The 72,089-nt window shown below is 32.3% G+C and overlaps 4 protein-coding genes across 7 annotated transcripts; 2 read left to right on the top strand and 2 right to left on the bottom strand.

Annotated features, from left to right (window-relative positions):
• Positions 1–6,360: 6,360 nt before the first annotated feature.
• LOC115960944 (transcription factor bHLH62-like) lies at positions 6,361–9,304 on the bottom strand. The gene is made up of 8 exons (XM_031079982.1): positions 8,205–9,304; positions 7,909–8,118; positions 7,703–7,768; positions 7,548–7,616; positions 7,384–7,455; positions 7,069–7,290; positions 6,803–6,902; positions 6,361–6,713 (listed from the first exon to the last, which is right to left on the bottom strand). Exons 1-8 carry the CDS (start codon positions 8,988–8,990, stop codon positions 6,676–6,678), a joined length of 1,563 nt encoding a protein of 520 aa, XP_030935842.1. The 5' UTR covers positions 8,991–9,304; the 3' UTR covers positions 6,361–6,675.
• Positions 9,305–35,448: 26,144 nt separating this feature from the next.
• Positions 35,449–35,964, top strand: LOC115961922. The gene has a single exon (XM_031080819.1). The coding sequence runs from the start codon at positions 35,449–35,451 to the stop codon at positions 35,962–35,964; it is 516 nt and encodes a 171-aa protein (XP_030936679.1).
• Positions 35,965–51,860: 15,896 nt separating this feature from the next.
• Positions 51,861–52,634, bottom strand: LOC115961921 (receptor-like protein 9DC3). Its single transcript, XM_031080818.1, has one exon. The coding sequence runs from the start codon at positions 52,632–52,634 to the stop codon at positions 51,861–51,863; it is 774 nt and encodes a 257-aa protein (XP_030936678.1).
• Positions 52,635–57,020: 4,386 nt separating this feature from the next.
• On the top strand, positions 57,021–64,042 carry LOC115962219 (protein root UVB sensitive 2, chloroplastic-like). Of its 4 annotated transcripts, none has more exons than XM_031081116.1 (11): positions 57,021–57,088; positions 57,203–57,297; positions 58,843–58,977; positions 59,090–59,178; positions 59,275–59,359; positions 60,398–60,457; positions 60,547–60,640; positions 60,821–60,918; positions 61,360–61,539; positions 62,654–62,776; positions 63,098–64,042. In XM_031081116.1, exons 1-11 carry the CDS (start codon positions 57,076–57,078, stop codon positions 63,521–63,523), a joined length of 1,398 nt encoding a protein of 465 aa, XP_030936976.1. In that variant the 5' UTR covers positions 57,021–57,075; the 3' UTR covers positions 63,524–64,042. The 4 variants fall into 4 exon arrangements, with proteins under 4 accessions (XP_030936976.1, XP_030936975.1, XP_030936978.1 ...); XM_031081115.1 differs by having other exon boundaries at positions 58,840–58,977; XM_031081117.1 differs by lacking the exons at positions 57,021–57,088; positions 57,203–57,297 and having other exon boundaries at positions 58,831–58,977.
• The last annotated feature ends 8,047 nt before the right edge of the window (positions 64,043–72,089 follow it).

The raw sequence follows: 72,089 nt of genomic DNA, 5'->3' as shown, positions 1-72,089 counted from the left end.
TATATGGCGGAAGCATAAGCTACCTATAGGCTACAACATGAGTTTTAATATATGTATGGAGTCTTAGTCCAATGAGCCCGATACAATGAATTTGTAGAGAATGGGCCTAAGAACTAAGACCTAGAGAATTGGACAACGGCTAGTATTGGACTAAATAGCAGTCAAGCACAGATAAGAGATGTTGATATCAATGGACTTTCAGTCCGAGGAGGCCACAATCATCGTATATTGATCACAGTAGGATATTAAGACAGTTTTGATTGCTACAGTGTTCTCTTTTTCTATTTTTTGATCCCCTCTCCATGAAGAGTCTTCTACCTTATATATCTTCTTTGGTGTCATCTTTACCCTCCATTTGTTGATTATCTGAACTCCCACTTGAGTGCTTGTTCCATCAGACATCTTCCCTGGCGCTCTGTGAGTTGCGGTAGCCAATGTGGCATTGTTCAGAGGTCTTCTCCACATAAATGCAGCCAGTAAAGTAGCTGTTGTGCATTTAATGCGGTGGTGTCAGCCTTCTCTTAGATATTTTAGGTTCTCTTCCTTCTCTTATGCCCATGAAACACGTCTCTATCATTGAAACTTCTCGACAGGGCACTTTAATTGTTGGGTTATATATTTTGAAACATATTCACTAAGTCCGAGGAGTATGTACTCCTCGGATAACCACTCATTTGCTCTCCACTTATAGGTCTCGGTCTAAGAATGCCTCATCATTAGTAATTTCTCTTCGGACCTGTTTATCCCCTTAGATAAAGCTCAAGGCCCAATATGCGATCTTGGGCCCTTACCCCTACAGTTAGGTTTAAGTTACACTTGGTATAATTTTTGTCTATATTACACCACTTAATATTTTTTATTGGATAAAATTTTTGACAAATCCATTGTTAAATTATATTGTCTTGTTATATTCTCCATACTTATAAAATATCAAAATGATTAGATATTAATAATTATTGCACATCTTTACAATGTTTAAATATCAATTTTTTACTTTTCTTTTGTTCATAGTTGGTACCAAGCCTAAAAAAAGGAGAGGGTTACAGTAGTTTGATAGCAAGTTAAAATTAGATCACTTTATTATGAATGGATCAATAATTTTTTATTTGTGAATATTTTAAAAGTATCAATTTTGCCTTTCCGTCCATCTGTCATTAACTCTATTTTAGGCCAATTCAATTTTCTAACATACTACACCAGTGTTTTTTCTAGCATGTATACAATTCTTTTAACTGTAGATAAATGAAAGGACGAACCTTTAAATTTTCTGGGATGAAATGTAACTTTTTAAATATGGGGATACAAAATAAATTGAACTTGAACCAAGTTGTAGGCATGAGAAGTATGTTTAAAGGAAAATAAAAGTTTTTATCAATTTTATAATATAGTATCATAATATGCTTATTCATCTACGCATATCAAACTATTTCTTTTTGGGTCTTTTTCAAATTTGATAAATGTTGATTGATCCTATATTTCATTATAGGTCTATGATGATTTGAGACCTATTTGACTTCTTTGAATTCCTTATTCTAATTAGTTGCAATCAGAAAAATATGTTTTTTCTTTTTTGGCTAGAAAAATTGTTGTTTCTTTGTAAATTTGGAATACATTGCTGTCATTTGGACTAATGCTTATGAATAGCATTGTATTTAGTGATATGTGTAGATGGAATGTCGAAGAGCTTTTATTGACCACTCTAAATATTTGGTTTTTCCTTTGCTTTATTATGGCTTGTTTTTATTGCAGTAAGTATCCACAATACTTTTGTACTACCATCCAAGGATGTTACTGTTAGTGAAAACGATTGAATGAAGCGGCTAGTCCATCTTGGAATACTTCCCTTTTGCATGCGGAGTTTTGTTTTGAAATGAATATTGATGACTAGTCGTTGTATCGATGTGGTCAACTCCATGAAATCATCCAATGGATCACATGCAATGGTGTACTACACTTTGTACATTCTACAACTCATCAAAGTTTATTACCATCTTTTATGTTTAGTTGTATGTTCGCATGTGATACACAACACGAAGTTGATAGGCTTTCAAAATAATTAGTAGCATTTAAAAAAAAATATAGGAAGGTAAAAGAATAACTTTGCTACTTTATAACGGTATAAGATCGATGTAAAGAATATCAGTCAAATGATTAAATTTAATAATTTAAGTTTTTGGGACAATCAGTAATCGACTTTAGTATTAGAGTAGGTGATATAAGTTTAAATCCTATCAATAATTTATCATAGTTGTTAATTAATTACAATCAAACATCAACTTAAAATGCCTATTATGCACCTATTAAAGTCAACTATACTCTCTCTCTCTCTTGGCTTATGAATGATATGGGACCAAGCATCTAACATATCATTTAAAAGATCTTGTTTTTATTCCATATAATACTGGTTCATTATTATCAATGTTTAATCATTTTGTTCTATTGCTAATTTGATGATTCATATTAGTAGCTAAATTCCAATCATTTGGGCTACATTGCTTTGGTGAATTAGCCATTGAAATCTGTTTCTACTTGAAAGCCTATATCAGCCTCTATTGATGCCCTGTGTCATATCCGACTTCTATGTAAAAAGTGCATTGTAAATGTGTGCTGATGATGAAGATCAATGTCACAGATGGTTGGTTGAATGCAAGTATTGGGGTCCTTATATCTAAACCTTCATACAAGGCAGTTCTTCCCAATCCTTTTACTTCGAAATTTTCATTTATCTGATTTTTCCTCATTCCAAATACTTTGTGATGAAATATTCTGACGGTGTCTATGGCTACTAACACAATGGTTACTTGTTCATTTTCTTCAAGAGGGAAATGATAGTCTCCATGGTTTATATCGTAGATATTCACTTGAAACTATCAACAACACAAGCTTTTTATACTCGGAATAAAAAGGTTGCAACATGAAAACTGCTTAAGAATTTAAATTCTGATGTGAGTACTGGTATGATTATAGCCACAAGTTTTTCTATAGTGAAATAATTTAATGTTAGCCAAAATTTATGATCAATGTAGTTAGTGACAACTTATGTTACCTTATTTTCCACGTAAAAATGTAATGAAATTATTCAGTGTACTCGGTGTACTACACACTCCTCTTACATAAAGGTAGACCCTATATGTAAGTTTCGTATATGAGATCTACTTTTATATGAGAGGAGAGTGTAATCCATTAGGTGTATTGAATATTTCTAAAATGTGTAAACGGTGAACATGCCTATAGAAAGGATCATTGATTTTATTCACTTCTGACACATGAAACATGATTAAAGTGCCAAACTCTAGAAATTTTGACAATACAAGCCATCTGATATATTTAACCAGGCAGGCGTTGGAATTTCCTGGTGTCAACTGTGAAACAGCTAGTAGAAGAGTCCTATATTTAAAATAAGGAAAGGTTTTATTATTATTTATAATTGGGTCAAGAATTTGCTCTTTGTTGTGAAGTTCATTGTATCACATGTTTGACCACGGGGCTTACTTCAACATGATGGAAAACTTACTCAAATCAAAGGACTCAGAAGGTCCTCTATGCAGGTGGGACCCAGAGGAACGCGTCTTAATTACATGTTGAGCTCATATCTGGAAAGCAATATGTCCCTTGGATTTTGTATGACTCGTACATGACTTGAAAATGTTGAAAGAAAGAAAAAAACTTTCCACAAATCCAATTTACTAAAGAGGATAACAGGTAAGATGGTGATGCAACTAGAAACTTTCCTAGCAAAATTTCCTAGGTGGGAAAAAAAATTAAAGTTTTGGTATTTCATTGTGAGAAACTTTGAAATGCAGAAAAACAATAACACGTTTACAGTTGGAGTGCTGCTTGAAATAATTCATGGTTGGTGAAACAAATGATGGTCCTCAACACAGCCTGTGTTTTCTCCCTTACAAAGGAAAACAACAACCAAAGTTGAAATCCTAGAAACTTTCATAGCTTCTTCCTAAGGTAAAAAAGAAAAAGACCCAAATGAAAATGTGTGATAAAATAGTGGCATATTACTCAATAAGAGACATCTATCTTAGTGATCATTATAGTAGTGCCCCCAAAACAACCACTGTGTCCTTTAAATCTGTCCCAACATTCTTTAATGGTAGGGTCTTATATTCTTATCGTTTGGTGGGAAATTCGCGGAGAATCGAAGCTTTTTATGTTCAATCAAGAACATGGATTTCAGGATTTGATTGTGACAATTGACCTGCAAATTCCCTACTCTAAGTAGCTTAATAAGAAGATTCATGTCTTACTCATTGCTATGGAAGATGTTAACTGATCTACATTTTCACTTGGTATATAGTTTTGAAAAAGAAAGTGTGAAACTTTGCAGTAGTGACTTTACTATTGTTTAGTTTCCCTTCCATCATTTGAGAAAGAAAAATAATAGTAGAAGCATAGTGAAAAGGAGTTTGTAAAAGCCAAAAATCTGTGATGCTACATTGGATTTTAAAGTTTGCATTTCATCTGTGGACTACTGAACTTTTGCTAGTTGCCACCATAATTGTTGGATTCGGGTAATTTTGCTACCAAACGGCATTCCTTAACTGGAACTTTCAATAAAAAACAAAAAACTCAGAATTTGGTATCAAAATGACCCAGGTCCAACAATTATTGTGGCAACTGGCAAAAATTCAGAAGTCCACGGATGAAATGCAAACTAGAAAATCTAATGCAACATCATAGAGTTTTGGCTTGTGTGAATTCCTTCTCACTACTTCGACTATTTTTTTTTTCCTCAAACAATGAGTGGCTAGATCAAATGAAGGATTCAATTAATGGGTATTTAAAAATATTTGTTAAGGTTAGATTTTATAATGCAATCTATTGGTTTTTTGTTTTTATTTATTTATTTATTTTTTATAGAAGTACTTTCAATTTAAAGAGTATTTATTTATTAGTTTTTACTAGGTCCTAATGGAGGTGCGACCTTTTTAAAACCTCCTTAGCAAGTGCATAAGGGCTCCCATTAAAAAAGCATTTTTTTTTAATTGTTCATTTAGCATTTAAACAAGATTTACAAGGGTAAAATGAATTGAGTTATGCCTCAATGAATACGATATATATGTTTTACCTGCTGAAACAATGATTTATACCTTTGTACAAAAAGGAAAAATCTTCAAGAAGGCAATTCTAAAAGTTATGTTAAACAAAACAAGCTGAAGAAAGGGTGAGCATATTAGAATAGTGTTGAATTTGCATGTTTTAAAAATTATGTAAAACAATTGGTAACAGCAAAGCCTGGTCTGGCTTGTACTTGCAAGGTTATGTTTTTCCGACCAACCACCAATTTTTTCAGAAAAAATCTTAAGGAAGTATCAATTCAGAAAAGGCCACCCAAGCATGAATTAAACAGCAAAAAAATAATATACAACAAAATAACAATCCCTAGACACGTAGCAATATGATTGGACCTTTCTAAACTTTTCGGAGACAAAACTGTCACATGAGCATCCATTACCATCTTTAAAAAATTTTCTTATTGTTGCTAGTTGCTACTGTAATATAAATTATTTTATTTTTTTGTTTTTGGTAAACTGCAACAGATGTATATTGATTAAATAATTTTATTATTTTATTTAACTGTTCTGTACATTGCACCACATTCAAAGCATCTTCCTAGTAATTAAATTACATTAATCTGCAGAACAATAATAGAACCCTGAATATAATACTGGTTAAGGCTGCAGTGCAGAAATCTTTTGCTGAACCCCAGAAACTGGATTTTCAACTAACAGCCCCTCATAAAAAGATTGGTATATTTATTAATTTTTAAGGGTATCTTTACAAACCTGAACTCCACTACAATCCCTTTTCTCCATTCACAATATATATATATATATATATATGTTAAAAGTAGGTAAAGATTAAAAAGTTCTTTTGATTCATTGGGCCTAGTCAGAATCTCACCACTTGACAACCTGGGATTCTCTATTATGCTCTTTTGTATTATAAAAGAATTTAACTTTTTTTTTTGTTTAAAGGAGTGGTTATAACTTCTAACCTTTGCTTGATTGATATTTTATTCTGCACTGTAAATAAGGGAACAGAAGCTTCTGTATTTGGTTAATAATGAAAATTACAGGAGCCCAAAATATGGCAGAAATTATGGTTGACCCCAGCTCAAGATAACCAAATGTCCTAATCATTCAAATATAGACTTTTTTTTTGAGTGCAGAGCCCCACTTATACAGCTGGTTACAACAAAAATGAGAATCATATCTACTAGATTACATGATTTAACAATTAACAGTGTTGCAATTGACATGACACAAATATAAATGATAAAGATGGTTGCCAAATTTTCTTGTACAGTTGATATATAGGACAAAATGTCTAACAGGAAGGATAGTGAAAGCTTGTAGAATAGAAAACTCTTCTATTAATTAGCACTGTAATTGTTATATTACACGCGGTGCAGATAGACTTTTTGCACCAAAAGACAGTGGATAGTGGATACAAAAAATAACTCCCCCCCAAAAAAAATTAGACAACAAAATCACATTGAAAAGGAAAAAAAAATTAAAATGAAAAAGAAAAAATTGTCCACTTCATTAGACCTAAAGATGAATGGCTTAGTGGTTCATGTAATGGGCCAAATTAATCTCTTGTATATACAGCAGCCTCTCTTTGCTTCAGGGCCTTGAATTGATGAGGGGTGCAAATCAATCACTGCTCAACCTTCATGTGTGGTACTTGATTTGAGCCTGCATGATAAGAATTCTTATCATGGATCAAATTTTTGTGGGTGTGAATCACTTTCAAAGGAAAACTTTTGATTCCCTCATTTCCTTACCATGGAAGCTTTGTGGCTGCAATGCTGTTTCCCGGCTAGGATTTTGACCCAAACCCATTTGTACAATGGTTTGCAGGTCATCTTCACCAAAATTTGGATACTGGATATAATCAAACAAAAGGGGGTTAGACCTACGTGTGCATTATTTCGCTAGTTTATTTGTTATTTGTTAAAAAGTGAGACAAAAAGTGATTTTAATAAATAAATTTATTTATTTGAATTTTGAACACCATTATTGTTGAGGAAAATGTCAAAATTTTGCTTACTTGAGCAACACTCTCACTAAATCCATTGAGTGGAAGTAATTGCATGCTTAGACTTTGGCATAGTGCAGTATCAATTGGGTCCACAGAGCATTGGGTCACTGTCCCGTTGGATATGTTGCTATGTAGTGCTGGATTTTGATGGGGCTGCTGACCATAAAAAGCGGATGCCGAGGAATCTAATGGGAATATTGGGTGTGGCAAATTGTTGTTCGATTGAAATATCTAAAAAAAAAGGATGCCAAGAAATTCCAATTGAGGAAAATTGGAATGTAGAAAATAGAAAAAGCCTTTGCCTTAAAAAGAGAACAAACTTACATCTTTTGAAAATAGACTATCCATGCTGGCATCCATTCTGGTATTGACAGAAGCCAATTTCATGGAAAGGAACTGCAACAATATTTCCATGCCCAATTAGCAAGGTAAATTGAATTTTTTTAAAACAAAATCGCAAATTGTTAATTGACTAGACATTACTTTACCTCGACTTGACGTTGCAACGACTGCACATAATTTATAATTTCATCAAGCATAAGTGCTTTTCCGGTGACCTGAAATGCAAAATCATAGGCCATATTAGTTGACATATTCGTGTACTTAAAATCCTATCCATTCAAATTCTAAACTTTTTTCACACCTTATTGCAACCAGGTACAAGATCTTGGAGAAGCTTCATCCTTTCGCTAATCTTCTCTCTTCGGACCTATCGAATGTTAAAATAATGGCTAAATGATTAAATTTACAGTTTCCTAATAACATAAACTTTTTGGAAAATTGATAATTTCTCATCCAAAACATGAAAATGCAATGACAAATTGGAGAGAACTGAGACATAATTCTTACTCTTTCGGCGAGACTATGGCTGTCAGTAGCCTGACCCCTTCTTGCTCTAACATGAATGTAGTCCTTGGGAGGCTCGGGAGGTTTTGTGTTAGTCTTGTCTGCACTACTTTTTTGGGTTTCGTCCTCTGCTTTAACAGGGTCATTTCCATTTCCATTATCCTCATTAGGCTTGCTTCTTTTTGCTCTCGAGTTATCATTAGCTTCACCCACCTGGAAGCAAAGTAATACTGAATTCAATATATGCTCAACCAAATCAAAATGGGAAAATTGGATAGAATTGACTTACAAATCTATACCTTAGTAGCATTGGCAGATGGTGATGATGATGGAGGCTCCTTTTTCCCCCTGGAAGCTGTTTTTCTTTTCCTGGAATTGGAATCCCCATTTGGGTTTTGTTCAGAAATGGTGGATTCCTCTTGAGAATCCTGCAATGGAGAAGAATTCTTGTTTTCCTGGGCACCCGATTGAGATCCCTGTGCTTTGAGAGAAGGACTACTACAAACTCTGGGGAGATTCTGATTCCCATTTCCCATCAAAAGATTTGGTTTCTTCTGGAATTCAGTGTTGTTTAGTCCCAATTGGCCCGTTCTACCATTGAAACTCCTGCTTCCAAAGCGTGAAAACCTTGCAGCTCTCTCAGCAAATCCAGGGTCAGCAGAGAACTCTGCCACACTAGAATTCAAAGGCATAGACTTTCCCAAACTGGGTAAGTTCTCTTTTACCAAATGATCAGTCATAGGCAAGCTTAGCTGCTTAGGAGGAGAATTCAGAGGAGTGCTATAGCATGAATTGTTGGCACTGTTATTTCCAATGTTTCCCAGCTTTCCTATCAACTCCCTGATCACAAAACTGTCATTAGAAACATTGTTAGTTGACGCTGCAGGTGAAGACACCATTGAACTCAAGGCTGAATCAAAGTGGGCACTTTGATCTGCGTTGGAACTAAAAAAGCAATCTTGGGATTGCTCAGTCCCTTGAATTTGAATCTCCATGGCTGCTGAAAGAGAGTGCCAAGTGGGCATTATTGAAGCTGATGGTGTTTCAAAATGCAGTGCTGGGTTCAGAAAAAATTCATTCTCCATGTTGACACTTAATTGACAATTTCACTAACTAGTTAAAAGGACTAAGTTGATTAAAGTTTTTGGGTTCCTCTTTTTTTGTGTTTCCTTTTTCTTCTTTCTTTGTTGGTCTTAATAAAAAGCAAAGATGGTTTGGCAAAGAGAGGTTGGAAATTTGTAATGATTGAATGTGGTTCAATATGACCCTATGTGAGCTAAATGGGGGGGCTGAGTTGGGTGAGAATGAGAGAGAAACAAGAAGAAGGGACTAAGTTTGGTGAAGAAAAGCTAAGCAAAAGCTCTTTCTTTGTGAGTGAGAGAGAGAAGGGCAGGGGGGAAGGGACATGGTTGGGTAGTGATGAAGTTAAATAGGCAAAAAAGATGAAGATTTTTATTTTTTTATTTTTTATTTTTGGATTAAAAATATATGAGGATTTGTTGACCTATATATTTTATATATTTTTTATTTTTTTTATTACACTGGTAAATTCCAATTCTTCTGTGTCTCTCTCAATCCGTAAATGGTGGAAAGAGGAGTTGCCGGGCCTTGGACGTTAAAATACCCAATGTCCAATTTCCTCTCTAGAAAGTTATCTTAAATTCATGAAAGCCTGGAAACTGTTAAGAGGGGTTTTGGGATTTTTTATTTTTTATTTTATTTTATTATAAATTTTTTATTTCCTTATTGTTAATTATGTAAGAATGGTTGACTCAAATTGATGATTTTAACATATATGTTAAAGGAGTTGTGGAAAATTTGAAAACCACTCGAGTGCAAGACTCATTGCTTATTAGCTTTTAGCAGTTAAGCACTAGAAAAATCTAAAACTATTTAACTTTTAGGTTTTTTATAAAAAATTTATAAACTGACTTGACCATAAGTACGATTAGTGTGTGGCGACCATTAATATTGTTAGTGTACAAGCCTATTGGGTTCTGACTCATTTAGTTTATCTCTTAATCACTCATATTACTTGTACTTTACCTATACTTGTACCATACTCATTTTTCTTCAGTGGCGGCTTTATAAATTTGTTTTAGGATAATTATTATGAAATTTAAATTATACAAAATTTAATAAAAAGAAAAATTCATATATTGACAAAAAAATATACAAATATGTAAAATCTTACAATTTCAATCCATGAGTTTTCTTATTTTGAAAACGATGTATGATAGTTTCATTATTAATGTTGCAAGTTACATCTCTTTCAAAAATTTTGTTCAATAAAATTTTTCTTAAACATTTTCTTTTTGCTTTTAAGGGCTTAATATATTATTAAGGAGACCAAAGTCTAAGGACAAAATTTAACTGCAAATTTAGTTGTAGCCTAAGACTTTAATTCACACTAAACAAATTAACATGGTTATATATTTTGATAATATAATTGTTGAATTATATATTCTTTATGTTTTTAAAACACATGTGAAATTTCATGCCATTCGAATGTTAATTATCATTTGATCCATAAACTTATTTTTTATGTATAATTTTAGACCACAAAAACTCAAAATTTAAACATTTGGTAGATGACATAGTTATTGATCTTTGATCTTTTTGAAATTTTGCAAGCACAAAAGATATAAAAAGAAAATGTAAACCAATGATGGATTTGTGAAAATTTACATCCAATAAAAAAAATATTAAGTGAAGTTGTATCCTTAATTTACAACCAAGTTTGATGCCAAACTTTGCCCAAAAATCAATTATGTTGGGCTTAAAAAATTTTAGGATGGTCATAAATTTTTGAAAAGGTAGAGAACATCATAAATTTGTTAAAATTTATATATAATTTTTTTTTTCCAGACATCAATGTGGAGTCACACCTATATGATTTCAAATATAAGAGGAATCCCTTGTAAAATTTTCATTATCGAATACAATATAATTTTTTCATTATTTTAATAAATATAATAAATAAATATTTGAAAGACTTTCTAAATGATTGGTGGTAACACATGTTTATGTCCTAAAATTTGTAATATTTTTAAAACTACATAGTATTGACAGATCATGCATGGCATGACCTTATTATGCAGATATTTTTATTTTTGGGTTTGACTTACTTTTAGTATTTTTTTAAAGGAAATCTCTTTTTTATTTGAATAAGAGACTACCATATCACTCACTAACTAACTAAAATGTGAAGATTAAAACTCACTACTACTTGTCATTGTATATTTAAAACAAGGGTCATACTAATGAAAAAAAGCTGTCAAAACATTAATTGTTTTTTTTTTCCCATAAAAATTTTCTTTAACTAGATTTTTAATCAGTGACTCAGGGACATTTGTTAGCATTTCCCTTAAAATAAAACGACATGTTGGGTTAAAAATATACTAGAGGTATATACTGTTAATAGAAGAATCATCAAAATGTAAAAAGTCAAAAGTCAAACCGAGCATGAAAGAATTAGTAAAAGATTGTATAGGAAAATGTAGAGATTAGTTTATACACGGGGGGTTTCGATGTGTACGCATTGTGCATGACATCGAGGATGTGAATTAATTGGATGGATGCAGTGCATGACAAGAAACATGAAGTGAATGGAAGTCATGTCCACAATTAAATCCATGTATCTTAGTTAGGTCCATAATATGTGGCCATAGACTCACCTCATTCATGCCTTCACTTTTACTTATATTTCCTTTTATTTTTTATTTGCTACTCCTTAGTCCTTAGATGGTTTTCCTTTCAATTGGCCAACAAGATGTCGTGTGTCCCAAATTAAAATGAATGCTTTTTGCTAACAGAATCAATGCTTTTAATTGATGACTCCTCCACTCTTTTTTTTAGGGGATTACGTGAAAGTATAAAGAGTTTATGAGTATTTATTTATTTTTTTTATAAGAATGATTAACTTTTAGGTATTCTTAAAATACAGAAAATATTATTCACTTCTCTTATATTCATGGTGAGATCTATTCATGGTAGGGTCTACTTATTGAATTCTTAGTTATAAATTTGATTTCTAATTCTTAATTTTACAGATTTTAAGTGTTAAATTTATGAATTTGTTTTAATCTGAAACCTCTTGTTATCTCAATTATTCATTTTCATTATTTTAGACCCTAACAAAACAAAGATGAGTGAAAAATCAATGATTAAACTATACTGGCCTTGTTCTTCTTAAATCAATTTGGCAAGTATTGAACATAAAAGATACAATGAGAAAACTCCATTTATAGTTGGCTTAAAGTGATAAAGTGATGGTCAGAAAATCAAAATTAATTGATTAGGTGAAACACCAAGTTTTATCAATGATTCCCCTTCTCCCCCTCTTTTTTTGTGTTTCGTTATAGTTTGGAACAATGAAATAAATAATAAAGATGTATAAAGGCTTTAAATAAATTTAAAAAAAAATTAATGGTTTGAAATTTTAAAAGAAATTATCTTATTATTTTAGCCTTTGAAAGGTTTTAATATTGCTACCGACTCAAATTTAATTCACGAAATTATCACTATTTAATATTTATAAGATAGGACATTGAGATACAGTACCATATTCGGTGTTAAAAGTGGTTAGAGTGTACTGTGTATGACATTGTTGTTTTCTCTTATGGGACCCCACATTTGCGAACTTCAAGAACTTGTACCAATATTTTGAGATTATCTGAATGAATGATTTTTTTTTTTCTCCCCGAAATCCCACCTCTTCTATTTTCTTATTGATTGGGTAATTTTAAAGAAAACCAATTTTAAATTTGACAATGATTGGAGTCAACACAAGCCTCCTTGGGTTTCTTTGGTTAATAAAAGTCAAGATTTAAACTGGGTTCTTCTAATATTGGCCGGTTAATTTTAGACTAGTTTTTTCATTATTGTTTTTTTTTTTAAAGAGAGAAATATATATTTTATAAGAGTAATAATATATTTAAAAAAAAAAATAGTTTAACGTGTTTAGGCCGAGTCAATCATTGCATTAAATTCACAACTCGGCGGTTAACCCGGGGCCATGGTCGGGTTCACATAACAAACCGACTTACCTTAAATTTAGTATTTTGCTCTCTTTCTGAGAAATAACTACTACTTCCCCTATAATATTATTTATAGCTGTTTCCCATCATCAAGGCATGGAAGAACAGGTTTTCTCAAAGTTTTATTACCCATCAGGTTTGGCTATTCAATTTGGTAACTTCATGATGACTATGCAGTATCACTCACATTCTTGTTTGGTTTGTGCCCAAACCCAAACCCAAACCCGATGTGTCATTGATGACACCATTGTTGTCTTGGCCGGTGCATAGCTTTGTATGATCCATTAATGAGTAGGCAAGTATTTTCTACATGCTACATATCATTGTCTATTCAATAGACTCTATTGTCAAAGATCTATACATCTAACATAAAAGTGCAAAATTATCTGAAGGAATAGTTGGTTAGCATGTAGGTACACTGCATATCTATATCTAGACCCACATCTAGGTTTATAACTTAAAAAAATAAAAATTATAAAGAAAAAGAAAGAAGTTATAATAATAATTTGATCCTTCAATTATTGGGTTAAGCTTAATTGGTCCTTCGACAATTAATTGTGTCAATGTAAAGCATTTGTAGCTCGCTTAACGTACTAATTTTTTAACAAAATTATAGTTAAAATCATCTCAAACTCTCATGCACCAGCCTAAAAAAATTATCCTAATAACTAACAAATGAATAATGTCCTCAATACAACTATTGCGACACTATTCATTACCAAACCAATTTATACTCATTTTATTTTCGGTTCTCTCTCTGACTTGTAGCTCTCTCTTTCTCGTTTGGCTCACATCAAGATCGAAGCATATTGATTGATGTGTTCTCTCTCTCTCTTGACATTACACAGCTGACTTGGCGACTTGGGTCATTTTTTGTGAAGGTTGGTTCCTCGTTGTGAGAGATGGCGACTTGGGTCATTTTTTGTAAAAGGTTGGTACCTCGTTTTCCTCGTTGTGAGAGATGGCGACTTGGGTCATTTTTTGTGAAAGGTTGGTTCCTCGTTGAGAGAGAGAGAGAGAGAGAGAGAGAGAGAGAGAGAGAGAGAGAGAGAGAGAGAGAGAGAGAGAGAGAGAGAGAGAGAGAGAGAGAGAGAGAGAGAGAGAGAGAGAGAGAGAGAGAGAGAGAGAGAGAGAGATATATAAAGAAAAAGAAAGAAGTTATAATAATAATAATTTGATCCTTCAATTATTGGGTTAAGCTTAATTGGTCGTTTGACAATTAATTGTATCAATGTAGAGCATTTGCAGCTCGCTCAACATACTAATTTTTCAACAAAAAATGTAGTTAAAATCATCTTAAACTCTCATGCATCAACCTAAAAAAAATTATCCTAATAACTAACAAATGAATAATGTCCTCAATACAACTATTGAGATACTATTCATTACCAAACCAATTTACACCCATTTTGTTTTCTGTTTTCTCTCTCCTCTTGACAAACTCTCTCTCTCTCTCTCTCTCTCTCTCTCCATTACACAACTGACTTATCGACTTGGGTCATTTTTTGTGAAGGATTGGTTCTGCATTTTGAGAGAGAGAGAGAGAGAGAAGAGAAGGAAAAAAAAAAGGGAGAGTGAGAAAAAATAAATAATAAATAAAATAATATTTTAAAGATAAAATATTGGGTCTGATGTAGGGGTATATACAAATGAGTTGGTTAAAATAACTTTAAAACTAAATCTGACTGAATTAATTTGCACTAAGCCTGGTGCAAATGGTCATAATCCTTAAACTTTAAAAATCAAGTCAACTTCATCATTATATCTCATCATCATTTAAATTTTAACAAAATTAATGGATATGGCAAAGGAAGCATAGGTTAAAAGGTTGTTGTGAAAGGTGTAAAAATTTTAAAATCAAGTCAATTTAAAGTTTCAACTATAAATTTTGTTTAAAATACCTAATTATATATATATATATATATATATTTATTTATATTTATAATCACTCCTAATTCTTTTTAGTAAACTTATGACTGTATGAGGGTCTAACCTCATAAATTCTCCCTTAATAAAAAAAGATATAACTCCTATCAAAAAAAAAAAAAAAAAAAAAAAAAAAAGAAAAAAAAAAAGAAAGAAAGAGATATTCCTCTAAACAACAAAGAGAATAATTATCCTCTCAAATTATACATTTGTAATCATTCCTAATTCTATTTAGTAAACGTATGACTGTATGAGGGTCTAGCCTCATAAATTCTCCCTAAATAAAATACCTCCTATCAAAAGAGAAAAGAAGAAGAAAAAGAAAACAAAAGAGAGATATACCTCTAAACAACAAAGCTAATAATTATCCTCTCAAATTATATATTTATAATCATTCTTAATTCTATTTAGTAAACGTATGACTGTATGAGGGTCTAACCTCATAAATTCTCACTAAATAAAAAGAGATATACCTCCTATCAAAAGAAAAAAGAAAAGAGAGAGAGAGAGAGAGAGAGAGAGAGAGATATACCTCTAAACAACCAAGCGAATAATTATCCACTCAAATTATATATTTATAATCATTCCTAATTCTATTTAGTAAACGCATGATTGTATGAGGGTCTAACCTCATAAATTCTCCCTAAATAAAAAAGAGATATACCTCCTATCAAAAGAAAAAGAAAAAAAGAAAAGAAAAGAGAAATATATATACCTCTAAACAACAAAGAGAATAATTATCCTCTCAAATTATTAATTGTGCACATCAATGATCTAACAATAACCAAATTAATTAAATTTATGGGAATGGCTATTATTATTATATTGTGAAAGGGTATAGGCAATAATTAATAAAGTATGAGATATTGATTAGTTCTATCCAGTCAAGCCTAATATCTTATTACATGCCAAATTGTTGTCTAAGGATTATTGGGTATTCATGACAAGAAAGAATCTATAATAATATACTTATTAATGAATATCGGAAGCTACTAATTATTAAAATTCATTTTGAGAGCTAATGATTATAACCCTTTCTTTTTTAATCACAATTAATTTCCAGTTTACACTAAAATGACTATCATTTCCTAAATATATTTTATCCTCATGGATTCTTTGAACAAAGTTTCACATTTTTTATAATAAAATTTGGCTTTTTTTTTTTTTTTTTTCAACCGATGAATTTATAATCAATAGTTAAGCTTATTGCTTTATTTTTCTTCTCAAAAAAAAAAAAAAAAAGCTCATTGCTTTATTTTTTTTTGAACTAAAGGATACTGACATGTTTGTGCGAGATAGTTGTTATATAATCATGGAGGCCTAGCTAATTAAAGTAATCTCAAAGGCCATGATTACCAAAACCAAGGTAAATACATCAAAATTCAGTAGATTTTTAATTAGATCCTACATCGACCAAGGGATACATGCATGAATTTTTTACGTAATTGTATTACTATTGTCTTAGATCTAATGAGTAATGATAGATGGAAGATGGAATTATCATCTTCATGTAGAAGTTCTTCAATTATTCATCAATAACAAAATGGTATTTAGTTATGATCGGGACAATGAGATATGCTAAAAAATAATTATTAAATTATTTTCTTTAGAAAAAAAAAATGAGGCATGTTTTAATAAGGTCATGATGTACTTGACGTTGGTTGATTATTATCGGGTTTTCTTCAACTGGATAAATAGAGAAAACCGCACACATGATGAGAAAAAGTTGAACTAAACTAAAATTAAAAGGGAAACAAAAACAAATTCACAATTCCCTTACTTTTTTTTTTTTTTCATTTTTATTAGGTGAAAAAATATTAAAGTAAATTACATTTAAATTCTATATATTAAGGGATGGTTTCAAATTCAAGCCTAAAATTTAAGATGGTTACAAATTCAGTCTTATACTTTTTTTTATTTTTAAGTGAACTCTAGACTTTTAAAATCACATCAATTTAAACTATATACTTTTTGGGTTTAAAGTGATACAATTGAGGGTTTAAATTGATACAATTTAAAAACTACTCCAACTTGAGACTAACGAATATAGGGCTTAATTTGTAACAGTCTTAAATATTAGGATTAAATTCGATAAATTTGAAACTATGTGATTTAATTTGAAATCATTCGATGCATACTTCATCGAGTGTAGGGGTGTCAATTCGGGTTAACGTGTTGGGTTCGTGTCGTGTCAAGGTAGGGGTATTCGACTAAATGACTTAACCCTAACCCGACCCATTTAATAATCGTGTCATGATCCTTCGACCCTAATCCGACCTGTTAATAAGGCGGGTTGACTTGACCCAACCCATTTAACACGCTTAATAAACGAGTCGTGTTGGATTGATACAAATGTAACACAACCTATTTCAACCTGCATAATATTAAATATAACATCCATCTATAAATAATTTTTTTTACATCCCAAAAAGCAGTGCATACACTTCAAGTCTTCAACCCATATTCAAAATAATATAGTTCAATAAAAATATAACATTCATCTAGAAAGTAAGTTCTTTACACTCCAAAAGAAGTGCATACACTTCAACTCAAATTCAAAATAACTAAGTTTAACAAAAATAAAATAACATAGTTCAACAAAAATATAATATCCTTAGAACTCGTCAAATGCTAAGTATCAATATTGAAATAATTTGAGTAAACAGTAGACTAATCCTGACTATGACCACGATTATCATCTATAGATTCTTTGTTGATATCAAAATTCATAACATCTTCTACAAGCTCATCCAATTTCATTTGTGCAAGTTCTATGCCCAAAAAAAAAAAAAAAAAAAAGTATTGGTAGTTCTAGGGTCTGTAAGGTTTCAATTTCCAATTATATCCCTTGTAAATTTTTGTAATTACTCACTTTTCTTTTTAAGTTTAAAATATATGTTGGATAAAAAAGTTATTTGACAAATCTAAAATAAAATAAATATTTATTTGTTATACGAGTTAAATGGGTTGTGTTAAGTGGGTTATTTCGGGTTAACACAAATAAATTGGCGTGTCAAACGTGTCTATTGCGGGTTATGTGGGTTGACCTGCTTATGACACATTTCTTATCGTGTTGCTTTTAGGTCGACCTATTTATGACCCAAACTCATTAAGGTCCAACCCTAACCCGAAAAAACCCGTGTCAGGTTGGTGTCGTGTTCGCGGGTTGGGTTAAACATTGACATTCCTAATCGAGTGGTAGATTCAATAAACTTGAAGGACATGTCATGTTCTTATATTAAAAAAAAAAATAAATATATATATATATATATATATATATGCAATCATTCCTAAAGTATTATAGAATTTAAAATGTAATTTGCACAAAACAATAATAAAAAAATAGAATGAACAGAGAAAGAATTAATGAATTACCCTCTAACTACGCCTTCATAACTTTGCCAAAGTTTTAGTTGAGTTTGAATCTGCTAAATTGAAGACAATATTTTTCAGAGTTAATCAAGAATTAATATCTAGCATTAATTAACTCATTTAAATAATGTCAGAACTAAACAAGTTGTGCTTTTCGGGGTTGGTTCATTTATTTTTACTTATAGTTCAAGTTGAACTTTTTTAGTATTATTTATTTTAAAGAGGAAGTTCTAATATGAGTTCTAGTTGGACTCAAACTAAAGAGCAAAAACCGAACTTAGTTTTCTTTTCAAATTTTTTTTTTTTTTTTTTGGAGAGAGAAAAACACTGGAATTTTCATTAAAGGAGAGACTTAGCGATAATAGGCTAAAATAACGTTATAAAAGTGTGGAAGAACATTTTCTATCTGTCATTTAAATTACTAACATGTAGGGATGGAGTTAGAACTGGAGTTAGGGGAAGCAAAAGTATAAACAATTTTTTTTTTTGAAACTCCAAATAAGCATTCATTTAGAAGAGAAATGTTATGTTTATAATATTTTTACAACAAATCGTAAGTGGTAGGTTATTATTGGTTGTTATGAATGGGCAAAAAAGTAGTTTAAGTTGTGGATTAAAATTAAAATCAATAACAACTTACCGCATGTGATTTGTTGTGAAAATATTGTGAATGTAGTACTTCTCAATTTAAAAAATAGTGTTTTTTTTTTCTTATACATTTTTTTGGGTGTCTTGTGTGTTGTCATATGTGTGTAGGTGTTCACGTAGACTAGTTAGAATTGGCTTAGGAATTATTATTTTTTATTTTATTTTTTGTTTGTGTCTTGTGAGAGTTTGTTTTGGGGTGTTGTTTGAGCTTAAGTTTGTTATTGGTAAATTTTGTTATTAAGCCTGTTAAATTTATTTCAGATTTTAGATCAACAAAATTTTTTATAGCCTTTAAAATGATCAATAATATTGTTGAGGGGGGACAAAATGCAAATTTATTGAAACAAATTGCTAAAATTAATACATATATACACACACACACACACTAAAACAAATTTTGAAAAAATTTTGGGGTGGGGGGGGGGGGGGGTGCACTGCCCCCAAGTCCAATTATAGTTCTGTCACAGCATACATGTCTTGCATGTCTAATTAAGTTGTGAGCTACAGAATTCCCTTGTGTTCAAGTAGGTGAAAAAATAACATTGCTAAGGCCTGTAAGGGACTTTTCAGAGGCAAGTAGGTGACCATAAGTTACAAAGGATTCACCTTCACTTCTTAAAATTTTGACAACCACTTCAGAATCTCCCTCAATAATGATGGATGAAAGATCAATCTCATGGGCAAAAGTGATAGCTCTCATGTAGAGCAACCATAGCTTCTACATCGTCTACCGAAGAGGGGAGAGTTATTTTTTCTAACAAAGAAGCAAGAACCAAACCTTGATTGTTATAGACAGCCACCGCTATATCTACCTTATTACCCAAGTCTACACTTGTTTTGAACTAGGGACGGAGTTAGGACTTGGATTTAGAGGGGGCAGCTTTGCTACTGACTGCGTGCTACGGTTTTGGCCTCTGGATCTACTGTTTAACTGCAAGGGTTTTTTTTAGTGTCTTTGATGCGTACTACTAGGTAAGGATAAAGTTAGTTTGTTTCAAAAATTTTAAAGGGCCAAGTTGTTTGTTTTAAGTAAAATTGGTTGATTGAACTTAATTTTTTTTTTTTAATTTTTTTTTTACTAGTGGTAATTTTAATTGCTGGGCTAATTTTCTAGGCTTGTATATTTTGTTTTAGATTTTAAATCTATAAATTTTTATAGCCTTTAACATCATGGAAATGCAAGAGTTACAAATGTTTTTGTAAATGGCTGATGTGATTGGTGATTATTGTTATGTAAAAAAGTTATGTAAGTAGTAGTTCTTGATGCAAACCAATAAGAATTTGTTACCTTAACAGTTTATACAAATATTGTAGAAAATTTTGTTACTATAGCATTACTCTCAAAAGAATTGATAATATTGTTAAAAAAGGTAAAGTGTAATTTTATAAAACAAAATTACTAAAAGTAATACCTACATATATACTAATAATTTAAATAAATAAAAAATAGGGGGGCTATTGCCCCCATGCTCCAAGAGTGTCTTCGTCACTGTTATGAACTATGTTAAGTTAATATATTATAATTTTTACTTTAAAAAATTATATTTCTGACTTTTTATTGGTGTACATTAGTCACCAAACTTTATACCAAAAATTTATTTATTTATTAATTAATTAAACTTCGATAGTAACAATTTTCATATATGTAACCAAAAAAAAAAAAGATGCATTTTCAATAAATTTTTCCATAAAATTTGTACATAATTAATTTACAAAAAAGTATTAGTGTTCATAAACATAAGCCAATCAGCACTTTCGTCAAGCTTGATTTGTTAATTATCAAGTTTCAAATTTGAGTGTTTATTTGATTGAAGGACTAAAACAAGAACTTTAAGCTTAGTTCATTTTTAGTGAATAAAAGATTGACTTGTTTAAAATAAATAATAGATTCTTTAAAATCTTAAAGACTAATCCATTACAACAATTAAGGTATGTTTGGTAAATTGTAATATATTTTGTAAAATATATTAACCATTCATACGGTTTAGTTATTTCATAATTTGCATGGTTATGTTTTTATTATATATAGGAAATAGTCATTCCTTATTAATAACTAATATTTAAAATGAGGAATAACTATTAATTCCTAAAATAGTTATAATAGCTATTCCTTAATAAGTGTAATTTAAAATTAATATATTTTCAAATATACAAAATTTCTACATGCATTAACAATTATAAAAATAAAAAATTATATATTAAAAAATTATATATTAAAAAATAACCTATGTCTCTCAAATTTTTTTTAAAAAAATATTAGTTTTTTAGGATCCAAACCCCATTTTAAAATTCCTCTAAATTTGAGGAATTTGGAGAGAGGGCATTTAAATTTTCAAATTTACCCTTATAATGTCAATTTATATCTATTTTCTAAAATTAGCAATACGGGTCATAATTATCAATTTATATGATCACTTCCTTCCTTGTTCCTCCCCCTAGCTTTTATTTTTATTTTTGTGGATAAATTCGATAGAATTTCAACTTATGAATTTTGCTCCATGATGATTATTTTTTTATCATCATACTAAGACATTAATCGGTTTTTGGTGTAGGCAAGGTTTGAGTCATAAATCTCTTATTTAATAAAAAAAAGATTTTACTAGTTTAGCTAATTGAAACCTACATAAAATTTGAATATTAGGTCTAATTAAGTAGTAATTATATAAACATTCAAATTAACAAAGGGGAAAGATATTTATTTCCTTCCACCTACTTAGTTTTTAAGACATCCAAATAAGAAGAATGGGTAACAATATTCTCCTCTCTTTTTCTCTCCTTCCTCCCTTAACTCTACTCTCATTTTCCTCCAAACTTCCAAACATAGTGTAAGAGTAATGATCCCTTTCTTACACAATTATTAGTGAATAACATTCATGCAAGAAAATAGGGTATTCAATAAATGTCACAATAGGTTCTGCTAGACTAGTGGTTAGCATGCAAGCCCTTGGCTATTGGCCTTTAAGTAATGTTTTAAACTTTAATGTAGGATAAAAAAATGTAGAAACATATGTTTATTCATAGGTTAAGAAGATTCCTATTAATCGTGTCTTGTTGTGTTGAAATATTAGTAACTCGCTACTACTTACAAAGACAATAGAAGATGAAACTAAAGCAATAAAAGGAGAAACTGAACAAGGGGTATAAACATTGAGAGAGAGAGAGAGAGAGAGAGAGAGATTATGGGATAACAACATATGAAAAAAAAATAGAAATAAAAATTAAGCAATTTACCTTTAAAAACCCTAAATTAACTACACGTAAAAAAATAAAAAAAATAAAAAATTGACCTATGGTTATTAAAATGAAATTTGCACTTATTAATGCGCCTCTTATTTTGGATGCAGGCACTTCTAATTTTTAGTCGAGAAGCCATCAATGCTATCCCATTCTTACTCCAATTTTCACTTGATTGCTTATAATGATTAAAAATTCTGAAGCTAAAAATGAACTAAGGAAGTTTAGAAGTGCCAAAACAATCGACTCTAGGAAAACTAGAAATGCAACGATCATAAGGGTATTTTTTTTTCCTCTTGTAATATATTTTCAGATATAAATGCTCTTAGGATTCCTACTGTGATTTATATAGTCATTTTTAGTTTTATACATCCTCCTAGGATTCCTAAGAGGACATGAAGTACTAACTCCATCAACACAAGGTTTGTTACGATATGTCTCCAGCAGAATTATTTTATAGTTAAAAATATTATTGCTCTTGTGATCGCAACAAAACTAAGACAAATTAACTATAGTACTATTAATCAATATATTTCAAATCAAAACATTTAAAAACTGAAAATGGAAGAGGTCCAAGGGTTATGAGGTTAAATTGGGATTTGACTTTCAATTGTGATGATTTAATAATTTATCTAGTAATTAATTAAAATACAAATAAAGGCATTGACCCTGTAAAAGTTAGCAAATTTGGCTAAAAAAAGAACTAGTATAAAATTTTGTTTTAAGGAAAAAGTTTGTTACAAACATATTTGGAGTTACATTTTTCCATCTCATTATGTGGTGATTGAAGAGACAATTTATGTGTAATTTTAGTCACATGAGTTTGTTAATGAGTCATGTGAGTTATTTAAAACAAACATGGATAGTCTTATAAATCACCATATAATGAGTTGGAAAATATAGCTCTAAACATGTTTGGAGTTAAATTTTGTTCTTATTTTAATTTAGAAAAATAAATAAATGTATTTCAAAAAAAAAATTATAAACATATGTCTATTTTTATGTTCAAAAAAACCAAATTTAATCTTGTCATGTTATGATCATTACTTTTGAATTAGTCTTTTGTTTATTATTTTATTAACATAATGCAATACTATAACAAAAGATTATTCATTCCAAAAAAAAAAAAAAAAAAACTACAAAGATTAATTAATCATGATGTATGAAATTTGGAGCTAAAAATTGATGCTCACAAGTAACCTTTTTGTATCTAAAAAGATAAAACTTATTACCTTAAATTCTAATATATAAAATTTAACAAGCCTTTAATATCTTTCTTATTTCAATTCTTGAAATTAAATTTTTTTTATATAATTAATGATTACAACTATGAGATAATGGTTACATTTTTAATTTCTTTTTTGCTTGGTTCACAAAGTTTAGCTTTTATAGATATTTAAATAGATACAATGTATTTAAATTAGGTTTTTAAATAAACAAAGGCTATTTTGCTTCTTTAAAAAAGAAAAAGAAAAAGAAAAGAAAGAAGAATGCGTATTTTAGTTGAATTTATTGACTTCCACAAAATCCACATTTCTTGCTAAGCATGTAATGCAAATCCAACTGGAAGGTGAGAGTTTAAAGAATAAGCCAAGCAAGCAATGGCATATATGGTTGCAAAGTTCTTGGTTTCATAGTTAACATGTACAATATGTGGCGCTAATTGTGTATATTTTACAATCAAAAGCTATAGATATATAGCATAAACATGATGATAATGACATCGAAAGAAATGATAATTATGTGTTTTATTTCTCATCCATCAACTAAAAACATGGTGACAGTCAATATTACCATCACATGGCGAAGCAAAAAAAGATGAGGAATTGTTATAAAGTGTTAAAGTGGGATTGGGATGCATATATAATCCTGCTTACCTAATTCCATCGTGCTTACCTAATTCCTTTATAGTGCCAGTCCAAATATATAAAATATCATATGCAATTAATGCAATTAAATCATTAAATGTTAGGCGATTTCTTCTCCCAAAAAAAAAAAAAAAATGTTAGGCAATTTCACTGGCAGCCCTAGAAATTTTTTTTAGGATGGTCACTTCTTGTTGTTTGGTCTTGTCTTATTTTTGTTTGTTGTTATTTGGGCTAATATTTATTATTGTTATTTAAGATATTTTTTTAATTTATAAAAGGGATTAAGGATTATGTTTGGGGAGGAGAGAATTAATTTTGAATTAATGCTACGTCCACAACAATTTTATAATAAATCTTATGCAAAAAACTGTTATTGTTTGGTAAAAAAATAATATCGAGTCAAATTAGAATTAATAACAGCTTATTACATTGAATTTGTTGTGAAATCATTGTAAAAATATTGTGAATATAATATTATTCTTATTTTTGTTGAATCCAAATTTTTATAGTTCTCAAATTAAGGTGTTCAACATTTTTATTAAGGTAGTCACAATAAATTAATTTAACATATAATATTTATTTAGCAAGTGTATATATATAGATTTTTTTTCACGTAAGGTGCAAGGGTGATCACGTGACCATCCTACCTTACATGTGGAGCCGCCAGTGGGGATTTGAACTATTATAGTCGCAAGAATAACACTTCTACAGTTCTACATATACAGGTGTTCGACATGCACATATGAAAATTTATAAAAAGGGTTCGTGTTAGCAAATCATTGGTTAAAAAAATCGAGAAAAAAAAAAAAAAACCCAATAAATCAAACAAAGTATAATGACTTTGAGGCATGAATAAGTTTTTGCGTCTTCCTCATATATTACTAAAGAAATACCGTAAATTTGTCACCAGAATACAACTAAATCAAGAATTCTACAAATAAAAATTTTAGAGAAATTTTGTGAATTTCTGAAAATTTGTGTAAATCATATAAAAAATTAAATATGAAATCACCTATTTAGAGACGAGTTTAAAACCTTTCAATACGCATATTAGGAAAGCCACCTTGATGCATTTAATCATAAAGAACGGTTATAAAACCATTGGAGACAAGAAAATATTAACGTTAGCGTTCATAATTAAGCATATCAAGCTCTTCACTCTTTTCAACCTTTTATCGTTAACTCATTATCAAGCTTCAATTTTGAGCTTAAGTTTTAGTTAGTTTAGTTAGTGAAAGCATTCAGACAAGCACATTTAAGTTTGATTCTCAAAATACCCAAAAAAAAGTTTGCTTCATTTTCAGTCCCACCCGTGACGTGTGTGATGTGAAAAAGAGACTGGTGATAAGTTTGAAATGAATAATACATTTGAAATCCCTTTTCTACCAAAAAAAAAAAAAAATGAATAATAGATTCTTGAAAATCTTAAAGAATAATCCAGTACATGAATAAAGGGTGGGTGAATATAATATTACACCTCCAGATCTAAAAAACTTTTATTTCAACCGAAAATGTTCTTAAATATTATAAACTCAAGGAAATAGTCATATAGAGATTTTCTATTTTGTTGTATAATTAATTACCTAAAGATATGTAAAATTCTGAAGTACAATTCCAACCGCTCGGGTTCCAATGAAATATATATTTTAGTATATATTGGCTGCGATTTTCTTTCTTATTTTTTTATTTTTCTGATAGGATGCATTGAAAGATACTTATTATTCATTTTACGTTTTTAATATAAATATTAAAAAAATCTATATATATCATGCATGAAATTATAGTCATGTATGAAGTATATAACAACCAATGTTGAAAAAATATTTTCCATTGTCACTAAGAGGGGCAAAACGAAAAATATCAACTAGCTAGCTGCTTTATTCTAGTAGGGGAAAGAAAAACAGGTGCTCATGCATTAATGTAGCGCCCGTTGTTAGATTTATATATACAATAAGAAAAAAAAAAAAAAAAAATCAATGAATGAGAATGGACGATGACAACCATTCTTGTCATGTATCTCTCAATTTGAACAGATAGGACATTATCCATCACTGTATAACATTAATTATAACTAGAAAATTCCCTTTTGGGCTGAATAGTCTAGCATTTCTATTCACAGAGAAATCCATGGCTGACCCGGCATTGCATGGTCCCTCCATTGTAGTATTACTACTATTTTCTTAAGAATTATACGAAGATTCAATGAGTTTCCTCTACCAAACCTCGTGAGGCACATTTGTCATATATGAAGCTCATAATAAGAACATTCATCATTGACTGCGGTCACGACTCACGAAGCACTGATCAGATAGTAATTCAGAAAAAAAGGTGAAAAAGAGAGAGAAAAAATGGGACCATGATTGATGCAGCAGCCCTAAAAAACAGCATGTGTTAGTAATTAGTTTTGATTAATTAGCAGCTATTAAGTATTAATGATGGGATTTTCACGTTTACAACATTTAAAATCATGGGTCTTGTAAATAAATATACTACGAGTGCATTCATACTTTTTTTTTTTTTTTGCTTAATAGTGTATGAATGCGCTCGTAGTAAGTAGTATATATAATTTAACTTTATGCGCATTCATACACTATTAAAAAAAATAAATAAACATCTTTTTTCTTTTTTAACTCCTATATATATAAAGTTAAACTATATATAAATATCAAGAAAAACAAAATAACAAATACAATCATCTTAAGTTTGTGCACATGAACTAATGATTATTGATTTTGAAAAACATATATACACATACGTGGAAACTCATAATTTTAAATGATATATAATAAATGTATAACAACCTTGAGGTACGAATAGTTAGCAAATCATAAAATCATACAGATACGTACGTAGTTATTAAGCATATAATTGCATGACTCTAAAAATCTGGTCAAAGTCTAAAGAGTAACGACCAACTAGATTCCATTACTTGGCAATTGGCATGCTGAACGGGCAACTCCACCGTCCACTGTACCAACAAGAGTGCCAATTTATTTATCATCGAGACAGCTTGGTAGATCTTTTTTTTTTTTTTTTTTTTTTTTGAGAGAGAGAGAGAGAGAGAGAATTGGCACGCTCAGGGACGGAGTTGGGACTTGGAATATGGGAGAACGATTTTGTTACTAATTGCGTGTAGAGTTTTAGCTTTTGGCTTTACCGCTTAACTACTAATGGATTTTATTTATTCATTTAAATTTTTTTAAAGGATTGAACTGTTTGTTTTGGGTAAAATTGTTGATTAAGCTTAATTGTTTTTAACTTTACTATTGGTAATTTTGTTGTTTGGCTACTTTTTTTGGGCTTGTATATTATACTTAGATTTTAGATCAAGTTTTTTTTTTTTTTTTTTTTTTTTTTTTTATGGCCTTTAAAAGGAGGAAAATGCTAGAGGTATAAACTTTTTTTTACAAATTGCTAATATAGTGAGTGATTATTGGTAAGTTAAAAAGTGATGTAAGTGATGAGCCTAGATGCGAACCAATAAGAATTTACTATCTCAGTAGTTTGTAAAAATGTTGTAGAAAATTTTGTGGCTATTGATATTATTAAGGAGGGCAAAATATAATTTTATAGAACAAAATTGCTAAAATTAGTACCTATATAATACTAGTATTTAAAATATATATAATATTAGGGGGGGCTATTGCCCCCTTTGGTCCAACTATGCCTCCATCCTGGGGCACGCTCTGTTAATTTTGCAAATGATTCCATTCTATTCATGAATAAGGTTCAAGTGGGTCAGGGATAATAACTCATTTGCCATATGTAGATCTTTCATTCACCCAAAAAAAAGAAAAAGAAAAAAGGAAGATGTATTTTCTCTTGAGCTACAACTTGGGGCTGGTACTATGCTGTATGAAATGTGAAATTGGAAGGAAAAGGTTGAAGAAAAATTCTTCAAACTCTGTCGATATTTTTTTATTAGATGTGAATTTTGAAAATCTAACCATTAATTGCATATTCTTATTATATCCTCCATACTTGCAAAATTTCAAGAAAATCAAAGATTAATAACTATGTAATCAATCAAATATTTAAATTTCAAGTTTTTGTGATATAAAATTATGCATAAAAAATAAGTTTATTGATTAAATAATAAATAAAATTCGATTTGAACGAAATTTGATATGTGTGTTTAGAACATAAAGAACATGCAATCCAACAATTAGATTTTCAAAATTTACATCAAATAAAAATATATAGGAAAAATTTGAAGGGTTTCTCTCAAAATTTACATCCAACGACAAGGTTTCTCTCCAAAGTAGTTTGGAGAAAAACCTTCTCCAAATTGAAAATATTGATAGGATTTCACCATTTCAGATAAATATAGGTTTCGTACATGCATCTACATTCACATCACTCCCTTTTCAGTGTTGAGTGAACTTTTTTATTACAGAACTCTCTTGCTCCATGATTTGGAGCACGTGCATGATATGTCATATGTCCTCCACATTAATAATTTAATATAGATGTTTATTGAAAATGTTTTAGTGAACAAACAAGTTTTCGTTGAACAAGAGTATCCCAAATAATTAATAGGAGCAGAAAATAAAGAAGAGATTAGGAACAATCTTACAGTATTATAAAATCACGAAAGTGTGTTATCCTTAAAGGTCGATTCATACCACCTAGAGTAAAATTTGTTACGACTAGTCTCTTGACCAAACAAATCCCAAGTACCCTTTGTGTCAAGTGATAATAAGCTTGAGTATTGTACATATTATGCCTAGATAGTAAATTGATTAATTAAATTCATAATTTTGTATATATAAATTTACACATTTTTGCATTAGTATTAATTTATAATGGTGTGTGTGTGTGTGTGTGTGTGTGTGTGTATTTTCACTAATGATGTAGTATTAGGTTTGACCTTATCTCTATTCTACCTCTTTTTTAAATTTTAGAAAATTAAACTTTATTGGACTTCACTTATTAAGGAGAAGTTTGAATCCACACATGAGAGAAAGTAGTAAAATAATAATTAAGTGGGGGAGAGTTTGAGCACACACATGAAGAGTTTAAATTATTAAATAACGATATTTTTTTTTAATGAACTTTTCCGGCTCTACTTATTAAAGGGAATTTTGAATCAAGATGTGGATAGAAATACTAGATTAATAATTGTTAAGTGGGGGAATCTCAACCCATGCTACGAGTATAAAAATAATGGTTAAATACATTATATTCTTGACAGACAATTACAATATGCTACTAACTTTGCAATTCAAACCCTTTTGTTAGGAAATTTAGACCCCGGTTAATAGAATTAACAAGTTTTAAACCTAAGTAGTTAATTAGATTTATTATGAATTAAACTTGTTAAAACAAATAAACATCAATATCATGTCAAAATCATGCAACGGAAAATAAATAAAACAAGATATGATGACTCAGGAAAACCAATGAAATAAACTAGTTTCACAATAAGAAACCTGGGGGGAAACTTTCCCGAAAAGCAATCCACTATAGTAAAGAAAAGTTTCAGATCTAGTACAAAACCTTTGTCCCTAAACTCTATAATCCCCGTAGATGAACTTACAGCAAAAACCTTTTACTGCTTCAGAATCTCTGAACTCTTCAATATATGAATGCCACCATTTTTTATGCATGAATCCCAATACGTGACTAACCAATTGGGCGAATCCCAGTACGCGACTTAAGCACCAACTTAAAGAAGATGTTGGCTACAAAGTTCATCACTTCATCAACAATGAAGATCAAGAAACACTTAGTTACAAAACCCTAAGGCGCAAAAACGCAGTAACTTCTTTCAGAGAGAATAAGGCATCGGTCATCTTTTGCATTTGTTCTTCTTGTATTCTCTTATGTGACGGCCTCTAAAATAAGCCTTATATATGTCTAGGGTTGTGAGAAAAGAAACCCTATACAAATACAAAAGTATGGGCCGAAAATCATATATGAAAAACTAATTTCTCGTAACCTTGATAGATACCTTGATAGATAGTATCTGTCGAGCCTCATTAAACCTCGATAGATAACTATCTGTTGAGCTATCTATCCACAGGTGTCGAGCTATCTGTCCAACTTCAGTAAACAGCTTTTCTTCACTTGTTTCTTGGTCTAATCTTCATGGCATTAATACTAGACTTGAACAACATGTTTCTTGAAGTATTAAACACATCCTAGATCTACCCAAATACAAGTAAAGTGCGTTTTGTCAAAGGATTAGCCAATTATATAAAATATGTCCTTAACACCTTTCCTTCCTAAACTCCCAAGTAGCTTATGCATGGGGATGTGCTAATTCAGTTACAAATCTCTTGGCATTAAATAATTAAATTAGAGAGGGGGAAGAGAGTAATCATTTTTTCTTTGCATGTCTTATATTAAATATTTCTTGCAAGAGAGAGAAAAAAATATTTTTGTAGATAATAAAACCTAAAATCCAATTATGTGGATGTTCAAATAGCAAGTCCAAAATCACGCTTACTATGGCTTTCACACTTTTTGGGAAAGCATAATTTATTAGCAAAGTTTGAATGTACAAAGTCAAAATTTTCATTTTTGATGCCTTCCCTCGTTAGATGCGTGAAGCAGAACGCTTCTACCACAGTTATTTTATTTTCAGCTTTATGGAATCAAATTTCTGGCTTCAGTCTGTCTTAATCCATTTCCAACAATTATTATGAGATTGTTGAAACTGTTCCCTATTAAGAGTTTTATATTTATTTCATCGCATACAGTCGTTAGTCCAAATTAAATTTTTTTTTCTTACTTAATTCAATACTATAATATGATATATGACTTGCAATAGAAAATCAATCAGAAAGGGTTGTGTATCAACACAATGCAGGTTCATACCAAATATAAAATTATAAAATTGCTTTAGTCCAAAAAGAAAGAAAAAAATTAAAAATAATTGATTAAAAGGTAAAGAAACGAACAGGAACAATGCAAGCAAAATCCTCTTTTTCTTAGAGTAATAAACTAACCCCAATAAATATGTACCACACCCGTAACAAGTTTTATCTTAGATCATCTTTTGAAAAAAAAGCCCTCCCTCCCCCACCCCCCCCCCCCCCACAAAAAAAAAAAATCATTAGCATGCAGACAGCTTCATACCAACTTTTGCTTCAGTCTAAAGAAGCTATTTTTCGTTGGGCATTGTAAGGGTGTGGAGCAAATAAGAGTCTGGGTGAAGTCATTTCCTTGTAATGTTTTTTATAGGAGTTGGAAAAATGTCTACCCATGGGCAGTTTGGGTTTCCTTCATTCTGCAAAAGTTGGATTATTATTTCCTTCTCTTAATTTTGGCTCAAGAACATAGAGGAACCCCTCCCTATGTGTTCTCTCCCTACCCCACCACTCCCCCACCCTCACCCTCACCCTCACCACCAACACCAACACCCCCCAACTCTCTCTCTCTCTCTCTTCCCCTTTATTCCACCGGTTGTACCACATATTCCTTCCCTCCCTCCCTATCCTTTTCTCTTTCCACCTCAACTCCCACCTTTTGGTGTGCCTCTATACCCCTTTTGTCATCCTTCTATCCCTTCTAGTTCATGCACATCAACACACCCCTTACTGCCATCCAATTTGCCTATTAAACCTTTTGTGCATCCACCTCCATTGTTACTCGTTACCTCCCTTCCTAAAAATGATACCAAACCAACTTCAAACCTAAATACCTCTCCTACATTATCGGTTTAGGAGGGGAGGAAGATTCCTTTCCGTATAGATGCAAAGCTTTTCTATTTTTCTTTCAATGGTGGGCGACATGATTCGTATGCTATTCTTGAGAGCAGTCGGCATGTCAAGCACACTATTTGGGTAGGACGTAAAGGATTGGAGTGGATCCTTTCTTGTTTTGCAGATATTCGAGACTGGGTTCCGGGGAAAGTTTCCATCTGCAAACGTTTCCGGGAAAATAACAAGTTGTTGGAATTTAGTGGGAGGTCGAATAAGGCTGGTGTTTTTGTGGTCATTGCTGAATATTATGGTAGGGCTCGCTGAGGGTGTGTTATGATACCAGCAAACTCCAATCATGCAGGTTGGTCTTTGTTTCAGAGAGAGCTAAGGAATTTTTTCACTGGTGCTAAATCGGTTTCTATGGCTGAAGGATCCTCCAAAAATGGTGGTGGTGGAGGCAGTCTGTCTACTAGTGGGGACCAGAGTGGGAAACTTTCATCTACATATGGTCCCCAACAAAATTCAGGAATTTTGAAAATTTTGGAGCAAATATGGGGCAGAACGGGATTCCTGGAGTCCCTTCAGTAGATGGTTTAGTTTTAAATGACAATGTTGCAGTCATCAATGGCAGACCCACGCGGGCTTTGACTTTTAAACTGACTCCTATTGCTTTGACTTTGAAAGTATGTAAGCCTGAGGGAAGGAAACATTCTGTAACTTGTATGGGGAAAAAAGATTTCAGTTGGCCCAAAGTTTTAAGTGGCGGGCCAGAAATTGTAAAACAATCTGATGGGCTTGACAAAGCCCATTCCGTGGAGACCATATTACCACTTAAGGGTACTTTGGTCAAACCCGGATCCTTAAAAGAGACATACAATGGTCAGTCAACGTGGGTACAAGGGGAGTGCTCGAGTGGTAGATCGAGGTGGGTTACCAAGTCATCGGTGTCAGCAACGGCGCCGGCGAGTGCGACAGTGGTTTCCGAGTCGCCGGTGAGTGTGACGGTGGTTTCCGAGTCCCCGGAGTCTACAGCGACATCGCAAGAGCGACCAAGGGCTCCTTTTTTGGGTTTTCCGATGTGGAGGGGACCAATCGGAGGTGGAGGGAAGACATCCAGGCTCCGATAGCTGGTGTTTTGAGGGTCGGGTCGACGGCGAAGTTGACGGGACTCGGGAATGTTGTTTCTTCTGATCTTAGGCATCAGGGAGATGCCCGAAACTCTTTTTCTCCTCTGTTGGGTCTGGGTAGCGTGGAGGGTCTTTGTTTTGGAGTGGGAGATGACTCCATGGTGGGTTCAGGTGAGAAGGGAGAAATATGGAGCAATCTTATTGCTGAGCCAGTGTTGCCAAGTCATTTGGAGGGTGTTGAGAAGTTACAGGAAGGGACTAAGCATCTTCTAATCCAGTGGAAGAATAGTGAAGTTAATCCTAGTTCTTTCTTTTAGGGAGAGGATGAGAATGGATCTTTGGAGTGCTCACCTCTATCTAAATGGGATCCCAAGGATCATAAGGAGTTGGAGGTGTTCCAGGAAGGTGGCGAAGGAGAGGTTTGTGGGTCAGCGGTGAAAAATTCGAAATGGGTTTGTAGCCTGATGAAAAATTTCTGTAGAATTGTGGGTTTTCCTATTGTTAAGCACGAAGATCGATGCTTGGCTCTGTTCCGTCTTCTTGAACAAGACTATGTTGATGTTGTTAGTGTTAGGTCGTCTAAAGGCATTGTGAACTCTAGGCAGAAAAGGCTTAGGGAACTCAAAGGCTTGTTTTCTTCTATTAACTATGATGGGGCAGCTTCTAAAGGGAGGAACAGAGACTTCTCGGTAGGTACAGGGGCGATTACCAGTTTTAAATGAGTTTATGACTGTTATCTTGCAATGTTAGGGGATTAAATAATCCTTAGAAGCGAGAGGTTTGTAAAAATCTTCTCAAGGAGTGGAAGTGTGATATAGTTTGCTTTCTAGAAACTAAGCTGTCTTCTTTAAACTCTTTTGTTGTTCGTAGCCTTTGGGGTAGTCCGTTCCTAGATTGGGTGGTTCTAGATGCGGTCAACACAGTAGGGGGGGTGTTGCTGGTTTGAGACAAGAGAGTTTTTGAAAAAGTTGATTGTGTTGTTGGTCTATTTTCTGTTAATGTGTTACTAAAGGGGGTTGCAGATGATTTTGTATGGGCTTGTTCTAGAGTGTATGGGCCTAATAAGGATAATCTGCAGGGTGCTCTGTGGGAAGAACTTTCTAGTATGCACTCCAGGTAGAATTGGGCTTGGTGCGTTTTAGGTGATTTCAATACCATCCGTTATCCAAGTAAGAGACTTGGTTGTGAGGCTTTTAATTCGTCTATGTTTGCTTTTTCAGACTTCATTAAGGCTAATTACCTTGTAGACCTACCCCTTGAAGGGGCTTCGTTTACTTGGTTTAGAGCTTCGGGGTCAGTTTGTATGTCAAGAATTGTTAGAACCTTGGCATCAGTGGATTGGGTAGATCACTTTGGAAACGTGTCTCAAAGGGTACTCCCTCGTGTAGTTTCTGATCATTGTCCTCTTTTGGTGGTGGGGGGTAGTGTTAATAAAGGTCAGAGTGCCTTTAAGCTTGAGAATATGTGGTTGAAAGAAGAGGGTTTTGTAGAGAGGGTTCGGCAATGGTGGAATGGGTATTGCTTTTCGGGTTCGCCTAGCTTTATTCTGGCTCGTAAATTAAAAGTTCTTAAAGAGGACTTGAAAAGGTGGAATAAGGAGGAATTTAGGGATCTGGCTTTTAGGAAGAAATGTCTTTTATCTGAATTGCTGGGTTTGGATGCTAGGGAGGACTTGTCTGGTCTTTCTCAGGAAGACCAAACTCGTCGTATTCAAATTAAAGGTGAGATTGCGAATCTTGCCTCTTTGGAGGAGATCTCTTGGAGACAGAAGTCCTAATTTTTATTTGTGAAGGAGGGGGACAACAATACTCGCTTCTTTCATTAGGTTGCAAACTCTCATAGAAGAGCTAATCATATTCGGGGTATAGAGGTGGATGGTGTCCTCTTTGAGGATGAGGAAGAGGTGCTGTCTAAGGTGGTAAATTTTTATCAGAGGTTGTACACTGAGACAGATTCTTGGCGCCTTTCTATGGAGGGTTTAGAGTTTGCTAGAATTGAGGAGGATGAGAGACTTGAATTAGAAAGGGATTTTTCTAAGGAGGAATTGGTAAAGGTTCTTCATGAGATGGAGGGTGATAAAGCCCCTAGTCCTGATAGTTTCACTATGGCTTTTTTTCAAAAATGTTAGAGTGTAGTGGAAATAGATGTCATGGCTTTTTTTGATCATTTCCATAGGAGTTCAGAGTTTGAACGATCTCTGAATGCTTCTTTCCTTTCTCTGATTCCTAAAAAAAATAATGCTTTGAATATCAAAGATTTTAGGCCTATTAGCCTAGTGGGCAGTGTATAAAAGTTGTTGTCTAAGGTTTTAGCTAATAGATTGAGGTGGGTGCTAGATAATCTTATTTCGGAGTCACAGAATTCTTTTGTTGGTAGCAGACAGATTTTGGATTCAGTTCTTATTGCTAATAAATGTTTAGACAGTAAACTGAGGTGTCGTACACCGGGGGTGATGTGTAAGTTAGACATTGAGAAAGCATATGATCATGTGAATTGGGACGCTTTGTTTTATCTGTTGGAGAGGATGGGTTTTGGGGATAGATGGAGGAGATGGCTAAAGACTTGTGTCTCTACCATTCGCTTCTCGATTTTGGTTAATGGATCTCCTATTGGTTTCTTTGGTAGCTCTAAAGGTCTCAGATAGGGTGATCCTTTGTCTCCCCTTCTCTTTCTCTTGATCATGGAGGTTTTAAGTCGTATCCTGAAGAAAACTGAGGAAGGGGGTTTCATCCAGGGTTTTCATGTGGGTCTTGTTAATTCTACCAGTATCCGTGTTTCTCACCTTCTATTTGCTGATGATACCATTCTTATCTGTGATGCCTCTAGAGAGCAGATTCTTTCTATTAGGCTGGTTTTGACTTGTTTCCAAGTTTTTACTGGTTTGAAGGTGATTGTGGGGAAAAGTGAAATTGTCCCTATTGGGGAGGTGCGTAACATTCAGTCTTTGGCTAATATCCTTCAGTGCAGGGTAGGCAGTTTGCCTATGATTTACTTGGGTATGCCATTGGGTTTTTTGTACAAAACAGCCTCTATTTGGAATCCGATCCTTGAGAGGATGGAAAAGAAGCTTTCTAGCTGGAAGCGACTCTATTTGTCAAAGGGTGGTAGACTCACCTTGCTGAAGAGTACCTTTTCAAGCCTTCCGACTCTATTTGGAACGCATTCAAAGGAATTTCTTGTGGGGTTCTTCAGTTGAGTGTTTCAAATATCCTTTGGTGGCTTGGGAAAAGGTTTGCCTACCGTGTGAGTTGGGTGGTTTAGGAATTCGGACGTTGGCGTCTTTTAATCAGGCCCTATTAGGGAAATGGCTTTGGAGGTATGGCCATGAAACCTCGCATCTGTGGCGAAGGGTCATTGCCATGAAATATGGGGAAGGAATAGAGGGCTGGTGCACTAGAGCTTGTAGTAGGGCTCATGGTTGTGGGTTATGGCAGAGTATTAGTGAAGGGTGGGAAACTTTCGCTAAGCATTTCTCTTTTATGGTGGGGGATGGTTCTCATATTCTGTTTTAGCATGATAAGTGGATTGGGGATGTTCCTCTCAAAATTCTTTATCCTCAGCTATTTTTGTGTTCAGCTAATAAGGAGGCTTGTATTTCTGAGGTGTTAAGCCCTCTAATGGGCGATAATGACAGAGTGTGGAGTTTAAGATTTCAGAGGGATTTCAATGATTGGGAGTTGGCTGCTTCCTACTCCTTTCTTCATTTCATCCAAACCCGAATTCCTAGGGGTGGAGGGTGTGACAGACTTTGTTGGGATCTTAATGGTAGTGGGAAGTTTGATACTCGGTCATTTTATCATAAGATTTGAAATGCAGCTCCTTCCACTTTTACTTGGAAAGGAATTTGGAAAGTTAAGGTCCCTAAAAGGGTGCCTTTCTTTATGTGGACAGCAACCCACGGTCAGATTCTAACTTTGGATAATCTAATGTTTCGTGGTTGCACTTTGGTGAATCGTTGTTGTTTGTGCTGTAGCAACGCGGAATCTGTGGATCACCTGTTACTTTTTTGTCTGATAGCTCATTCTTTGTGGATGTATATGCTTCGGTTATTTGGGATCGAATGGGTCATGCCAGGTTCAGTTGTGGACTTATTATTTTGCTGGTATCATTGACTTGGGAAGCATAGCTCTAATATTTGGGATTTGGTTCCAGGTTGTTTAATGTGGACTATTTGGACTGAACGGAATTGGCGGACTTTTGAGAATGAAGGGAAAATTTTGGTTCAGTTATTAGAGTATTGCCAGCGGACCCTCTTTGAGTGGTCTCATTGTTGGGGTTATTCGGATTGTTCTACCCTTTTGGACTTCCTTTCATCTCTTAGAATAGATTAGGGGCTGCTTGTCTTTCTATTCCCTTTTTTTTTTTTTTTTTTTCTCTTTTCCTTTGTTCACTACCGTGAACTCTTTGTGTTTCTCTTGCTTGTCTTTTATTAATAATATTCTCTTCTTACTTATCAAAAAAAAATTTAAATAAACACTTGTTGTTTGTTTTTCTTATCATTATGTTATGCTGTACTGTTGTACACCTATGCAAGCATGATTTGAATCTTGAATTAAATTATTTATTTAGTTTAGTTTGTCTATGCCTTGCCTTGTCTTGCACTTAGTAAAGAACAGAAGAAAACTTTATTATGTAACTGTTATTACCTTTGAGAACAATGAGAAGACATGACAATAATTTTACCCTTAGGGCAAAAATAAAAAAGCTTTTTTTTTCTTGGCAAAGAGGCAAAGTGACTATGGTCACCTATAGTAGTTATAAGTCTGTAATTTGGAATGACAATATCACCCCCAACCCCTCTCTCTCTCTCTCTGTTTTGTGTTAAGAACTTGATGGTTCCTAATTGGGATTAGTATGGAAATAAATGAGAATGGCATAAGATTTAACTATATTCAAGATAGTAATTACCCTCTAAAGAATTATTAAGAGAGAGACATAGAAAGATTAAGAGAGAGAAATGTCGTTTTAAGCAACAATTGGGTTTATTCATTCAATATTTCAAATGAGAGTACATGTAACTATTTATACACACCCTACTAATTCAACATGTATTCTTATTAATTAGCACATGTGATTAATGTGTTACATATGTGATCTAACTAACTCTATTCTATCTATTCTACTTTTTTTTAGAAACCTATCTATTCTACTTGGAATTAACCTTTTTTTTTTTTTTAAAGTAAATGGTAATATTTATTAGAATACACACAAAAATAATAATACTAGTATTTTAAATCGGGTTTATAATATATTACATAATCAGAGTACAACTTACTAATTGAAATGATGCTATTACACCAATTATTAGGATATTCCAGGAATTAAAAACCTATGTCCAAATATGAGGACACAAACATTTCCCTTCCTTTCAAAACACCTTACTGGCAAAAATATGTTGTTGTCATCTTCATAATGAATGAGCAGCCACTAAACTGATATTCTAAGGGATCTTGACGTCAAACACGTCCCATATCCAGCTAGACCAGCAATTAAATAAACACTTGTTGTTTATTTTTCTTATCATTATGTTATGCTGTACTGTTGTACGCCTATGCGAGCATGATTTGAATCTTTAATTAAATTATTTATTTATTGTTGTTACCTTTGAGGCAAAATGACTATGGTCACCTATTGTAGTTATAAGTCTGTAATTTGGAATGACAATATCACCCCAACCTCTCTCTCTCTCTCTCTGTTTTGTGTTAAAAATTTGATGGTTCCTAATTAGGATTAGTATGGAAATAAATGAGAATGGCATGAGACTTAACTATATTCAAGATAATAATTACCCTCTAAAGAATTATTAAGAGAGAAAGACATAGATAGATTAAGAGAGAGAAATGTCGTTCTAAACAACAATTTGATTTATTCATTCAATCTTTCAAATGAGAGTACATGTAACTATAAAAAATAGTCAAATAGAGATCTCCTATTTTGTTGTATAATTAATTACATAAAGATATGTAAAATTCTGAAGTACAATTCCAATCGCTCGGGTTCCAATGAAATATATATTTTAGTATATATTGGCTGCGATTTTCTTTCCTATTTTTTTATTTTTCTGGTAGGATGCATTGAAAGATACTTATTATTCATTTTACGTTTTAAATATAAATATTAAAAAATCTATATATATATATATATATATCACGCATGAAATTATAGTCACGTATGAAGTATATATCAGCCAATGTTGAAAAAATATTTTCCATTGTCATTAAGAGGGACAAAACGAAAAATATCAACTAGCCAGCTGCTTTATTCTAGTAGGGGAAAGAAAAACAGGTGATTTTGCATTAATGTAGCGCCTGTTGTTAGATATATATATACAATAAGAAAAAAAAAAAATCAATGAATGAGAATGGACGATGACAACCATTCTTGTCATGTATCTCTCAATTTGAACAAATAGGACATTATCCATCACTGTATAACATTAATTATAACTAGAAAATTCCCTTTTGGGCTGAATAGTCTAGCATTTCTATTCACAGAGAAATCCATGGCTGACCCGGCATTGCATGGTCCCTCCATTGTAGTATTACTACTATTTTCTTAAGAATTATACAAAGATTCAATGAGTTTTTTTTTTTGATAAGACAAAGATTCAATGAGTTTCCTCTACCAAACCTCGTGAGGCACATTTGTCATATATGAAGCTCATAATAAGAGCATTCATCATTGACTGCGGTCACGAAGCACTGATCAGATAGTCATGGGCACGAATTCAGAAAAAAAAAGGTCAAAAAGAGAGAGAAAAAATTGGACCATGATTGATGCAGCAGCCCTAAAAAACAGCATGTGTTAGCAATTAGTTTTGATTAATTAGCAGCTATAAAGTATCAATGATGGGACTTTCACGTTTACAACATTTAAAATCATGGGTCTTGTAAATAAATATACTGGCATTCATACTTTTTTTTTTTTTGCTTAATAGTGTATGAATGCGCTCGTAGTAAATAGTATATATAATTTAACTTTATGCGCATTCATACACTATTAAAAAAAAAAAAACATCTTTTTTCTTTTTTAACTCCTATATATATAAAGTTAAACTATATATAAATATCAAGAAAAACAAAATAACAAATACAATCATCTTAAGTTTGTGCACATGAACTAATGATTATTGATTTTGAAAAACATATATACATATACGTGGAAACTCATAATTTTAAATGATATATAATAAATGTATAACAACCTTGAGGTACGAATATTTAGCAAATCATAAAATCATACAGATACGTACGTAGTTATTAAGCATATAATTGCATGACTCTAAAAATCTGGTCATAGTCTTAAGAGTAACGACCAACTAGATTCCATTACTTGGCAATTGGCATGCTGACCGGGCAACTCCACCGTCCACTGTACCAACAAGAGTGCCAATTTATTTCTCATTGAGACAACTTGAAATTGGTAGATCTTTTTTTTTTTTTTCGACAGAGAGAGAGAGAGAGTATTGGCACGCTCAGGGACGGAGTTGGGACTTGGAATATGGGAGAGCGATTTTGCTACTGACTGCGTGTAGAGTTTTAGTTTTTGACTTTGCTGCTTAACTGCTAATGGGTTTTATTTATTTATTTTCATGTGTTTTTGATGTGTGCCTTGCTTCTAAGTAAGGACAAAATTATTTCATTTAAATTTTTTTAAAGGATTGGACTGTTTGTTTTGGGTAAAATTGTTGATTAAGCTTAATTTTTTTAACTTTACTATTGGTAATTTTGTTGTTTGACTACTTTTTTTGGGCTTGTATATTATATTTAGATTTTAGATCAAGTTTTTATTTTATTTTATTTTTATTTTTTATGGCCTTTAAAAGGAGGAAAATGCTAGAGGTACAAACTTTTTTTTACAAATTGCTAATATGGTGAGTGATTATTAGTAAGTTAAAAAGTGATGTAAGTGATGAGCCTAGATGCGAACCAATAAGAATTTACTATCTCAATAGTTTGTAAAAATGTTGTAGAAAATTTTGTGGCTATAGCATTACTCATAAAAGAGTTAATGGTATTATTAAGACGGGTAAAGTATAATTTTATAGAACAAAATTGCTAAAATTAGTACCTATATAATACTAGTATTTAAAAAATATATATATAATATTAGGGTGGGGGCTATTGCCCCCTTTGGTCCAACTATGCCTCAATCCCTAGGCACGCTCTGTTAATTGTGCAGATGATTCCATGCTATTCATGAATAAGGTTCAAGTGGGTTAGGGATAATAACTCATTTGCCATCAGTAGATCTTTCATTCACCCAAAAAAAAGAAAAAGAAAAAAGGAAGATGTATTTTCTCTTGAGCTACAACTTGGGGCTGGTACTATGCTATATGAAATGTGAAATTGGAAGGAAAAGGTTGAAGAAAAATTCTTCAAACTCTGTGGATATTTTTTTATTAGATGTGGATTTTGAAAATCTAACCATTAATTGCATGTTCTTCTTATATCCTCCATACTTGCAAAATTTCAAGAAAATCAAAGATTAATAACTATGTAATCAATTAAATATTTAAATTTCAAATTTTTGTGATAAAAAATTATGCATAAAAAATAAGTTTATTGATTGAATAATCAATAAAATTCGATTTGAACGAAATTTGATATGTGTGTTTAGAACATAAAGAACATGCAATCTAACGATTAGATTTTAAAAATTTACATCCAATAAAAAGATATAGGAGAAATTTGAAAGGTTTCTCTCAAAATTTACATCCAACGACAAGGTTTTAGTCCAAAGTATTTTGGAGAGAAACCTTCTCCAAATTGAAAATATTGATAGGATTTCACCATTTCAGATAAATATAGGTTTCGTACGTGCATCTACATTCACATCACTCCCTTTTTAGTGGTGAGTGAACTTTTTTATTACAGAACTCTCTTGCTCCATGATTTGGAGCACGTGCATCATATGTCATATGTCCTCGACATTAATAATTTAATATAGATGTTTATTGAAAATGTTTTAGTGAACAAACAAGTTTTCATTGAACAAGAGTATCCCAAATAATTAATAGGAGCAAAAAATAAAGAAGAGATTAGAAACAATCTCACAGTACTATAAAATCACGAAAGTGTGTTATCCTTAAAGGTCGATTCATACCACCTAGAGTAAAATTTGTAACGACTAGTCTCTTGACCAAACAAATCCCAAGTACCCTTTGTGTCAAGTGATAATAAGCTTGAGTATTGTACATATTATGCCTAGATAGTAAATTGACTAATTAAATTCATAATTTTGTATATATAAATTTACACATTTTTGCATTAGTATTAATTTATAATGGTGTGTGTGTGTGTGTGTGTGTGTGTTTTTTTTTTGTTTTTTTTGTTTTTTTTTTCCCACTAATGATGTAGTATTAGGTTTGACCTTATCTCTATTCTACCTTTTATTTAAATTTTAGAAAATTAAACTTTATTGGACTTCACTTATTAGGGAGAAGTTTGAATCCACACATGAGAGAAAGTAGTAAAATAATAATTAAGTGGGGGAGAGTTTGAGCACACGCATGAAGAGTTTAAATTATTAAATAACGATAATTTTTTTTTTAATGAACTTTTCGGGCTCCACTTATTAAAGGGAATTTTGAATCAAGATGTGGATAGAAATACTAGATTAATAATTGTTAAGTGGGGGAATCTCAACCCATGCTATGAGTATAAAAATAATGGTTAAATACATTCTATTCTTGACAGACAATTACAATATACTACTAACTCCACAGTTCAAATCCTTTCTTTCCTAAACTCCCAAGTAGTTTATGCATGGGGACGTGCTAATTCAGTTACAAGTCTCTTGGCATTAAATAATTAAATTAGAGAGGGGGAAGAGAGTAATCATTTTTTCTTTGCATGTTTTATATTAAATATTTCTTGCAAGAGAGAGAAAAAAATATTTTTGTACATAATAAAACCTAAAATCCAATTATGTGGATGTTCAAATAGCAAGTCCAAAATCATGCTTACTATGGCTTTCACACTTTTTGGGAAAGCATAATTTATTAGCAAAGTTTGAATGTACAAAGTCAAAATTTTCATTTCTGATGCCTTCCCTCGTTAGATGCGTGAAGCAGATCGCTTCTACCATAGTTATTTTATTTTCAGCTTTATGGAATCAAATTTCTGGCTTCAGTCTGTCTTAATCCATTTCCAACAATTATTATGAAATTGTTGAAACTGTTCCCTATTAAGAGTTTTATATTTATTTCATCGCATACAGTTGTTAGTCCAAATTAATTTTTTTTTTCTTACTTAATTCAATAGTATAATATGATATATGACTTGCAATAGAAAATCAATCAGAAAGGGTTGTATATCAACACAATGCAGGTTCATACGAAATATAAAATTATAAAATTGCTTCAGTCCAAAAAGAAAGAAAAATATTAAGAATAATTGATTAAAAGATAAAGAAACGAACATGAACAATGCAAGCAAAATCCTCTTTTTCTTAGAGTAATAAACTAACCCCAATAAATATGTACCACACCTGTAACAAGATTTATCTTAGATCATCTTTGGAAGAAAAAAAAAAATGAAAGAAGAAGAAGAAGAAGAAGAAAAAAGCCCTCCCCCCCCCCCCACAAAAAAAAAAAAATCATTAGCATGCAGACAGCTTATTTAGGAATTTAATAATTGTTTCTAAAAAAAGATTAAATAAACACTTGTTGTTTGTTTTTCTTGTCATTATGTTATGCTGTACTGTTGTACACCTATGCAAGCATGATTTGAATCTTGAATTAAATTATTTATTTATTTAGTTTAGTTTATCTGTGCCTTGCCATGTCTTGCACTTAGTAAAGAGCAGAAGAAAAATTTATTATGTAACTATTATTACCTTTGAGAACAATGAGAAGACATGAGAATAATTTTACCCTTAGGGCAAAAAAAATAAAAGCCTTTTTTTTTTCTTGGCAAAGAGGCAAAGTGACTATGGTCACCTATAGTAGTTATAAGTCTGTAATTTGGAATGGCAATATCACCCCCAACCTCTCTCTCTCTCTCTCTCTCTCTCTCTCTGTTTTGTGTTAAGAACTTGATGGTTCCTAATTGGGATTAGTATGGAAATAAATGAGAATGGCATGAGATTTAACTATATTCAAAATAGTAATTACCCTCTAAAGAATTATTAAAAGAGAAAGACATAGAAAGATTAAGAGAGAGAAATGTCGTTCTAAGCAACAATTTGGTCTATTCATTCAATATTTCAAATGAGAGTACATGTAACTATTTATACACACCCTACTAATTCAACATGTATTCTTATTAATTAGCACATGTGATTAATGTGTTACATATGTGATCTAACTAACTCTATTCTATCTATTCTACTTTTTTTTTTTTTTTTTAAGAAACCTATCTATTCTACTTGGAATTAATATATATATATATATATATATTATTTTTTTAAGTAAACGGTTATACTTATTAGAACACACATGAAAATAATAATACTAATATTTTAAATCGGGTTTATAATATATTACATAATCGGAATACAACTTACTAATTGAAATGATACTATTACAACAATTATTAGGATATTCCAGGAATTAAAAACCTATGTCCAAATGTGAGGATACAAACATTTCCCTTCCTTTCAAAACGCTTTACTGGCAAAAATTTTTTGTTGTCATCTTCATAATGAGTGAGCAGCCACTAAACTGACACTCTAAGGGATCTTGACGTCAAACACGTCCCATATCCAGCTAGACCAGCAAACAAATACCTGAAAAATGTACTACAAAAATCAATAGAATGCTCGATGGCTTCCATATTGGTTGCACTTGCTCTGTACTTTGGACAATTTGCTCAGACAATTTTCATGCAGCACATGGACCTAATGTAGCCTCCAAAGTAGTCCACCATTTCAGCTGCATGCACAACATTGACCATACAGTTTCATCCCACATGGAGCTCAAACATTACGACAGGATTGAAAGTAACATCAACCATATATTCAAGCTGTAGAAGACGTGGTGTCTTCTCAATAATCCCAACGTGGCTCTCCTTTTACATTTTAAGAATGAAAGTAACACACGTTGTTGACTTCCATTTGTTGTTAGGCACTGCAAGATTACGTTCAAGGCTTACATGCATGTTTGGATGTTGGCCCCATCAAAAATACCCATTTCCTCCTCTAACAGATGTAATAAAATTGATACCATAGTGGCGGGTAGATGATATCCATTCTTTGTAATCATCTAATGGCATGTCATGATGACAAGCAAGAGTTATAGCTAGCATTTGCAAATTTGTATTTGACAACTCATGACACTCTTCAACGTGCTCCAGCCCAAGAAAGTCTTTGTGCTCAATCACAGTAACTTCAATACCTACAGTGTGTTCTTGTTCCATGCCAATAGCTACTGGCTTTTGTGGCTTTGTTTGTACTTCAGTTTCCATTGATTCAAGACTCGATAGCTCTTTTTTCGGTTGAGGCTTTAGCATCCTCCTTCAATTTTGAGAGTTCTTTCACGGCCTTGTGAGATTCCGAAAACACCTTAAACTTCTTTGAAACTTTGTTCACCATTTGCCGTAATTCTTTTAATATTTCTCGGAGATCATAGTCTCCCATCTTAACATTAACGTATCTGATACCACTTGTTAAGAATCTCATGCGAAGTATATGAGATTTGACTATATTCAAAACAATCACTCTTCAATGAATTATTAAGTTCTGGACAATTTAGTTGTTTATATTCAAAAGGAAATTATTGAGAACTTTAGTTCAACTTTGATACTTGATTATTTTGGTTCTCAAAAAGTGCGAAGACTGCAATTTTAATCATTGAATATTTCAAAAGTCAATTGTAGATTATTTTACTTCTCTAAAAGAGTATAGACTACAATTGTTATTGTAATTGTCTTGTTTATTACTGTATTTTTTTTATATGGATGTTAAGAATAGTAAACTTTCCGGTGGTTATTATTGGGAATTGATGAGAATTATATGAAAAGGCATGGGAATTGCATGAATTTTGACTAAATTTAAGATAATCACCCTCCAAAGAGTTATTGAGAGAGAAAGATATCTCATGTTAAGCCATAGTAGGAATATGTAAGTTTCTTCCTAATTACTCGCTTTCTTTTCCCAAAATTCTTTTAATCTTTTATTGCTATTTTTTTAATTGACTTCCTTTTCTTCACGAAAAAAATATAATTCTTAATTATTGTTCATGTTTGATTTCACTCAAAATAATGTTATTAATTCAATATATTCTTAACCCTTATTATAATTTAGTTTTCACAGTTTAGGTTGAGAACTATTGATATAGTTTTTAAAAGAAAACAAGTCAACAAGAATTACCTTTGTATTCTACAACTGAAACTTCAATTCCCAAAGAGCGTCCTATGAATCTCCAAGGAGGAGTTTTTGTAGACAATTTAGTTGTCTACATTAAAAATGAAATTATTGAGAACTTTAGTTCAGATTTGATACTTAATTATTTTAGTTCTCTAAAAGAGTGTAGACTACATGCCATTTTAATCACTGAATATTTCAAAACTCGATTGTAGATTATTTTAGTTCTCTAAAGTAGTGTAGACTACAATTGTTATTGTAGGTGTCTTGTTCATCTCCATTTTTTTTTCATATGGATGTTAAGAATATATTCCTTAACGGAGACCTTGTTGAAGAGGTTTACATTTGTGCTTCACTAGACTATACATACCCAAGCAATAAAGTTGAGTGCCCCCAAAGCACAATTTACTTTTTTTTTATAGTTTTAGTTTTGCTATATAAAAAAATTTCCTACAAAAGTTTAAATAATGGTTAATTAAGAACTGGCCCTAAATAAACAATAAATTAAAAAAGGGACAGTACTTACCCAAAGTGTGTTCTCTAATCTATATTAAAATGAATATTATATTACACTTATCAATTATCAAACATCATAATGAATCATCAAAACATAAATTAGCAAACGTAAGTATTGTTTATTACTATTCCTAAAGCTGTCTTGTATTTACATGAAAGCATAGTTTACATATAGAGTGGATATTCTTCTGTTGGACTGTGCCTTGTCTTGTACTCAGCACTACATTAGAAAGTAAACTAAGTTATGTCAATTTTTTGTAAAGGAACACAGCTAGGCTTAACATGAACAGAATGGTGGTATTTAAGACAAAACACATACAGAGAGAAAGTGAGAGAGAGATTATATATTGTAATTTAATTGGGATTTCAAAGTGATGGTTGAGTGCTTTTCTTTAATTTGCACTTTTTAAGATTAGTTTATTAATTAACATCAATTTCTAAAATATCTTCTTTGCTTTGCTTTGTTTTTATGTGTTATTAAATGAGAGATTATTATTGGAATATGGTCGGTGTGTTGTCCAAAACCATAGGTTTCTAAAACTATGGGCGCAAAGCAAACCCCCTAAACCACGGAGATTGAAGAAATTGCTTTCGTCTCTCCTCGAAGCCTCCTACAATTCCCAGGCTTAGCCTCCGTTTTATTCTAAGGTTTTATTTTTTTGTAAATTTTTTTTTCATATATATATTTATTTTTATGCTTAGGGCAATTCAAAGTTGCCAAACAATAAAATTCATTTGGAAAGTTATGCCAAATACAATGGTTAAGAGAAGTTTATGTCATTTTGTCTCCCTCTTATTAGAAGAAAATCTTATTCTCTTATTATTGTAATTATCAAATTATGAAAAATACAACTATCAATTTAATTTATAAAAAATAAAGATTAAAAAAAAAATTAAACTGGTTTATGTCTAGTATTTTTGTGCACTAAGTTTGCGTGTCAAATAATTGTCACATGTCCATGTTTTAACGAGTTTAATGCACAAAAACACTGAACCCAATCTTTGCCTTGCAAACCCATAATAACACAACAAATAATAATATATAATAATTTATTTTTGTAGCAAATACTTGTTTCGTAGACATACCCTGTGCGCTCACACACACAAAAGAAGAAGAAGACATGGCAAGTAGGAAATTGGAATAGGATGAAAAAAAAAAAAAAAAAAAAAAAATTGCAACTAAACTGGGCAATATAAGCAGAAATGCACAATCTTGGTGCAAAGGTTAACGACTCAGCCCTACCTTGGTATGGCCCATTATTGACTTTGTTGGGCTCACTGAGAAAAAGAAGTAAAGCCATTTTAGTTATGCATTTAGCTAATTACTCAAATGACCAATTAATCAACATAGGCCTTCAGGACTGTCATTGGGCCCAACTAATTTGGGCATCCTTGTTCCTTACCCTTATTAGTTACTCCTCACCATTTTTTTTTTTCCTTTTTCAAATTCATCTTTTGCAGTGGCTTCATTACAACATCAACATGGGTCTCGTAAACCACGCAATATCATCTTTGCCTTCACAACTTGGTTACTTTGGCTTTCCCAAAATGCCCCCCCTAGTGTTTAAATAGGAAATCAAGATTGTCCCACGAACCATCTTTCGAATTTTAAATCTAAATCCACAAGTCTTGCTCTTTATTATCAGGTCAAAACAATAATTAATATTTAGTATAGGTAGAGTTTAAATCCCAAATCTCGAATTTGAGAATAAATAACTTTACCAATTGAGTTAATTAGAATCCATAAATTACTTGAAATTTTTTATTACAACAGAAATCTAGTTGAAGTAGAATTTTAAATTTCCTAAAACTCAGGTAATAGATAATTAATGATTGTAAGCAGTTGTCGCAAAAAGATGATAGGAGCCAACTTTTATTATGTAAAATAATATATGAAAAAATAATAAAGAAATAATTTATTTTTGTAGCAAATACTTATTTTGTATGAAGATGAAAGACATGGCCTACCCAGCCAAAAAAAGAAAGACATGGCCTAGTTGCAAGTTGGAAGAGGATTTTAGAATAAAGATTGCAACGTTCATCCCAATTGGGTAGGGCCAAGCTGGGTCAACGTAATCACAATCTTGGTCCAAAGGTTAAGGACTCAGCCCTACCTTTGTATATAGCCCATTATTAATCTAAACTATAAAATAGACGAAATAGACAAGACTTGAAAGGTAGATAATCTTTTTCCTTTGTGATCTCCTCCACCCAGTACAAAACATTGTATTGTCATGGCTTCCTATTGACTCAGGCTCAGCCTTTCTTAAACGAATTACCGATGGTAGTCTACTAGGAAATAATGGTAGATAATTAAGAGGCATTTCTCTCAACTGAAGAATCAAACTCTAGGATTGCAGAGAATTAATGTGCAAGCCATGGAGGGTGGTTTCACGTACGTCATGCATGCATACCGTGAAAACATACTCTTAGGCAGACATTTTGGCACAGAAGGGCAGAACCCAATATGAACAACTTGTAGAATATCAACGTTTTGTTGGACTTGAGGGATTTGGGTACAAACTAATTTTATTCAGTATGGTCCTACTCCTATGCTATAAATTTTGAGTGGCCAAATAAAAACAACAAAATGGAAAGGCCAATTTAATGGCACCTGCAATGAAGAATCTGCAATGAAGAATATAAAAACCAAATGTGCATTTAAATTAGTCGAAATAATTAATTATATCTGAATTTGCTACAAGTAATATTTTTATATTTATAGTTATATCAATATTAACAATTTAGGTTATGTTTGGTAACAGTTTTTGTTTTCTATTTTCAAAAACTTGTTTTTAGGAATATAAAGAAAAAACAATTTTCTTGTATTTTTGAAATAGAAAACATGTTTGATTAATTGAAATTAAAAAGATAGTTTTTTGAAGAAAAAATAGAAAATACTAAAATATGTTGTTACTAGAATTTGAAATCTAATGCTAACTCATTAAATTAAATAGATTCATTAAATTAAATACGTGTTTTCATTAACTTTTGAAAATTAGAAACTGAAAATAGCATTTTGTACATTTTCAGTTTTCTTCACAAATTGAGTTTTGAAAACAGTTTTTATTTTTAGTCCATTTTGGAATCCCAAACAAGTTTTTTAGTTTCAAAAATAGAATTTTTTTTTTTTGAAAACAGAAAATAAAGGGAAAAAATAGTTACCAAACATATCTTTAGCTTCCTTAGTAGCTCCCTTCAATAGGATAAATGAATTTATTTTCCCATATTAATTATTTATATAAAATGAAAATTTAAGGTCATTTTTCTAAAATTTATATAAGGAATAATTGATTTGAAATAGAGAAATACTACGTTCACAATATTTACATAAAAATTATTTATGTTAAACTACGTTTCTGGTCCCTATCCTATACAATATATTTCAATTTAATTCATAACTTTTCAATTGTGTTAATTTGGTCCCTAACCTTTCAATATCGTGTCAATTTAGTCCATACCGTTATCTTTTAGATGAAAATTAATGATGTGTCTAATGACCAAAATAAAAAATTAACTTCCATTGATGTGAGAATAAATTAAAATTTTATTTTGGTCGTATGTCATGTCAACAATTTTCATACAAGATATAATGGTAAGAACTAAATTGACACAATACTAAAAAGTTAGAAACCAAATTGAAATATGGTGTAAATGATAATAACCAAATATGTAATTTATCCAAAATCTTAAGTGGGAAGTTGTTATAAACCTGAAATATAGCCAAAAAATAAGGATATAATTATGCTAGAAATATAGCAAAAAAATACGTCTAAGACAAAACAAAAAATAAAAAAATAAATGGGGAAAGGAGTTTGTGACTTAAAAGCTGAAATCTCTCTCTCAACAAAACGTAAATAATACTATTAAAAAAAGAAAAAGAAAAAGAAAAAGAAGCTCAAAATTATTATTTTTCCTTTCAATCTTCGCTTAGGCCCAAAATGCATAGAACCACCCCTGCTATCAATCAAGCCATCAATCAATAGAAATGAAAGGTAAACAAATAGAATACCCTCAAATATATTTGTAATCTTGACATGATTTTTTTTTTTTTGGGCTATCTTGACATGATTATTCTAGGAAGAAGAATACTATGCATACTCTCAAATATATTTGTAATCTAGACATGATTATAGGAAGAAGAATACTACACCATAATTCATATAAGCACGATTCATTTCTTTATAACCACCTACACCCTAATGTTCTGGCACAAGTTAAAGGCTCATAATCTTCTCAAAATCTTAGTAGAGTATAAGGTCCCTAATTCCCCATCACTTTCAACAATACCTTGTGGGTAACATAGATTAAAATTATAGAATATATGTTCTATATATAGTTATATGCATGGATAGGTTGTAATAATGATGTTTAAGTTTGGAGAATATTGTTTCATAAAGTGAAAATTCAAGTTCTGAAATTTTCTAAGTGAAAATTCGAAATTCAGCATTTTCAATTGGTTGAAACTTTGGCTTGATCAGTAGAAACTTTGGCTTGATCAATCGAAATGGTAAGAAAATAATCCTGGAGCCTCTGGATGAATCAATCACTATTCGATTCCTGTTTGATCAATCAAAAAGAGGACTCCATGGATTGAAAGGAACTTTCAATCGATCGAAAGTCGTAAAACAGGATTTTTTGCATAATTTTCTGGTAATTGTTCTGAATGTTTGAATAGGTATCAAGCTTTGTGAACGGTTTTATGAAACATTTTGACTCTCCACACATGCCTTTTGATGAAATATAACTCTACGGGTATAAATAAAGGTTTATATTCACTTGAAAAATAACTAACTCCACAAACATCTTGGTTGTATTTTGGGAACAAATTTGCGATAACCCTTTAGCAACAATACTGTGGGAGCAAATTTTGTCTAAGGATAACAATTTTGTGCTTCCAAGTTATCTATATTTTGTTTGTCTTTTATGTTAGTTTTGTTCTTCTATTATTACTTTGTGTAATATTCCCAACAATATAAATCATTTGTTGTATATATTGTTGGGAATAATACACAAAGTAATAATGGAAGAATAAAATTAACATATATACAACAAATGATTTATATTGTTGCTACTTCTAAGACAAGTTTATACAAAACCATAGTACAGTATTAATCTAAACAGAAGCTTGTCAAGCTCACCTTAGCATAGCAAATGACGACCTTACTTGAACAAGATCCGTTCTATAAGATCGTACCTCTATATCCTTGATCACAAAGGAGACAGGACCTTAGCACAGTAAATGGTTTTCTTCACCTAAGTCTTTGATTGTTAGGCTGTCTTATCTTTCCATTTCACCTCCTTCAAGGCTTCAACGAACCTTACAAGCCAGTGAGGTTTTCTTATTTTAAACACAATATATCCCATAGCCATTCCAATGACCAATCCACATCCGTAGCCCATTAACACACTCTTCCAACCAAATCCACTTGCAAACATTGAATCATTGTCTTCTTCAAATATTGATGGCAGCGGTGGTGGTGATGGTGTCTCATCAGTGCTACGTTTCATTGACAATGAAAATTCACAAAATCCCAAATTCCCATCATATGAGGCATTTTGAAATGTATCAAATTGTTTTCCTTGAGGTATAGGTCCCGCAAGCAAGTTTTGTGAAAGATTTAACATAGCCAAAAATGTCAAACTTGTCAATTGCGTAGGAATTTCTCTAGTAAGCATATTTGAAGAAAGGTCTAAGGATTCAAGCACTGACAAATTTGCCAACAATGATGGAATATGTCCATTTAGTCTATTATGGGAAAATTTGAGCACTCGAAGAAACTTCAACATTTCAAGTACTTCTAGAATTTTTCCATAAAACATGTTCCTCGATAGATCAATGATAGAGAAGATGGTTAAGATTTTCTTTAGTGGTAGTATATTCCCCTTCATTGCTATTATGACCGAGTCTTGGTACTGAAGAAACAAATAATTTTCCATGACATACTCCCCAGGCAAGCCATGGTAAAAGTTTTCCCTAATATATTTTGGATTATCTTCATATTCATTGGTTGTTAGAGCTTTCAATGTTAGGATATGTGCCATTTAAATCCTATTATATAATGTTATGTATGACATTTTGTATGATATTATGTTGTGATTAATAGAGTTGTTTTATTATTATCTAAAATAATGGTAACATGAATATTTGGACATTATTATATAGTCCATGAGATGCATAGTATATGATTTATGTAATTTAGTCACAGAATATATAAATCACAAGTTCTTTGTAAACTCAAAATTTTAGTTTGTAGTTGATGATGAAATTGGGTATTTCATCTGCGAAAACTATAACATATCAACTAAGATAATTTGTCTTGATCATGGAAGTGGAGACTTCTAGTTGATATGTTGATATGTTTTAAGTGTTAAGATATATTGAACTGGACTGCTGTGAGATTTATTATTCTACTAATGACTGTCAAATGAATAATAAATCTTACGAATTCTATTTACATAAACTCTTAATCCTAAGAGAATAATGAACCTGATCATGAAGTGTAGGTTGCTTTGATATATCAAGAGTGAGATCTAAAGTCATGATCAAAACCTCAGTATGTTGGACAGACACATTTAATGTTAAAGGATCATATATTCTCAATATGGAATTCATAATCTTTTAATAGAGATATAAAATATTCTTTTGAGATAAGTTTAATGGATTTAGTTATTCAGAGTGTTAGGCCTAATCACTTTAGTAAGAAGTTACAAAGTATATATTTATGAAATTAAATTTCATAAATATATGATGAATAACTTAAAGGATTAAACTAGGTACTCAAGGATTAAGATGTAGTAATCTTCAAAGTGGCAGTCAACATTCATGACTTTGTATTACTACGAATATTTTAATGAAATGGTTGAATATATAATAAAGTCTTGGTATATAATTTATTAATAAGGTCTAGAGTATAATTATATTTATATAGTGGTATTAAATATAATCAATGATAATTTTTGACTTGTCAAGAGTTGATAGAAAGGCCCAAAACCCATTGGAACTAGTGTCTTATTTGTCCCTTTTGGTCCCACTCCAAACCACATACTAAAGTCCAATTGGAATGGCCCAAAAGGCTAGCCCAATTAGATAATCAGTTATATATAAGAAGAGAAATATACAGAATTTTGTAATGTATGAATATGGTGTGTATGTGAATGTAAGCCACTCTCTTATTCTCCCTTGAACACATACATATAAATTGATTGAGAGACCACACTTCTTAGACATAAGTGAAATTAGTGAAGATTAAAGATGTTTCCAAGTACTTCTAATCTTTGGTTTTGAATTTTACCACATCAAGGTACGCTCTCTTGTTCTTAAATTCTGAAATTTACATAGTACATGTTATCAATTGCAAATGAAGTAAATCCATTAATTTTCCATTGCGTATGTTTTGTATGTGATTCAAGTTATATTTTTCCTACAATTGGTATCAAAGTCAGTATTCAATTTCGAATTTGTTTAACATGTTTTGTGAGTTTTGGAATCAAAGATAGTAATTTCATGATGTTAGAAGATTCTACAATCAATTTTCTGCATGGTTATTGAAATTATTGTTTGATAAAAACGGATATTGATGTTATGATGTTGTTTAAGTTTGATATTAAGTACGTTAGATTGAACTTTAAGTCTATAGCATCAATGAAATTCAGTTTTGATCTCAATCTCATTTTGATATGATCAAGAAACTATGTTTTGTTGAAGTGAAACGTCAAAAACATTTGCCAAAAAAATTTGAAAAAGTTTCAGTTTCATGAGTTTCGACCGATCGAGAATTCCCTTCGAGGAATCGAGAATTAATCGAGTCATTCCGAGACTTTGTGATGAATTTCTTCAATTTTTTGATCGATCGAGAATTCCTTTTGATCGATCGAACAAGAATCGAGAGTCGATCGAGTCATCCAGAAACTTTAAAGAGTTGAGTTATTGATTCTTAAACCCTTATTATATCTATGGGATTTAAATTCGAAATGTCTTACGATTACTGTCAAAGAATTTCTTCATATAATTACCTGATATATATATGAGATGTAAAGTGCGTTTGGATACCACTTATTTTGATTAAAACTGAAAACTGAAAATACTGTAGCAAAATAATTTTTAAATGTGTGAAAAGTGCCGTAGGACCCATTTTTAATGAAAATTTTGTTGAAAAAAGAGGTTTGTGGGTTCCGTGAACAGTACACGGGACCTACTGGAAAAGCCAATAGCCACAAAAATGCGCAGATTAAAAAAAAAAAAAAAAGGAAACACACACGCAATAAGCTGGCTTTTCATCAGTACCCAAACGGGTACTAAGGGTTCGTTTGGATACCGCTTATTTTGTTAAAAACTGAAAATACTGTAGCAAAATAATTTTTAATATGTGAATAGTACCGTGGGACCATTTTTTAATGAAAGTTTTGTTGAAAAAAGAGATTTGTGAGTCTGTGAACAGTGCACGTGACCCACTGACAAACACATTCTAGTGAAAATTTTGCTGGTCAAAGAGGTAGTGGGTCCCGTGCACAGTGAACGGGACCCACTGATAGGCAAAATCCCACATGAAATGTGCTTCTCAATAAAAAAAAAAAAAAAAAAAGGAAAACGCAAACGCAGCACCAGAAACGCAATCCAAACGCATACGTAGACTATGGCTGTGTTAGAATACTGCTTATTTTGCTGAAAATTGAAAACTAAAAATTGAAAATATTGTAACAAAATAATTTTTAAACGTGTGAATAGTACCGTGGGACCCATTTTTAATGCAAGTTTTGATAAAAAAGAGATTTGTGAGTCCTGTAAATAGTGCACAGGACCCACTAACAAACACATTCCAGTGAAAAATTTGCTGGTCAAAGGGGTAGTAGGTTTCGTGCACAGTGCACAGGACCCACTGATAGACAAAATCCCACATGAAATGAGCTTCTTAATAAAAAAAAGAAAAGAAAAAGGAAAACGCAAATGCAACACCAGAAACGCAATCCAAATGCATACGTAGACTATGGGTGTATTTGGATATCGTTTATTTTACTGAAAACTGAAAATATTGTAACAAAATAATTTTTAAATGTGTGAATAGTGCCGTGAGACCCATTTTTAATGAAAATTTTGTTGAAAAAAGAGATTTGTGGGTCCTGTGAACAGTGCACGAGACCCACTGACAGACACATTCTAGTGAAAATTTTATTGATAAAAGAGGTAGTGGGTCCCGTGCACAGTGCACGGGACCCACTAACTGACAAAATGCACGGGACCCACTAACTGACAAAATCCCACGTGAAATGCACTTCTCAATAAAGAAAAAAGAAGAAGGAAAACACAAACGCAACACCAGAAATGCAATCCAAACACATACGTAGACTATGGGTGTGTTTGGATACTGCTTATTTTGCTGAAAATTAAAAACTGAAAATACTGTAGTAAAATAATTGTTAAATGTGCGAATAGTGCCGTAAGACCTATTTTTAGTGAAAGTTTTGATGAAAAAAGAGGTTTGTGGGTCCCATGAATAGTGCATGGGACCCACTAGAAGTGCATTGGCTTTGCTGAAACGCGCTTCTCAAAAAAAAAGTATGCGTTTGGATAATGTTGAAAAGCACTATCCTGTGTCTGTGTTTTTTTTTTTTTTTTTGGAAGCGTGTTTCAACAGGATTTTGGTTTTTTCAATGGATTCCATGCATTGTTTATAGGATTCACAAACTTTTTTTCCAACAAAACTTTCATTAAAATGGGTCTCACGACATTATTCACACATTTACAAATTATTTTGCTACAATTTTTTCAGTTTAAGTACTATCCTGCGTCTACGTTTTCCTTTTTTTTTTTTTTTTTGGGGAAGCGCGTTTCAATAGGATTTTGGTATTTCCAGCGGGTTCCATGCATTATTTACAGGACCCACAAACCTCTTTTTTCAACAAAATTTTCATTAAAAATGGGTTCCACGATACTATTCACATGTTTAAAATTATTTTACTACCGTTTTTTCAGTTTTCAACAAAATAAACAATATTCAAACATATCCTATATATAAACTACATGTACTTGAGGTCGAGAGAATAGTACGCATCCGCATATTTCTAAATGACCTTGTTTCTCAAAAAGAAAAAATAAAATTTTCCTTCCAAAAAGTGAAGCGGGTCTCACTCACAGTGTCGCCGCGCAACCAATTCGTAATAACAATTTCATTATTACTTTACACTATTGCGAAGGCCAGGAAAAAAATATATAAGGATAATGGCGACGACGTCGTTTATCATTTACAATCTGGCCCATATTTCTATATTGGGCTGTAAAAAGGGCCCAAAAAATTCATGATGACATGGCGGAACATGATTGGCAATTTCACGTAACTCGAAAGAGAAAACGCCCGTAGAGGAACTAATCCAACTTTACCCCCCAAATTTAAAAATCAACCCCTCCCTCACCCTCTCGTGTGTGCCCTAGCAGAGAAATTAGGGTTTTTTTTTTTTTTTTTTTCACTGTCAAAATTTTCGCGCGAAAATGGAATCCGAAGGTAGCCGTTGGATAATTGTGTTTGTTTATACTACTAATTCCTTCGTAGATATGAATTTGAATTATTTTTTAAAAAAATGTCGAATTTTTTTGAATTGAATTATGAAAATTTCAGGGCAAAAAGCCTCGTTGAACCCATCGGCAATGCTCACTTCTCTTCTGGGCAGGAGAGCCAAGCTCCACGAAGAGCTTCGAATCATCGAGAAACAGGTAAATTTTCCTATTTTTCTATTACTTGTTCAGGAATTTAATTTAGCAATTATTAATAATGGTTTTTTTTTTTTTTTTTTGGGATGAGTAACAGTATATTGAAATTATGGGTTTTTGAAAAAAATGCAAAAGGGGGTTATAGTGCAAATGGGAACTGAATGTGAACATGAAAGGATTGGTGCTATTCTTAAACCAATGCAAAAATATGTGTTAACATTTGGAATTTTGGACCCACTTATCTTTTATCAAGTTCTGTTTAGTTATCTGGATTAGTTGCTGTTGTACTTTTTCCGATTTGTGTTGCATGTAACATAGCATCCTTTGTTCAAATTTGTATATGATTTTGTGTTAACTGTGAATGTGTACATGTATTCGGTTTCAATAATGTGTTGGTAAATCCTAGTGCCAAATCATCAAAAGTGTCTCATTTGGGTGGTTGTGTTATTTGAGTGAAACTTGTTTCATTGGAAAGTAGATATCTAGCACTTAAAAATGGACACAAAATTGACCCAATTGGGATTTTTAAATGAGTGATAAATGGTTGTTTGAAATTGGTACAACTATGCTTTCTTGAGTGAATACTGTAATAGTTAAAACGAGACATCACTCAAACATGAATGAATTTGTGGCAGTTTGTTTCCTTGTTTATCCGATGCACCCAAACTCTTGAAGCTTCTTGCTCCAACAAGGTTACGCCTAACCTTGTCTTCTCTAGCTTTTCGGATCATGCAATAAGCTCCATATTGCATCTGCCATCCTTGGCATCTTCCAATGCTTCCCAAGTTTCAAAAACACTCTCAACACTTTGAATGGGTGTGGGTAGTGTTTGGGTACAAATCTCCTCTCAATGGGTATAACAATGGGAGAGGGAAGGAGAAGAGACTACAAAGATTTCTTTCTAAGAATGAGTAACTCTCTCTAATAAGGTGGGTGTGTTGTAGAAACCTTTCTTAGGGTTTTTCTCTCAATAGGCTCCCTTTTCAGCACAATACATTTCATGGGTATAAGGGTATTTATAGTAGGGTATAAGAGGAATGTGAAAAGTCAGTTTTCAGTAAAACAGGGCATTCTAGTGACTCAGCCTCATGACTGGAATGAGTCGCGAGTTGACTGCCAGGCCAAACTATACTTTTTGTCCTGTAGTGCTCTTGCTGTTGTGACCCTGCAGTTTCCTGCGGCACTTTGGCGACTTGCCAGTCACGAGATCCAATTGCGAGACTCCTCTTGAATGCATACAACTTGAGTTTCTTCACTCTCTCACACATAACCCTTACATTATTCCCACCTAAATACGGGGTTTCACATGCTGAATTACAAGCAAATTTGGCACGGAATAAAGCCAACATATGGATGATTAAATTCAACCTTATAGTACTGATATTTCCAATCTTCGAATCATCCTGTCTATCACGAACTTGCTGCTCATAAACTCTCTTTTCCCAATTTCCGTACAAAATTCTTTCATTAGTGTATATTTTCTTATTCATATTCATATTCATTGTGTAAGTATATTTCTAACATGAAATAATTTGGATGCAAAAGCAGGATAAGATAAAAATCCAAACCAAGGACAAGGAGCAAGTCAAAGTCAAACCCCCCGACAACCCACCACTGTACTGGATCGAAATCTCCGACTCTGTCTCTCGCCGCTTCCATTTCCACCCGGACGGTCAACTCTCCGTTAGTTCTTTCATTTCTTTTTCTATATCAAATTTCTATTTCCTTTTAATCACTCTTTTAAAAAAAAAAAAAAAATTGATTTTAGGGTTTATTTTATTATTAATAATTGTAGATGAAGCTTCTGGATGATTCTAGATCAGTAATTCATAGAACTGTTGACTCCTTTTTGAGCAAATTTTTCCCCTCTGGATATCCCTACAGGTTATATAAATTTTCACTATTTACTCACACATATATATATATATATATATGTATATATTAATAAAAATCTAAAATGTAGTAAATACTTTGTGACAGTGTTAGTGAAGGTTACCTTAGATACACGCAGTTTCGGGCGTTGCAACACATGACCAGTGCAGCACTCTCTGTGTTATCAACTCAGGTCTGTTTTAATACTCATACGTAGTAAACTTACATTTCTATACTATATTGCAATTTGGCCTTTAGATTCTAAAATGTTTGAATTCCTTTTTTTGATTTTGTGTAATTTAGTCGTTTCCTCCAAACTGATGATCATGCTGTCGTAGAAATTGATGACATGGCAAATGTTGAGAAGATTCATGTCAAGTCATCTGATTTTGTGACTACGTACCCATTTGGATTCAACTGAATGTGGTGTATATGTTTTGTGTTTTCAGACTTTTTTTTTTTTTCCCCTGCGCATGAACAGTAATATCACATGATTTTACTGTGCAAAGGACAAAAACACTGTTCACACATTGTTCATGGGTCCCACGACACTATTTACACATTTAAAAATTATTTTGCTACAGTGTCTTCAGTTTTCAGTTTTAGCAAAAATAAGTTCAATCCAAACAGACCCTACATTGATCACATTAAAACTCAATGACTACTTGTGAGGCCAAATGTATGCTCTAGGAAAATTCAAAATTTACAATATATATTTATATATATAAAGCTTAAGATCAATGAATGAGAGTGAGTGATGGTTTTTTTTTTTTTTTGGAATAGATTACTTGATCTGTAGATGATAAGCTATATTCATGATGTCATAAAAATCAATGTCGTGGAAAATGTTGAGAATGTTTGTGTCAAGTCATTAGTTTTTTTTTTTAATACATTTCTTACAAATAAAAACTTAATTTGGATGAGAGTGGAAAATACTATAAACTTTAGAGGCCAAATATATACTATAACAAAATTTAAATTACAATATGTATAAAGTTCAGGAACAAAGATCTTTATTTATTTCTAATGCATGAATGTAAATCTATTTCTTGGGCACTGAGAGAAGGGCTTTTTGTGTTTAATTTAATAAGTTGGAATAGATTATTTGATTTATAGACGAACTATATTCATGCTTGATTTTATTTTTATTTTAAAAATACACACATGAATTGAAAAACATGTTACTGCCATTTATTTATGCTATTTGTTTTATATGCTTACTACTTTGCAGTCACTGCTGTTTGCTGCAGGTTTGCGACCCACACCTGCACAAGCAACTGCCGTAAGTTGGGTAAGTTCTCATTGTGTTTGTTAATTGTGGATGTCTAGTCCTGACTGCATTCTTGTTGAGATTTTTCTGTTCCTTTTGTTGGCATGCAGATTTTAAAGGATGGGATGCAGCATGTAGGGAAGCTCATCTGTAGTAACTTGGGAGCTAGAATGGACTCTGAGCCTAAAAGTTGGAGGATTCTGGGTTGACATCTTTGGCTCTAGAACACTGGTTTTTCCTTTTTTTTGGGGGGGGGGGGGTTGGTATTGTATATGCTCTTTTCTCTTTATGATGAAAGTGCATTATAGTTGCATTATATGAAGCTTTTGGTAAGTATTTTACTATTATGAGGTGCCTAACTGGAATGAGCCTTCCATCTTGCAGCTGATGTGCTTTATGACTTGGGTACAGGCTTGGAAGTTCTTTCTCCCATGTGCCCACATCTTTTTCTTGAAGTTGCAGGCCTAGGCAATTTTGCAAAGGTATGATAATGTCTTTCATAAATCATAATATATTATATAATATGTAATATCTTATTTACTATTCAAAAGTACACAATATCTTATTTAAATTAATTAATTAATTAATTAATTTATATATATATTTTTCAATTTATAATTTTCTACTGCCATCTGAAGTTATGTTATTGTTTTGACTATAACCATCTATATCTGAATGAAAATTATAGAGGAACTTCTAGCGGACCTTAAATCATCTCCCCCCCCCCCCCCCCCTTCCCCTCTCCCTCCAACACACACACCCCTATCCATAATTAGTGGAAGTACTGCTCAAATAACAATTTCTCCTTTCACAATAATGGGTGGAGGGTGCGGTCGTGGGTTTAATCCCCACTGGGTGTGTTTAACTAACTAATCAAAAAATGAATTCCATATTGAATCTCTCTCTCTACCTTGAGTTTACAGGGAATGGCAGTTGTTGCAGCTAGAGCAACAAGATTGCCAATATATTCTTCATTTGCCAAAGAAGGCAATCTTAGTGATCTCTTTGCAAAAGGGGAGGCCATCTCTACTGTTTTCAAAGTAGTTGGATTAGGAGCAGGAATATTTCTAGCATCTACTGTTTGTTCGTCAATGCAAGGAAAGGTACAGTCTCTTATGAATGCCTTGTTTCCTAAATTTCAGAACAGTGGGATTATTATATTTAATTTTATTGATATAAGTGGGTCCTACTAGTTATTCTTTCTAATCTAGCATATCATGTAATGAAAAAATTTCTGACTTATTGGTATCTGTTAATGGAAAACCTGGGAGGGTTGATATCAAGTTAATTAATTGTATGCTTAATCCAAATACAGAATCAACAGGTAAAATGTTTCCTTACCAAAAACAAAAAAAATTGAAAGCGTCAATAGCAACAACAACGTGGATTTAGAGAACATAGAGAGGATTACATGATACTTAGTAATTTGAACGCTACTTTTTTACACTTTTATTTTTAATGCCTATAATTCACTGATGGTCTCACTGCTATCTGTGGTCAATGGCCCGTAACCTATCTGAATGAGTAAGCTACAAAAATGGTTCTCATGTCACATGCTCTACTTTATAATGTGGTTTATCCAAAAAATATAAAAAGTAAATAAATTAAACTCGTAGCCGTAGGAGTCCTAAAAGTCATCTAGTAAAGTCATGACAAATCAGAAGGTAATGAGAAGCCGGTTGAGAAGTTGTCAGTCTAACCATTGTATCTAGAGCACTGCTAAAATAGCTGATTTTGCCTCCACCCCCCCCCCCCCCCCCCCCCCCCCTTTAGTTTTTCTAAAGTATAAGTTAATTTTGGTGAGTCTCGGTAGCAGCACTATTTACTAGTTCTTGGCCTCTTGACAATAAATATTAAGTTTTTATACTTAAAATTTTGACTTAAGCCTAGATCTTTGTAGAAGTGAAACAGAGTATGAATATCTTTTCAGAATCAAGATATAAAATTATTAAAAAAAGATATGATATGGTATTAAATTTATGATCAGGTTGAACATTAGGCCATCTAGAGGTGCTTGAACGAGTTAATATTTTTTCAAGTTTTAAAGCATGGTGGATGCGATTTATGTAGTCCAGTTAGAGGATTAATAGTTCACACGAATCAGAAAATTTTTCTGTTAATCTATTTTCTTTTTGGAACTGCAACAAGTCATCTTATTTTCATAGGAATCTTGTCTTTGGTGGTTCTGAACTCCTAATTATTTACAGTTTCTTTCAGTTGGTTGTTGGGCCTGTCCTCTCTGTCTTACATGTATACAGTGTTGTTGAAGAAATGCGAGCAACTCCTGTCAACACATTGAATCCCCAGAGAACTGCAATGATTGTGGCTGATTTTCTAAAGGTTTATTTTGAACTACCATATGCAAAATAGATATATGTATCTCTCTATATGAAAGGGTAAAATTTAGGTACAGTTCCGATAGTGATGTATTTCAGGTTCTCAAATTAAATCCAACTATGTGGTTGCATTGACCAATGTAACATATGGTTGAATTTAATTGTGCACAGGGAAAGATGATACTGTTTGTGTTGCATTGGTCAATGTAATCACACGGTTGCATTTGACTGGTGAACTTAAGGTATAATAAATAATTATATCTAGGTTTTGCCCATATACTAAAATGTCACCATCTAATATATCTTTTGATTGAAATCCAACCAGGCAGGAAATATTTCAAGCCCTGCTGATCTAAGGTATGGAGAAGATCTCCTATTTACTGGGCGGCTAATAGAAGATGCTGGAAATGTTAAAGTGGGAAGGGCTCTGCGCAAGGTTGTGAAGCCTTCAAAACTTCGGGAATTGAAAGAAATATTCCCAGAGGAGAAGTTTCTGCTATATCCTGGAAGTAAATGGGTTGACATGGTATTGGAAAACAATGCTACTGGTGAAGATGCATTGAGGGGGTGGCTAGTTGCTGCATATGCTGCACAGATTGAGAAGTCCTCTCATGTGCCAAGTGCTAGAGCCCTGCAAGAGGCTTATGACAAGATGAATGATATGTTCTCTCCATTTTTGTCTGAACTGCAGGCCAAAGGATGGCATACTGATCGTTTTCTTGATGGTACAGGAAGCCGGTTTGCCTGGTAGTATTATGTTATTTCAATAGTCCTTTACTTGATTCAAGATATAGAAATTCTTTGATTACAGGGATTGGGGTTTTGGACTCTCCAAAGTGGGACTATAGTAGTGTTTAGGGAGGTAGGGATCACTTGGAAGTTGAAACTTGCGAGGAGATTGTACTTTATGTCAAAAAAGAAAAAGTGCTTTGAAATTCTACTTTTGCAGGGAATAAACGCAGGCCATTCTGGCTTTTATTTGGCTACCTTACTAATGGCAAACTTTGAAGAGTACAGGACATGTCATTTTGACATATACGGCAGGTCGTGTTGGCGTGTTGCTTCCTTGTCTTTCGCACGCCACCGCATGTACGTTTCAGAGACGTAGGACAAGAAGATCTGGTCTTGTTTAACGTAATACTCAACCAAGCAGCTGGGGGTTTTGGGTGGAAGACTTTTAACCTGTTTTGCTCTGGACATTGATTTATATTAAAAAAGGTTTAATTTTCACATTGGTCCTATATATCAAAATTCTTTATCCTTTTAAATATTTCATTTTGCCAAAAGCTTTGAAGCTCAACTTACACATTCAGGTGTTTCTAATGAGAATATTTAGAATTCAAATTCCTTCATCCCTACATAAATTTTTTTTTTTTTTTTAAGCGTCATTTTAGTTTTTAATATTTTGTTTTTGTGTTAAAAAGATTATTGCTAATAAGCGGTGAATAAAAAATCGGAGGTGGCCAAAAAAGAAAAAAAGAGCACTTATGCTAACTGGATGTCATGTGACATTTATTCATCAGGGTAAGTGTTTAATTTAGGAATTTAAACTTGGTTTAGTTGAGGAAAAATTATTAGGTACTCTCGGAGTATCATAAATGCGTACTTTCTCATCTCACATGATGGTGGGTCCTACTATGAATTTAATTAGTGGGACTCATGAGAGGAGAGAATACGTATTTATGATACTCCGGGAGTACACAATAATTTCCCTTAGTTGAGGCCTAACCAAATAAAAATTAATTTGATAAAATAAATGCATACCTTGATGAATTAGTAGTAACCAAATCAAGGTTCATTTCATATAAATAATCAAATATTATGGTTTAGACATAAAATTTAACAAAAAGAAATGAAAATTTGTTATTTTTCTTTTAAAGAAGTTCTACATTAACTTGAATACGATGATATGAAACATGCCAAGTCAATTAGCATACCAAAGGAAATCTTATTCATCCAAGAAAAGAGAAAACATATCATTAATTTTTTATTACTCTGTAGTTAGAGTTTGAGTGTGCATTGTGGAATGGGTTGAGTCCCACATTGGGTGTTTACTGGATGATTCTTGGGTTTTTAAGTGATTGTAAGGAGTTCTAATTGCAACTTGACTAGTCCTTTTGGGGATATAAGTGCAGATGTCGCTAACACTTTGTTCGGGTAATTACAAATGGTATCGGAGCAAACCTAATAACGCCAAGTAGCTCAAGGACACTCTACCACAATGTAGGCCCTGATGAGGATGTCGTGAATTTAAGTGGAGGAAATTATGAGCCCTGATAAAGACGTTAGGAATTTATGTTGGGGAAATTTTGATACCCCAAATAGGATTATTTAGGTGTGTATGTGGACATATGTTGAATTCCACATTGGGTGTTTACTAGCTGAATCTTAGGTTTGACAACTCATGACACTCTTCAACGTGCTCTAGCCCAAGAAAGTCTATGTGCTCAATCACAGTAACTTCAATACCTACAGTGTGTTCTTGTTCCAGGCCAATAGCTACTGGCTCTTGTGGCTTTGTTTGTACTTTAGTTTCCATTGATTCAAGACTTGATAGCTCTTTTTTTTCGGTTGAGGCTTTAGTATCCTCCAATTTTGAGAGTTCTTTCATGGCCTTATGAGATTCGGAAAACAACTTGACCTTCTTTGAAACTTCGTTCATCATTTACTGTAATTCTTTCAATATTTCTCGTAGATCATAGTCTCCCATCTTAACATTGATGTATTTGATACCACTTGTTAAGAACCCAATGCAAAGTGTATGGAAATGAATAAGAATTGCATGAGATTTGACTATATTCATAACAATCACTCTCCAATGAATTATTAAGTTCTGGACAATATATTTAGTTGTTTATATTAAAAATAAAAATATTGAGAACTTTAGTTCAACTTTGATACTTGATTATTTTAGTTCTCTAAAAGAGCGAAGACTACAATTTTAATCATTGAATATTTCAAAAGTCGATTGTAGATTATTTTACTTCTCTAAAAGAGTGTAGACTACAATTGTTATTGTAGCTGTCTTGTTTATCATTGTAATTTCTTGATATGGATGTTCAGAATAGTAAACTTTCAGATGGTTCTTACTGGGAATGGATGAGAATTAAATGAAAAGGCATGGGAATTGCATGAATTTTGACTAAATTTGAGGTAATCACCCTCCAAAGAGTTATTGAGAGAGAAAGACATCCCATGTTAAGCCATGGTAGGAATATGTAAAATTCTTCCTAATTATCGCTTTCTTTTCCCAAAATTCTTTTAATCTTTTATCGTTATATTTTTAATTGACTTCCTTTTGTTTACGAAAAAATATAATTCTTAATTCTTGTTCATGTTTGATTTCACTCAAAATAGTGTTATTAATTCAATATATTATTTACCCTTATTATAATTTAGTTTTCACAGTTTAGGTTTAGAACTATTGATATAGTTTTTAAAAGAAAACATATCAACAAGAATTACCTTTGAATTCTACAACTGAAACTTCAATTCCCAAAGCGCGTCCTATGAATCTCCAAGGAGGAGTTTTTGTAGACAATTTAGTTGTCTACATTAAAAATGAAATTATTGAGAACTTTAGTTCAGATTTGATACTTAATTATTTTAGTTCTCTAAAAGAGTGTAGATTACAATTTTAATCACTGAATATTTCAAAACTCGATTGTAGATTATTTTAGTTCTCTAAAGTAGTGTAGACTACAATTGCTATTGTTGTTGTCTTGTTTATCTTCATTTTTCTTTTTCTTTTTTCATATGGATGTTAAGAATATATTCCTTAACGGAGACTTTGTTGAAGAGGTTTATATTTGAGCTTCACTAGACTGTACACACCCAAGCAATAAAGTTTAGTGCCCCCAAAGCACAATTTACCTTTTTTTAGTTTTAGTTTTGCTATATAAAAAAATTTCCTACAAAAGTTTAAATAATGGTTAATTAAGAACTGACCCTAAATAAACAATAAATTAAAAAAGGGACAGTACTTACCCAAAGTGTGTTCTCTAATCTATATTAAAATGAATATTATATTACACTTATCAATTATCAAACTTCATAATGAATCATCAAAACATAAATTAGCAAACGTAAGTATTGTTTATTACTATTCTTAAAGCTGTCTTGTATTTACATATAAGCATAGTTTTCATATAGAGTGGATATTCTTCTGTTGGACTGTGCCTTGTCTTCGACTTAGCACTACATTAGAAAGTAAACTAAGTTATGTCAATTTTTGTAAAGGAACACAGCTAAGCTTAACATGAACAGAATGGTCGTATATAAGACAAAACACATACAGAGAGAAAGTGAGAGAGAGATTATATATTGTAATTTAATTGGGATTTCAAAGTGATGGTTGAGTGCTTTTCTTTAATTTGCACTTTTTAAGATTAATTTATTAATTAACATCAATTTCTATAATATCTTCTTTGCTTTGCTTTGTTTTCATGTGTTATTAAATGAGAGATTATTATTGGAATACGGTCGGTGCGTTGTCCAAAACCATAGGCTTCTAAAACTATGGGCGCAAAGCAAACCCCCTAAACCACGGAGATTGAAGAAATTGCTTTCGTCTCTCCTCAGTACATGTAGGAAGCCTCCTATAACTCCCAGGCTTAGCCTCCCGTTTTATTCTAAGGTTTTATTTTTTCCTAAATTTTATTTTTTTTGTAAATTGGTTTTTCATATATATATATATATATATTTTAATGCTTAGGGAAATTCAAAGTTGCCAACCAATAAAATTCATTTGGAAAGTTATGCCAAATACAATGGTTAAGAGAATTTATGTCATTTTTTCTCCCTCTTACTGGAAATAAATCTTATTCTCCCATTATTGTAATTATCAAATTATGAAAAATACAACTATTAATTTAATTTATAAAAAAAAAAAATTATATGTAGAATTTAGTATTAAATAATTGTCATGTGTCAATGTTTTAACAAGTCTAATGCACAAAAGTACTGAATCTAATTCTTGTCATGCAAACCCATAATAACACAACAAATAATTATAATAATTTATTTTTGTAGCAAATACTTGTTTCGTATGAACATGAAAGACATACACTGTGCACACAAAAGAAGAAGAAGAAGAAAACATTGCAAGTTGGAAATTGAATAGGATGTGAAAAAAAAAAAAAAGCAACTAAACTGGGCAATATAAGCACAAATGCACAATCTTGGTGCAAAGGTTAACGACTCAGCCCTACCTTGGTATAGCCCATTATTGTTGGGCTCACTGAGAAAAGCAGTAAAGCCATTTTAGTTATGCATTGAACTTATTACTCAAATGACCAATTAATCAACACAGGTCTTTAGGGCTATCATTGGGCCCAGCTAATTTGGGCATCCTTATTAGTTACTACTCGCCATTTTTTTGTTTCCTTATTCCTTATTCCATATTACTCCTCACCAATTAATCAACATCATCTTTGTCTTCACAACTTAATTTCTTCGGCTTTCCCAACATCATGCTCTCTATCATCAGGTGAAGATAATAATTAGTTTTTGATATAGGTAGAGTTTGAATCTCAAATATTTTATTTGACGACAAATAACTTTATTAGTTGAGTTAATTAGAATCCACAAATTATATGAAATTTTTTTATTATAACATAATTCTAGTTGGATTAGAATTTTAAATTTCCTAAAACTTAGGTAATAGATAATTAATGATTGTAAACCGTTGTCGCAAGAAGATGATAGGTATATAGAAAGAGGAAGGCGGCTCTCATGCAACAATTCTTTTCAATGTTTATGTTTAACGATTTGTTAGACAGGTATGTATGTCACAATATCATGGCCCATGAGTTCTTAGGATGCTCTAAAATATAGAGACTCAATTTTGTAACTCACTCATCGTTAAAGACTTTGTAATTCAGTGACATTGCCTCCTCTCTTTTACGAGGCAAAAAAAAAAAAAAAATTCTCCTTCCATTTTAGTTTTGCATTGAACTTAATTATTACTTGACCGCCAATGGCCAATTAATCAACATGGGTCTTCAGGACTGTCATTGGGCCCAACTTATTTTGGCATCCTTATTCCTTACCCTTACTTACCCCTCACCATTTTTTCTTTCGCCTTTTCTTTTAAAAAAAAAAAAAAAAATTCATCTTTTGTGGTGGCTTCATTCCAATGCCATGGAACATCATCATTATCTTCATCTATGTTTAGCAAGAAAATTAAGATTGTCCCACAAACCATCTTTTAAATTTAATGATATATACATCTTTAAATTTATAAAATTTAATTTAATCTATAAAATAGATGAAATAGACAGGACTTGAAATGGAGATGATCCTTTTCCTTCATGATCACCTCTACCCGGTACAGAACATTGTATTGCATGGCTTCCTCTTGAGTCTTGACTCAGCCTTTCTTAAACTAATTACCGTTGGTAGTGTTGTAGGAAACCTAAGAATGGTAGATTGTTGAGGGGCATTTCTCTAAACTTTAAGAATCAGACTCTAGGTTTATTGTTTCTTTACAAACCTCCTCTTGTCACTCACTAAGTCACTATCTTGTTGCTTTGGCTACTCTTGTTTTGGATTGCAGAGAATTAAATGTGCAGGCCATGGAGGGTGGTTTCATGTCATGCATGCATACCGTGAAACATACTTTTAGGCAGACATTTTGGCAAAGAAGGGCAGAACCCAATATGAACAACTTGTAGAATATCAACAATATCCTTCTTTTTTTTTTTTTTTACGTTTTGTTGGACTTGAGGGATTTGGGTACAAACTAATTTTATTCAGTATGGTCCTACTCCTATGCTATAAATTTTGAGTGGCCAAATAAAAACAACAAAAAGGAAAGGCCAATTTAATGGCACATGCAATGAAGAATATAAAAACCATATGTACATTTTAATTAGTCAAAATAATTAATTATATCTGAATTTGCTAAAAGTAATATTTTCATATTTATAGTTATATCAATATTAACCATTTAGGTTATGTTTAGTAACAGTTTTTGTTTTCTATTTTCAAAAACTTGTTTTTGGGAATATAAAGAAATTTTTTTTTTTTTTTTTGAAATCAAAAACATGTTTGGTTAGTTGAAATTAAAAAGATAGTTTTTTGAAGAAAAAATAAGAAAATACTAAAATATGTTGTTACTAGGATTTGAACTCTAATGCTAACTAATTAAATGAGATAGATTCATTAAATTAAATGTGTGTTTTCATTGACTTTTGAAAATTAGAAACTGAAAACAACATTTTGCATGTTTTCAGTTTCCTTCACAAATTGAGTTTTGGGAACAGTTTTTATTTTCAATTCATTTTGGGTTCCCAAACAAGATTTTTAGTCTCAAAAACAGAAAATTATTTTTGGAAACAGAAAATAAAGAGAATAACAGTTACCAAACATATCTGTAGCTTCCTTAGCTCCCTTCAATAGGATAAATGAATTTATTTTCCAGTATTAATTATTTATATATAATGAAAATTTAAGGTCATTTTTCTAAAATTTATGTAAGGAATAATTGATTTGAAATAGAGAAATACTACATTCACAATATTTACATAAATTTTTTTACAACAAACTACGTTTCTGGTCCCTATCCTATATATTATATTTCAATTTGATTCATATCCTTTCAATTGTGTTAATTTGATCCCTAACCTTTCAGTACTGTGATAATTTAGTCACTGCCGTTATTTTTTAGATGAAAATTAATGACGTGTCTAATGACTAAAATAAAAAATTAGCTTCCTAATGTGAGAATAAATTAAAATTTTATTTTGGTCGTTTGCCATGTCAGCAATTTTCATCCAAGATATCACAGTAGGGGGTCAAATTGACACATTTGAAACGTTAGGGACCAAATTGAAATATAGTGTAAAGGATAAGGGCCAAATTTGTAATTTACCCAAAATCTTAAGTGGCAAGTTGTTATAGATTGTTATTAGTGGACAAAAAAGTAACTTTAGTGGTAGATTCAAATGGGTGTGATTCCATGTGATACACCTAATATGCACAACCAGCTCTTGCCTTAGCCAAATTAGGCAACTACCTCCAAAATTCCAAATTGTGGAAGACCCCTAATTTTATCAAATTAGGTAAGTTCTTTGATTCCCAAACAAATTTAAAAAAAAAATTATGTAAAATGAATAAATTAAATTCTAAATTGTAGCCAAAGAATTGGGGGAGACGTCTAAGAGAAGAAAAATCTGGAAAGGAGGCTAATAAAATTTTTTTGGTCTAAAAGGAGGTTAATAAATGTTGATGGCTATTTTGGAAGCCCAAGTGGAAGGGAGAATCCCAACAGCACGGACAAAAAGGAGTTGGCAAACGGATAGAAAACCCATTAAGCCCAAGTGGCAGGAATAATGGATCATAGGCCCATGCGATAAACAAATGAGTTTTGAAGGGGTAAATGGGCTTAAAGGAGCCCGGAAAGAGAGAAAAAGCAAACCATGGGCAGTATATGATGTGGAAAAGTGAGAATGGGCCGCGGCAGACCCAAAATAATGAAAGCAAAGAAAGTAAGGGGTTGATGGCAAGCCCATGAACCCCAAGGATGAGGAATAACGTAATTGGGTCGGGGAAGCCCAAAGAATTCAATAAAAGCCCATGGTAATGCGAAGTTAGGAAAATGGCCAAGGAAGCCCAAGGAAAGCAAACGGGCCTAAGATGCCCAAGAGAAAACAAATGGGACACAGGAGCCCGTTAGTAATGTAACACAAGAACCAATGGTCCTGCTAGGCCATTAGGGGAAGAATAAACGGCAGGCCCAGAGGGGCCCAGCCAGATTGAAACAAAACAACTTTGCAGTAGGAATGATAGAGTGGTATGACAGGAGATAGTAGCAAGAAAAAGCAAAGCCCACCAACAAGCAAGGCCCAGCCCCGAATAGGGCAAGCCATAAAAAAGGAAAACCAGAAAATGGTCAAGAATGGATGGCAGACTGTGCAAACCAACCACGGCAGATGCATGAGCAATAGGCAGATTTTGGACATATATGGAAGAGAGGCACATGCAAGGCTTAGACCTCACCAGCCTGTACCCAGCCAATACAGGACAGGGTGAGGTCATGGGTCAGAGGTAAGAGGGCATGGTCTGGCGATGGGGAGAGGGGAAAACCTATTTTAAGGTTCCTGCTAGGGCTCTTTTGGGGGAAGTGTCCTACTGGGATGACATACCACTTAAAGGGGCAAAACTGAGCTAAAACCACTAGGTGCATGCCATGAAGGATAGAGAGAGAAAAGGCACCCACACTGTAGTAGGAAAGGGTGCTACGGTAAACAAACAAACAAAATAGCTTTCTTTTGTCTAGCGATGGGGAGTGGCATACAATTGGACCAGTGGTAGTC

The sequence above is a fragment of the Quercus lobata genome, chromosome 9 (genome assembly GCF_001633185.2).
Source record: "Quercus lobata isolate SW786 chromosome 9, ValleyOak3.0 Primary Assembly, whole genome shotgun sequence".
In the NCBI taxonomy this organism is placed as follows: Eukaryota; Viridiplantae; Streptophyta; class Magnoliopsida; order Fagales; family Fagaceae; genus Quercus; species Quercus lobata.
This window is presented reverse-complemented; position numbering and strand designations above follow the sequence as displayed.

Excerpts from the sequence above, each read along its gene's own strand:
- LOC115961921 (XM_031080818.1), bottom strand. The coding sequence starts at position 52,634 with ATGGCACATATCCTAACATTGAAAGCTCTAACAACCAATGAATATGAA.
- LOC115962219 (XM_031081115.1), top strand. Across the intron at positions 57,298-58,839 it reads TTCGAATCATCGAGAAACAG|CAGGATAAGATAAAAATCCA; the intron begins GTAAATTTTCCT and ends TGGATGCAAAAG. Across the intron at positions 59,360-60,397 it reads TCTCTGTGTTATCAACTCAG|TCACTGCTGTTTGCTGCAGG; the intron begins GTCTGTTTTAAT and ends ACTACTTTGCAG.
- LOC115961922 (XM_031080819.1), top strand. The coding sequence starts at position 35,449 with ATGGAGGTTTTAAGTCGTATCCTGAAGAAAACTGAGGAAGGGGGTTTC.
- LOC115960944 (XM_031079982.1), bottom strand. The coding sequence starts at position 8,990 with ATGGAGAATGAATTTTTTCTGAACCCAGCACTGCATTTTGAAACACCA. Across the intron at positions 8,119-8,204 it reads CATCTGCCAATGCTACTAAG|GTGGGTGAAGCTAATGATAA; the intron begins GTATAGATTTGT and ends CTTTGCTTCCAG. Across the intron at positions 6,903-7,068 it reads TTAGTGAGAGTGTTGCTCAA|TATCCAAATTTTGGTGAAGA; the intron begins GTAAGCAAAATT and ends GATTATATCCAG.